Raw genomic sequence first — 65,646 nt, forward strand, 5'->3', positions numbered from 1 at the left:
AATGACATCTGTACAGATCCTGTCCACATGGGTGTTTATGAGGAATGTAGCTGTACCTAGCAGAGACTTGGAAACCGTACAGTATCAGAGACCCTCAACAAGATGACCAGGCTAATAACCTGGTCAAGATGATAACCTGGTCACCTTGTGCATGACATTGATCTCAAAACCTGAAAGACTGATTTGAAGGCTATAGTGATAATGATACATTTGTAATAAATATGTTTTATTATTTTTTTATTGTAATTAGAGACAGATTTCTCTGCTGAAAGGTATTTTTTGTGTAGGTTTCTTTTTTTGCCCGACAGACTGAATCGCCATTTCGTTTCACTTAATTATTTAGTCTGAACATGCAACCGTTTTCCGAGATGGGCTTTGCCAAACGGTGAGTACACAGCGATTACAGATAGTTCATTCCCTAACCAATCACAGCATTTGGCATTGCATTCAAAGGACGCTGATTGGCCTGGTTGGAATTCCAATTGAGAAATTACTGAGGAAATCACAGCCTTTCCAGACATTGCATTCAAAAATGAAAGTGGGTCTGTGATTCAGGGGCTGGAGCCAGGCTAGGGATGTTTCATTCTCAGTCTGAAACTAGTCCAGGCTGCAGACTGCAGACTGCTGAAATCATAAAATGTTTGATCATAACTGAGTTTTCCTTGGCTTGTTGGTCCAAGCTTTTCAATGAAACATTCAATCCACCCTTTCTCTCCGAAAAAATGAGCATTCAATCCACATGAAGTGAGGAGGATATTGATTATAATACCAACAGAGCTGCAAATTCAGTCTGAGGTCAAGAGAACAATCCCACTCGGGGACCTTCAATTCCCATAATCCCCTGTTAACCCCGACATCAGCACACAGTGAGGCTGCTATCAATGTCAGTGGAGATACCTCTGCCTAAATAAATCATGAGCGCGGTCATCATGAAACAAACTCAAATACCCACAAGCCTCACTCAGCTGCAGCACTGCAAACTCTCCTCCATCTCACACAATCATCCATCACAATTTTTTAACTTTCCTGTTTCCTCAGTTTCTCATGGTTTATTTGTTGTTGTTTTTCTGTGTGTGTGTGTGGGGGGTCTGTAACTGTGTGAGTGTGTATTTATGTTTGTTTGTTTGTGTGTGTGTGGGGAGGGGATCTGTAACTGTGTGTGAGTGTGTATTTGTTTGTTTGTGTGTGTGTCTGTGTGTGTGTGTGTGAGTGTGTGTGCATGTTTGTGTGTGCTTGAGTGCATGTGTTTCTGATGTTCCTGCTGGCCAGTGGAAGGGGGTTCTATGGCCCTCCCTGTCCAGGGGCCTCATTTATCATTGAGGTACGCCATATTTTACACGGTCTTTTTCGCGATTTCAGGCGTACGCCATTTCCCCCCCCCCACATTGCGATTTATCAAGCCGAAAGGGCGAAAATTTAGTCGCCTTTCTCCGCGCTTTTGTAGGACACCTCTCAACTTGTCCTACCGATTTACACGGTGTTCTACGCCCTTTTTGAACACAGGGGGAACTGGCGACGCAGGTGGTGCGTCGGTGAATTACTATGTTTGACGGAGAGAATAAGAGCGACAGTTCATGAACGCACAATCATGTAGGCTAATAGCCCAATTCAGCACCAACATATATCGCAATGCAAGATTAGACGTGTCCTCTAACCGGCTCATTAATGGTCCGATATGGATTTGTTCCCCAAACTGAACCTATGCGCTGTCCCAAACCTTTCCGCGCTATATGTCACACACCTAATGCAGGCACTCCATCAAACGGCAATAATTGACCAATTAGATTGTCATTAATATGTGATCATGTGGACCTGTTTGCTCTTTGGTAAGCATATAAATGACAGTCCTCCTGTGCGTAATGCGAGCCTAAATGAATCCGGCGCTACTCGGCCTACTGGCCGAGATAGAACTCCAAAGAGGTGACGGCGATGGCGACTGCACCCACATAAGGGCACCATCAGTGAATGAATACGTCTATGTGAATCGCTAAAATGTGCACACTAGAAATACCCAAATCATATGTGACGCCAACATGCTCATCACAAGTGTAGTGGCACGGTGGCCTGGCTCCACGCATGACTCATTCATCCTGGCGCACAGCAGGGTAGGGGCTAGACTGGAGGCAGGCGCTGCGCGTGACGGCTGGCTTGTTGGTGTGTGCATAGCCAAGATACATAGGCCTATTCTTTGTCTTAATTACTTTAATCTTTATTAGCATTTTCCATCCATACAACGACAATACAATAAAACATAAAAACTTACAATAACAGCTTATGGGTACTTCCATCCATGCAGCTTTTTTTTCTTACTCAAATATGACAATTTTAATATTAGTGGTATCATCACACTTCCTTCTATAATCCATCCATTTTTCCCATCTCCCTTCAAACTTTCCTTCCTGCATCCTCAATGCATAAATAAATCTCATAAATCTCCTCCACAACACCCACCACTGCTCCTTGGTTGAGGGTTCCACCTTATATCAAGCCCTCATTATTGTCTTTTTACTAGCAACCAATAGTACTTTCACTAGGTATCTGTCCCCTCCTTGTACATCATTCTGTTATGTTTGCCAAGATGTATATTCAAAGCTGATAAGAATGAGAACCAGTCAAGACCCCACCACAAAATGAGGACCCAAGCCCTCAGCCCCCTCCCCGTCATGAGGTTTACCAGCGGGGCCAAAGGGCCCACACTGAGGTCATGCGCCAGCTATGAAGACACAAACAAGTAAGGTTCACATTTCTACCATTTTATTGTCTGTTGGTGGGTGACTGTGTGAGGTGTGTGAGTGCGTTTGTGAGTGAATGTGTGAGGTCCGTGAGTGTGGTAGTGAGTGACTGTGTGAGGTCCGTGAGTGTGGTAGTGAGTGACAGTGTGAGGTCCGTGACAGCATGTGTGAGGGAATGAAGTGCAGTGAGAATGTCCTGTTGGCTCTGGTGGTGTAGTGTGGTGACCTCCACCAACTGCTGCACAACTGCCCCACAACTGCCCCAATCCCTTCTGCCATTTCCCTCTGGGCCTCTAGGGTCATGAGCCTCCAGCACAGCGTCTGATAGGAAGCCCAGCCCTCAGGGACCCTTGAGGCAGGGACGCTGGCAGCCGGAGGTGGAGGCGTGGGCGGTGGAGACGGAGACGGAGGCGCTGGAGATGGCACTGGAGGTGGAGGCCGGTGCGCTGGAGGTGGAGGCACTGGAGGTCGTGGCGCTGGATGTAGAGGCTGCAACCGGCGGGGGCACGACCGTCAGGTCAAGGACCACTGCAGACTCCCCCTCCTCTGAGTCCCACCCCACGTCAGAGTCTGGAGAAACAATTTCAGTCATTTTCTTTGAGTTTGTCTGTTAACTTGATTATGCATTAAACATTTAATTGTGTAGCCATATTCAATTGATATGTTTTTCTGTTGGCAGCCAAATAAATGCTTAAGTGTGATTTACCGGGTGATTTAGATGAGAGTCTAAATTTCCCAGAGGGGAAAATGTTTTATGTGGTCTAACATTATGAAGTGGTCATCTGTGTTATCGTTCCCTGTTTTTGGTCCTAAATCAATCATAGCCTACCACAGAATGTGTGGAATGTTTGCTTTCCTCACAGCCACATAATACAGCATGTCCGTGTAGCCTACGCCACATACAGGATGCACGAAACGTACAGTAGGCTACCTAAACTAGGAGCAATCAGACAAATGTAGGCTCGTACAAATAGCTTACCTTCCGAAGATGATTTTCTTTCCTCGCGTGGACCTCACCAGCAAGCACATGCACCTCCGTCTCCGAAAAGTTTCTCTTCTTTCCGCGTTTTTCCATAAACGTATTTGTCTTTCCTATGCTCCACGCTATATTATGTCGGTTCCTTCCGGGGTATCCACGTTGTGCGCTGTCATAGTTTTGACCATATATGGTTGGATTTGGGCGTGGAGAGGGCGGAACACGAGGCGCGTGCGCGTACGCTCTCTTCTCCGCCACCGTCGGATTTTTGGGCGTACGACATTTTTGATAGATCCGAAAAGCGTGTAAATATTCTCGTCGTACGCTACATTTCGCATTTTCCGCGTTTTCGTCGTACGCCCTCTTTTACACCTGAATTTACACGCTCTTTGATAAATGAGGCCCCAGTTGTGTTCTATCTTCGGTTCTATCTTTAGACCTTCACATTCGGGTTCCACCCCTGTGAGGAAACATTCACCTTGCCTGGAGGACAGGGGGGAGGGGGGGGGAGGAGGAGGGGGGCTGGCAAAGTCTGCTGACCGAATTAAACAGAGACCATGAGAGTTCTCTAGACTGTATCTTGTGATTGAGATACTGTACGCTACCTGTCCTAACTGTTGCTTCCATCCTCACTGGATATAACATGTACATAGAATTCTGTACATCCAATCACGTGCAGCCATTTCCTCCAGTGCATCCCTATGCCTCTGGTGGAAATGGTTACTCTCGACAACAAGACTAAAATCAAATACACAAGATCACAGGGGTAACTGTGGAAAGGGCGTAATGTCTTATCGAAGAAATGCATTTCCTCGAACTCTTCTTCCTTTGAAATGCAGTACCTCTTGCATGAGTGGGTAAAGACGGTAAAGAGGCAACACGGATAGACAGTATACCACAAATGAATCAATCAAGTCGCACAAAGGAATATTAAGGCTTCTCAATCGAGAGTTTTCAATGCACCTACTGTATGGAGTTGGCTAATGAAATAATCAATGCCTCTTACAATTCCTGGAAATTTGCTTATTATTGATTTGTCCTCCATCTCGCCTGCTGTGAACCAGATGCATTCATCTATTGATCTGGCTTCTGTCTAGCCCAGTGTACCGGCACAGTATTTTGAAGTCCTGGGCTATTATGTATTGATTTCCCCAAAGTTTTCATCTTGCAGTGTAGTACATGTACATTTCATTGGTAGGGAGTTGTATTCATCCCTAAAGCAATATTGAGCTTATGGGGGCATTCATTTCCAAACTCATAACAAGGAATAAGCTTGTTGCCATTAAATGTTTCAACCCTAGTAATCCTGTGGTCAATGACATACCGTACTGTATACTCAGAACAAAGAGAGTTGTGACCGTTGACTCTTTGATAAGTCTACTGTACAAAGAAAAGGTGCAGATTCTCGCTTGACACCACCACCACCATCATCATCATCATCGCTATTATTCTAGCAATGTTTGATGCGTGCCAGTCAGCAACGTCTTTGGTGAAGAATCAGGCCTGAAATACATGGATTCTAAAAATGGTTTCAACTTAGGTACAAGGTAGGCCAAATATGGATTTGATAAAGAGGTTCTTTGTTATAAAAAATAAAACAAATAGCAGGTATATTTCTTTCGAGTGACAATTCTGCAGTCTTGTGGATATAAGAAGTTGAATTTATAAGACAAAGGCGCGTATACAAACATTCTGAGTTTCACTGGTTCACCGGCTCTCACATCAACCACTGGTTCAGCTACCCCACACCGGCTCTCACAATCAACCACTGGTTCAGCTACCCCACACCGGCTCTCACAATCAACCACTGGTTCAGCTACCCCACACCGGCTCTCACAATCAACCACTGGTTCAGCTACCCCACACCGGCTCTCACAATCAACCACTGGTTCAGCTACCCCACACCGGCTCTCACAATCAACCACTGGTTCAGCTACCCCACACCGGCTCTCACAATCAACCACTGGTTCAGCTACCCCACACCGGCTCTCACAATCAACCACTGGTTCAGCTACCCCACACCGGCTCTCACAATCAACCACTGGTTCAGCTACCCCACACCGGCTCTCACAATCAACCACTAGTTCAGCTACCCCACACCGGCTCTCACAATCAACCACTGGTTCAGCTACCCCACACCGGCTCTCACAATCAACCACTGATTCAGCTACCCCACACCGGCTCTCACAATCAACCACTAGTTCAGCTACCCCACACCGGCTCTCACAATCAACCACTAGTTCAGCTACCCCACACCGGCTCTCACAATCAACCACTGGTTCAGCTACCCCACACCGGCTCTCACAATCAACTACTGGTTCAGCTACCCCACACCGGCTCTCACAATCAACCACTGGTTCAGCTACCCCACACCGGCTCTCACAATCAACTCAACTGGTGTTCATTGAGTTGAACCACTAGTTGGCAAGGAGACGCCTTTTCAAGGATATTTGAGCATTATTTTAGGGGGCTGTTCATGAGAAATTACCAAGAAATAACGTAGAAATTGCGCAGTAGGAACACACTTTATTTTAGGGGGCTGTTCATGAGAAATTACCTAGAAATTACTTGGAAATTACGCATTAGAAACACACTTTATTTTAGGGGGCAGAAATTACTAAGAAACAATCACCTTATTACAAATTAACTTATGATAATTCTCTCCACTTTACAAGGAGTTCTATCACCTCATTACTTTGACATTACTGCTGCTTACTGTCAGCTTATTTATATTAAATTACTTGATATAATACCACCTTATTACTAGTATATTACCACCTTATTTCTAAAAAAATAACTTGATAATTAGCACCTTATTAGGAAATTACTAGGTAATTTCAACCGTGTTTCTAAGAAATTACTTGATAATTACCACCTTATTACTTGGAAATTACTAAGTAATTTCGACCCCCTAAAATAAAGTCTTACCTATATCAATCATATTGTGATAATCATGGTAAAATAGGGCATGTGGGCCAAAGATAACATTATGGACTAAAGTGACCCTAAGCCAGACAGAGGGTGGTGAGGGATATGAGTTTTTAGTACTACTAGTAATAGTAGAAGTAGTAGTAGTAGTAGTAGTAGTAGTAGTAGTAGCAGCAGTAGTAATAGTAGTACTTAGTATATTAGTAATAGTTGTAGTAGTAATAGTAGAAGTAGTAGTAGTAGTAGTAGTAGTAGTAGTAGCAGCAGTAGTAATAGTAGTACTTAGTATATTAGTAATAGTTGTAGTAGTAGTAGTAGTAGTAGTAATAGCAGTAGTAGTAGTAATAGTAGTAGTAGCCTAGTAGTAATAGTAGTAGTAGTAGTAGCAGCAGCAGTAGTAATAGTAGTATTAGTAATAGTAGTAGTAAAGCAAGGCAAGTTTATTTGTATAGCTCATTTCAGCAACAAGGCCATTCAAAGTGCTTTACATGAGACATTAAAAGCATCAAGACAAAGTGCAAGACAATATAAATATAAAATATAAAAAAATTCATATAAAACGAAATGCAAAGTAGTAGCCGTAGTAGAAGTACATTTACATTACATTACAGTCATTTAGCAGACGCTTTTATCCAAAGCGACTAACAATAATTGCATTAAACGTAGGAAAAGCCAATGTACTACTACTTGCCAGAACTGCATCTTCTTTCTAAAACAAGTGACTAAGAGCATAATCTAGTGCTGAAGGCAAAGTGCAAGAATAGCAATCTAAAGTACAGTGCAATACAATACAATAAGTGCTTAGGAGGGAGGATTGTTGTAGTACTTCTTGAAGAGATGAGTTTTGAGCCTGCAACGAAAGATGGGCAGCGACTCTGCTGTCCTGACATCAGTGGGCAGTTCATTCCACCACTACGGGGCCAGAACAGAGAAGAGCCGTGACTGTGTCGATCGACCGCAGGGGCCTCGGAGCGACGGGGCAACCAGTCGCCCCGAGGTAGCAGAGCATAGCGGTTGGGAGGGGTTGTAGGGTTTGACCATGGCCTGGAAGTCGGAGGGGGCTGTTCCTTTCATTGCCCTGTAGGTTAGCGCCAGAGTTTTAAACTGGATGCGAGCCGCTACAGGGAGCCAGTGTAGGGAACGGAGAAGGGAAGTTGGTAGTAGTAGTAGTAGTAGCAGCAGCAGTAGTAATAGTAGTATTAGTATATTAGTAATAGTTGTAGTAGTAGTAGTAGTAATAGCATTAGTAGTAGTAGTAATAGTAGTAGTAGTTTGAGTTGCTCCGTGTTGGAATACTAAATGTTCATTCCCACTTCCTCCAATTAATTCAGTTAACTGTTGCAACTGTAGAGTTTGCATGAAGTAGTTTAACAAGCAAAGTCCCTGAGTATGCATAATTCTCATAATTTTACTGAAATTCTGCAATGTCACATGAATATGTATGCCAAAACTCGGGACTCTTGTCTTGTTTTCAGTGAAAATGTATTTACCAAGAAAAGTTAAGTCATTCATGTTTTTTCTCCATTGTCCCAAGGCTATTGAAGTATTGTCATTATCAACAATCAGAAGCAAACAAATACTTTGGACTTTTTTCGTATAATTTCATACTTCACTGTTTGCATGCACCATTGCAGTGCAGGTCCCCACATGTTATCATTCCATTGCACACTTATTTGGTATTTGTAAGTTTGAATTTCCCCCTTGCTTCATCCATTTGACATTTTAAATGACGGTGCTAGACTGGATTTTCAGTCATTTCATCTCATCTGGAGGAAGTTGTGATATGCAACACAACAATGTACCATCATCATTACATAATGCAGCCCTCATTTAGGAGATGCAGATGTTAAAAAAAGATACCACATCCTTGAAAGCATTTTTACCACATGCAAATGCAATGGACTAATGAAAAGGCCTCATCCAGCTTCTGACTGTAGAACGAAAGTCTCAAGCCTATGAATACATGATGGTAACATTGAAGAGATGCATTGCGTTGTGCTGGTCTCCACAACGCTGCAGCTGTTTACCAGCCTGCCTCTGTAGTGCTCATTCTGTTTGTTTGTGATCAAGTCATTTTCTAACATTCCTCGTTGTTCTCTGACATCCCTCAGCCCAACGGAGGCTTTATCTCAGAGGAAGCCACACATTTCTGTATTATTAATCCCTACTTACACATTAAATCGATTACAAGAAGTTATTCCTGGTGAGATACAGTATTGCATTTCAGTTGTCTTTCAAATTGTATTGAAGCAAAGCATGCATCTGTTTAAATGTCCCTAGTTCAACCCTTTCTCCCTTGTCACAACCTCTCTCAAATTCAAATGTAAAGAGGCACAACAATTATAAAATGTATTGAGTGGAACCAGGAGCAACTCAGAGCAGAAGCAACTCAGAGCAGCCATCAGACACACTGTATAAGCTGAACTTTTCACCACTCAGCAATACACCTGGAGGCTGACTGGGACCTGCTGCTGGCTCTCTCCCTCTCTCTATCCCTCTCTCTCTCACTCCCTCTCTTTCTTTCTTTCTCTCTCTCCTCTCTCTCTCTCTCCATGTGAAGGCATGGCCGCCACACGGTACCCCGGTGATGAATGACCAACGGTGGATAAAGTACACAGCAATAACCTCCAGGCAGCCCACAGCACACCCGGGCACGGGCCGGCAAATTTATCATTCAATTGTCTGAGGATTTTATCAAGTGTGTTTTTTCCTGCGACTTTTGATTTATTTTACAATTTATTACAGTCACTCTGAGTCAGCGTTAGTCAAGTGTCACGGCGAGGGAAGAGGGCAGTGAAAGTACTCGCCGGGCGCACAGAGAGCAAAATGCAAACAGTGCAAAGCTCACTGTCTCCAGGCACTGCTGTATCTGGGACAACGCTCAACGTTGACTGGCTTCCTAGAGTTTTACTGTAACCAGACCTGCGTCCAACAGTATTTATAAGTATTATTCCTAAGCTGCCAGCAAGAAAGTAGGGGTTTCCAGCAGGTGAAGCTGAAATCATTTCAAAATGAACGCAATCTTTACATAATAAAAGTGTTCAGATTCTCGATCAGGAATTGAAGAGTTTTGTTATTTCACTGAAGTACTGCATCTGTGTCTGCCCTGTTGGACGAGTGGAAGGGGGGATGTGGGCGGATGGTGTGGTGTAGAGTGGGAGGCTGAAACCCTTTGGGCTACGAACAATCACTGGCGCATGGCGTTCTCTCCCCTCTCTCCGCTGCCTCACCAGCACTCCCCCTCTCAGAAACGTGTCTCCGAACCGCTTGTTTATTCCTGTCAAGCTGGTTAATTGTTAATCATTTCCTTTTTAATTACGGTGGTTTGGTCTGGCCTCTCAATCTGCGGAGGCAGACCTCCCGTGGCTCGCCGCGGCGTTAATGCGCTGTTCGGTCTCATGTGTTCAGTCTAGCGGCAGCGACCGCCCCCCCGGCGACCGCCGAGCCCAGCGTGGAGTCGGCTCTGGAGGGACGTTACTGGGCTGTGGCCTCTCGGAGGCGTAATAATAGGCTCTCCCTCTCCAGAGGCGGGGGGGGGGGGCCTGCCTGGTTTGTCTTCCCCCAGCTCTGGCGTCTCTCTCTGGGGGCTTGGCAGCGGCACCCATGCGGGGGTGGCTGTGATTGATGGCGCCCACTCAGTTTAACTCACCGTAGACGACGCAGCGGCAGACGGGGGGTCTGGAGATTCGCGCTTCGCTGCGAAGACACACAAACACCGAAGCTCTGCCTCTGAAATAAATATGTATATCATGCACGCTGTATTTATTATTACACGACTGTAGTAAATCGACAACACCGGGTTTGCTAGTAAAATAAGTGTTTTATATATAATTAGTAGTGCAACAGGTTTTCCCTCAAACAAGAACTAAGCCCCCTTGCTAGGGTGTGTAATTCGCACCTCCCTCATTGGCCCCCGGAGTCGTTTCCCACCAACAGGCAGGGCCATGTACTGCCTGTATAAAATGCACTGTAAACACATCACAACATTCTCTCCCCCCATGCTCCTAAACAACATAACATCTCTAATGATGACCCTGACAATAGTCTGGCTCAACTAAACTGTAGGCTACCATTGAATCTGCTCTCAGCACATCCCATCCCTTTCATGTAGGCTATATATTTAGCATATTGTATTAAAAGTCCATATACACCGTCTTGTTTTCTTTTGTTATTTTGTATTGGTTTGTTTCACCTTGCTTAAGCTTAGTGTGCACGTTGTAAGAGCCAGCGGAGAAACATCTCACTGCTCATTTTACTGGTAGGCTATGTTGCATGTGACGAATAAAACGTTGAATTTGCACGTGACCTTGAACTTCAAGCATGTCAATTGGGAACGTCTCAACTTTTTCCGCGCTGTCTGGGGATTCTGTGTGCACACGACCCTGTAGTAAGGAGCTGGCGGGGCGTTTATATATGCAAATTCAGGTGTACGAGAACGCACATTCAACTTAAGAAGGGGAGCACAGCTGAGAACACTTTGGCGGTTTAAAAACACATTTCCACCCATTCATGAATCCGGCGGGGATCTTTCTTAGGGTTGGTCTTACGAAGTTCGTAAGAAGACATTTAAGAAGACACTTAAGAAAATGTTCAGGAATGAGGACCAATCTTCACTATCCTATCCCAATAAAGCAGAAATGCCCTAAAAAATATCTTGGAAAAAAAGAAATAAAAAGGAATCGTGTCACTGTTGTTTCCATGCTACCCTCCCCCATTTTCTTCACCCCCTCTTTGAGGACTTGGACTACCCTTTCTGCAAGCCCATTTGAGGCTGGATGATAGGGAGCCTGTCTGTGCTGACCAGCTATAGACTTGGCCCATTGTCACCGACCAGAAAAGCTGGGATCCCGTGCACCGCAGCGGGCGTGTTTGAGGTCGTGAGATGTGCCTCAATCCACTTGAGGGGGCATAAGTGGCTGTCGGAAACATATTTCCCAACACTGAGCCACCGAAATCTATGTGTCCTCTCATCCGTGGCAGGATGGGCCACTCCCATGGGCGTAGTGTGGCGCAGCCTCTGGTGTGGCCTGGCTTGCCTGACGTGTGGCATTTCCTCACTGCTTGTTCCGAGTCAGCGTCTATGTGTGGCCACACACAGGCAGCTGCAGGCCAGTGCTTTTATGCATGAAGCCCCCAGGTGAGCCTCTGGCAGTTCCTCCATCATTCCCTGCCTCCCTTGGGGTGGTACAGTGTGATTACCCTGCTCCCCCTCAGGACACCCCCTTCCTCCACGCTTAATTCATGCTTCCGCCTGACAACGCCTGGTGTGTAGTCTATAACCCGCCTGTGGAGAGACCGCTAGGGTACCCCACGACAGCACAGGTTCTAACAAATTTATACCCCTCTTGTATCACGTGTTCCAAGGTGAAAAACCGAAGACAAACTCTGATTTCGGCTGCTATTTCACGTTTTCTAGAACGTGTGTATTTAAGCAATTGACCACGAGAGGCAGTGGGTTACACAGGATTTTACCACAGCTATGGGGTGTTGTTAGGCCCGACGCGATAGGGCTACATATTTTCACTGTAGCCCCCACTAGGGTGTCTATCCCCCTCTGAAATGTTGCTTTGTGGCGAGTGAGGAGAGAGTCAAGTTCACATGGTTGATCTGTCTGAAGCTTAAATACTCATACAGTCTAGCTTAATGACCTGGAGCCAGTTCATAGTTAGTACGTTTGGGCCCTGGCCCTGAACTACCAGCAGTGGCAGCTGGTTGTGATGGTCATTGTAATTCAACACTGCCTCTATTTCTCCCACCACATAGACCTTGACTCCTGTGTATGTTCAAGTTAACTGTCGTGTGCTGCATTTATTCTCCCAGCCTCTTATAGGTTTCCTCATTCACTAAGGTTTATTTATTTTTTTACATTGAAGAGAGAATATGTATGTTCATATATAGCCGATGTACTCTTCTTTTTTCAACAAGTCCTTCAAGTCAAAGTCTGCAGGAGCAGTATGGCCAACTACAGGCTAGTGGCCATGACCGATACTGAGGCTAGCTGTCGTCTCCCATATTCAACGCTAGCTCGTCACTGTCTTCTCTATTTTCGACGTTCTCACCACCAAGGTAACTCATTTACTTACACAGGGCTCTGTACATCTTCATCGCCAATGTAGTAAATTGACAACACCGGGTTTTCTAGTAGACTAGCCTAAAACTAGACTGCACTCGGGCAAGGTGCCAACTTGCGCCTTATATGGCGTCTTTGCATAGCATGGTACTGGGTCAACTTGATTCGACATTACTTGCTTTACTTTTTTTACTGGGCTTTCCACCACAAAATAGTATTTCCCTAAATTGCTTTGATAACTTGGTCATCATAGCAACACCCATGACGTCATATAGAGGGGGGTTCCTGATTAGCATACTGGCTAGAGGAGTTCCCCTCCTCGTGCTACTCGAGAACAATCGCAAAAGTGAATAAATATCATACATATAAACAAAAACAAACACAAGACTGCTTTCTTAGATTAATCAGCCTTTTATTAACTAACATATTCGCTGGGAAACTTTTTTTTTCCCATTACAGATTGATCCTAAACATCCACGAATTCATGTTGTCATGCCAAATCACTTCATTGTTGAGTGCAGCTTAAGGCAGCCCTGGGAGTCTCCAAAACGGAATAAATCCCACACATATGAACACAAAACTGCTTTTCCTAGATCAATCTTGAACATCTGCTGGAAAAAATAATTAGAGAGAGAGAGAGAGAGAGAGAGAGAGAGAGCGGCTGCAAGCCGACCCACGAGTGAACCATACCAGCTCTCCCAGACCCCCCAGAGGAAGAGGTCTCACCCTGGGTACTAGGTCCGCCTGTACCCGGGCTAACTGTGAGTAGCGTGTGGGGGGGTAGCATCATAGTTAATAGTCAATGCGGGCCTTCGGCTGTGGGAGAATACTCTTGCTGTGGCTTGGGTCTGCCGATGTGTTTTCTCTCTGCCGTAGCATTACGACAACGAGACCGGAGAGGCACCTGACACCAAGGCACCCCGACACACACCCTGGGCTATAGGTTCACCTACGCCCAGGTCGACTGCAAGTAGCCGATCTAAGTCCTTTGGAGCTCACAGTCGTTGTGTGTCTGGGGCGGGTGTATGTGGTAGGAGAACGTCATCGAGTCCCTGTTTGGAGTAGCCGTGGTTGCCCTGTACTGCCGGCTGTTTTCCTGTTTTGCGGGGCCGGTGCATAGCAACCAACCCCCCTCTCGTGTGTGTGTGTGCTGTGTGCAGTGTCATCGCTCACTGTGTGTGCAATGTGTGGCCAAATTAAGCCCACCCCCATGACTTTTCACAATGATTTGTATGCATGTTTTAATTCCTGTAAGAGAACATGGTGTGAAGAGACCATTACGTTATCACTCTGCAAAACAGTGCTGTACCATGTCCAAGAATTGTGTGTGCGTGCCTCCAATTATCATTTATTCATTATGGGTAGAGTGGCAGGAATTCCAAAACGGCTCTTTTTATTTCCAGTCTATTTGATAACATGAATTACATCTTATCAGGCCGGTACGAATGTAGATGTGAATAACTTAAACGTTCCAAAGTTCTTTTCATGTAGAGGAGAGAGGAAGGGTTGGAGGAAGTTATTTGTCGGTCTGCTGAAGTGGGAGGAAGTTCCATTTAATTGGATTTTGATGTTCCCTGTTGTCATGGCACCCAGATCCCCGTCCTTTCACATGGATTTGTGTGTGTGTGTGTGTGTGTGTGTGCACTCATATGTGTGTGCCTGTGTGTGTTCATGTGTATGCACTCATTTGTGTGTGCCTGTGTGTGTGTGTGCGTGCGTGCATGCGTGTGTGTGTGTGTGTGTGTGTGCGTGCGTTTGTGTGCACGAATGAGAAAGAATTATCTGACGCAGGAAATGAGGTTCTAAAAGGAGCAGTCAACGGTGGGGGGGGGGGGGGGTGGGCGGGGGGGGGGGGGGTAGGGGTACAGCCAGATATATTGATTGAGGGAAATGAATCGCTTGGGTCGTTTGTCACATTGGGCCCAGGCTGCAGCTGGTTAAGTGGCCAGAGATCCCCTCATCAGCATAGAGCGGAATTACATCCAAGAGGCTTCTAGTGCATATGTAATGAAGGGTCGCAAAGTCCATCTGCATCTCAATCAGCTTTGATGTTTTGATGTTACTGTATCTCCGTCTATCCACAGCTGACATCATGGCACACGGCAGTTAGAAATGTGCACCAAACTTTGGATGAGTAACTGGGATCGAGATAGAAAGCCCAGACTACAGAACACTGGGTGTCTTCTGGTAACAAGACAAGCTGTTCTGTACTAGAGAGAGAATGGGGCTCGAGGGATCACAGCCACTGCTGTGTTTTCTGACAGAGTGACGTTTATCTGAGGACTGATTTGACACACTGTCAGGTGTGCTCCTCTTGCGGAAGAAAGGAGTGGAGCTATCGTCTTTTTTCACAACAATGAACATGAGGAGGAGAGACTTCATCATTTCAGTAACAGCATATGCTAAATGCTAGTTGATACCTCGACCAGAAACTTTTGCTGAGGCTCTTATTCCTACCTCAGTTATCTTTCTGGATTGTGTTTCATTATTAGAACAGTAGCACTGCAGTATTTCGAGCCACATCAGGTTGATGCTACATCATGGATGGTTGTAAAATGGATAATTATCATTTCTAACCGAACCCACCATTCCTCCTTCCGTTCATGAGGACTGCACGGAATTGCTGTTCATCATGGACCCCTCCCAGCTAGTGGGGAATGTTTCCACAACGTTGGCGAACATTCCCAACACGTTCTGCTAATGTTTTCACATTCACAGAACATTTTTAGAGCAAATGATTGCTAGCTGGGCTCTCAGGTGCTACCAGAAACTGTATTAAATTTCGGACCTCGCAATCGGATTGGTTAAGAGCCGTTGTATATCCATGACATCTCTTTACAGTTCTATATGCCTCTTCTATATGAATTATCACTGCCGCATGTTAGCTAAATAGCTAGCTTTCTATCCATGTGTAGCTAATGTGGCTGCTTTTTCTGGAGAGCATGCAGCAGCATCCCCACAAACTCATCTGTATGGTTTTGTGTCAGCATTCTCGGATGCCCCTTGCTACAATGTTTCCAAAAACTTTCTGAACATCCCCTCTGTGAACGCATTCTGTGGTGCTGCACTCAGTGTCGGTGGCACTGCTTGTTTGTCATGAGCAAAACAAAGTAAAGTAATTAGCTTATTATGTTGTTGCATGTGTTAACAGTTACAAGTAATAAAAAAAAAAAAACATGTTCACAACAACCAGTCTTGTTTCTTCATCTAAAGCTATGCGACGTAGCCAGTACCCAGCTGGGACCGTCATTTGTGACTCGATACATCCATATACATATGGATATGCATCCATATGGATAATCATATATTGTAACAGGCAATCCAAATGTATCAAAAAAAGTCTAACATCTATTTGGGAACACAGCTGGCTTGCATAATCAGTTTGTTGGCATTTTGTTTTGACAACTGGTCAGTTATGTTTCACAGCAAAAAAGCAGTGAAGTGTAATTTATGGTTATAGGGTTAACCCTAACCCCTAACCCCTAACCCTATGGTTATAACCCTAACCTTAACCCTAACCTTAACCCTAACCCTAACCTTAAACCTAAACTCTATGGTGTTCTTGCTAAACTGGGTTGCGAAAAGTAATCTCGCTCCCCGGGTCCTATGTTCCCTCCCCGGGTCCTATGTTCCCCCCAAAAAAGGGTTCTATGATAAACGTGATTATGCCATCACATGATTTAGTGCCATGGCATGATTTAATGCGAAAAAATCTGGTAAAATATGTTGATTTAAAACAATAGCTAATGGAAGAAAATAAGAAACCACTGGAGGCCGAGTGTGCTGTTTCTTGTTTTCTTACACACACAAAAAATGCAATGATTAGGTAATGGAATATGCAGGGTTGAATGTTTTAGTTCTTCTCCTTTTTATTATTTATTTTTTATTTTCTGAAGTTAGCCTATCACCAAATTAGATAACTGTTGTCTATATTTTTTCATAGGCCTATGTGTGTGATGGCCTATTTATTAAACTTTAATTATTTCAAGCGCATAGTGGTTGAGTGACTATCATTTATACTGCGAGTGGATCCTCTCTCCAGAGATTTTTTCACCAACGTATTTGCGCCTCTCATGAGCCATATCCCAACTCACAGCAGGATGGTTTGGACTGGGACACTGTCAACATTACGAAGGCATCAAGCAGCTTCTCCATTCATTGACATAAAACCAATAGTAGGCTAGCCTTACAATCTAGAATAGCCTACATTATAGTCAGAGCTGCTTTGGGTAGCCTACTGTGGCGTCATGCATTGCGCATCACTAGGCTAGGCTACATCTGATCCATGTCAAGTTAACATGCAACATTTCTGAAACTTGATGTGAAAAAATGAGGGCATGAAATCATGCAAGCCTCGCATTTTGCACGGAATTCTGCGATTATTGTGGTGAAAATGCAACCTTTCTAAAATAGGTGCATAATCTGCCCCTTTTGTCATTAATATGTGATGGCATAATCACGTTTTTCTTTCACGTTTCGGGGTAACATAGGACCCGGGGAACATAGAACCCTTTTTCGGGGGGAACATAGGACCCGGGGAGCATAGAACCTGGTGAACATAGGACCTGGGGAACATAGGCCATAGAACCCTTTTTTGGGGGAACATAGGACCCGGTGAACATAGACATGTTCCCGCTGGTTGCTATCAAAGTCATGTATGGCATTAGTTTTGGTTGCTATGCTTGTTGTTTGTTTGTTGTACTCTGTAGCGAATGGTATTATGACATTAGTACCACAAAGTATCTCTGTTGGGAGCAATCAGGCGTTGTAATACTACTGGCTCACAAGCCTTGTTTTGGATGATTTGTTTTGAATGATTTAGAGTTGTTTTGGATGATTTGTCTACATACTGTACAAATGTTATCTATAGCAACTTTCACAAGACTGCTGTTGACAAGCAGAGAATAGTGCCCACAATAGTGCAATCAACCATGGCAATTCTGCCATAAGTGAATGATTCACCTCCCAGAAAGTGTGTTGGATTAATTTCTGGGCTGCAGCCGTCAACAGTAACAGATTCGCTAGTCTATAAATCCAGTAATTTGCCAGGAATGTTAAGTGGAACACAAGGCAAGATTAAGCGTCTGTCCTTCGCAGTAACAAACTGAGTCATTGGTGTTGTATGACTGTAAATACTAATATCAGCATGTGAAATGTGGTACTGTAGCAAAGCTGTGTAGGCCTACTTGGAGGGAGTCATGTCAGAACATGAGAGAACCAGTGCTGACACAAGAGAACCAGCAGTGACATGAGAGAACCAGCAAAGAACCCAGCACTGACATGAGACAACCAGCAGAGAACCAGAACTTACATACGAGGACCAGACATGGACCAGACATGAGATAACTATCAGCTAAATCCGATACAAGGCATCTCCTCTCCTTAATCCTCTGTGATTAATGTGTTTGTGGTCCCTGACAAATAAATGCAATACACAACTAGAAAGGGTGCTCAGAAAGCACAAACCTCCATGCATTAATGCAACTCAGTTGAAATGGTTAAAATCCCACTTGTATGTGTAGCTTACAGTACCACAGGATACAGGCTAAGAAAATGTAATTTTTCCTAATAGTGAATGATAATCCAATATTAATTTGTTTTACATGCAAAGAAAGATGTTTGCTTAAAAAAAAAAAATTAGCAAATAAATAAAGTTGAAATCTATCTATCTAAAGCTCATTTAACAATAGAAAAAAAGGAAAAGGGCATTTTTGTGGCCTCATCCTCCATTATTAAAGTTTTTAAATGTAAGTAATGTATGATATCATTAATTATTTTCAAAACCTTATACTTATATTTCTATACACTGTATTTATGCGACAGGTAGGGCACTAGGACCCAGGGAGCGCTGGTTAGGAGACACTGCTGAGCCAGGAGACTAAAAAGTTGCTGAGTTGAGTGTTGAGTGTTTGAGTGTTCTTGTAGCCTACGGTAAACTTGGCAGAAACATTAGCTAGACAAATATTAATCTCTCTCCAGACTCAAATATTACGTTAAATCGCTGCACTCTGCATATTACATATAGAGTCTGTGCCACTTCATAATAGAGTCTGTGCCACTTTGCCGCCCAACCTGGTATTCTGAGGGTGTATCATCAAAATTGAAAGAGTGAGAGGTCATAGCAGCAAATGAGAGATGCTAGCCCAGGTTAGATGGGCGGGGCATATCTATGGGTGGGAGCGCCTGATCGCGAAAGTCGTTACTGATTGGCCTCACAGGTATTCCTGAGAAACCAATGATTTGCCAGGATTTGCGCACTAGATACTTACTGTATGTACAGGGCTGTCTGGGAGATATGCGAGGCCCTGTGCGAAATAGGCATTGCGAGGCCTTTATGCTCTATGCATGCATTTTTCCACATGGCACAAAATACGCACCATGCATCTTCCACGGTTGTGACGTAGCCTCCCATACGCTGCACTGCTGAATATAGACAATAGAATATAGGCCCTACTAGTATTTAGATTTGTTTACAATTAGGATTATTATAAATACGCAGTCATAGCCTACCCCCATATAAGCAGTCATATCCCGCATTGAAAACACGCTATTGATATGAATGCAGAAATGTTACTCACCAGCAGCAGAATAAGGTGAACATTGTCCTCCTGGCTTCCTTGCAGCAAACTCAGAAATAATGTTGTTGTAATCCAAGGTGGATGCGTCCTTTTCAACTGCAAGGATTGCTAGTCCACTGGGACATGGTAGTCCGTAGCCCTTCACACGACTGCTAACCTGACGGACTAGCAGTCCCTTATCCCCCCCATTAGCGAAATCAGGTTCAACGGTCACTCCGCCTGGTTATCGGATCAAAACTACTCGATAAAGTATCGCAGAGAAATTTCAAAGGTGCTCACAGAAGCAGGAGGGTTGCGTCCTAAAAACGCATGGTTTTGAAAGAAATGCGCTGCTAATAAACATGTTCAATCTTACGTGATGTCTTGGTTCCCTCGGGCAAGTTATGTTAGCGCACCATCATGCACAAAATGTCCAGGCGCGGCCAAAATTTACGTAGGTCACGTAAGGTCACGTTAGGAAAAAACTCATCTGTCATCACGTAGCAGTAGGCTACGCTAGATTTTAGGTCTATGATTGACTATTAATGAAAATGTTTATCACATGTGTAACATGTAAAAAGTTCTTAAAGCAAAAAATAAATACAAAAATAAAATAAAAATTCTTGCCTGACGCGAGGCCTTCTAAAGTGCGAGGCCCAGTGCAACCGCCCCTTTCGTCCCCCCTAGCGACGGCCCTGCTGACGTAGTGGCAGACGGTCGCCAGCGCAGAATTAATAAACAAACAACCAGCATTGACATGTCTGTAGCACTGACACTTTTACATACAAGGGGAGCCAAAAATACTTCATTCTACTTACAGTAATGTTACACTACTACTTCTAGTGTACTACTACTACTTACCTACAGTACTCTTCAATACAGTGCTGTGTATTTCACTATTGTTATGGAACTCTGTATACTGTAGTCCATCACACGATTAGACTGACGACACTTGTGTCTCAATCAGGAAATCAGGCTGATGGGGAACATCTGTGAACGCTGCCAGCTAGTGGCTCACGCTCTGACATGGACTCTAGATGTTAAAGAAGTAGAGCCGGAAGCGTGGGCGCGCTGGGCTGGGAGGCTACTGGGGTGAACCCCTTATCTGTTTGAGTCCGGCTAGTTTTGTTCTAGGCACTTGTGTCTTTTGGTGGGGGGGGTTCCCACGGCTGGTTAGGGCTCTGGGCACCGGAGGTAGGTAGCCAGGGGCTGGGGAATTTTGGGTTGTTAGGGAGGGATATATTATAGGAGTGCCTTGTTCTCCCTCGACTAGTTCGAGGCGCAGTTTTGGAGTAGCCGACCCAGATCGCTTCTGCTTAACCTGAGCCAACCAGAAAGGGCCTCGCCACGATCGGCAGCCAGCGTCGAGCCGAACGTACCCCAGCGAAAGCGCTCAACTTCGACGCTTGCCCGGAGGGAGGTGTTGTTTTAATCTTGCTATATTTCATTGTTTTTATATTGTATATTTTGTATTACACGTGTATCTTAAATTTGTAGCAATCTGGTCTTCAGTGTCCCGGAGAGGGAGTAGCCTATCGAGGAGCGGGAGGGACACCGACGGTGTCTCTGAGGGTGTTTTGCAGTGGGTGTTTGTAGTTAGTGCTGTGTTTTGTAGTGGGTACTTGAACCATTAATGTAGTGCTGTGTGGGGTTGTCTAGTGTGTGAAACAGACCACTGTGGCTTAGCCCATACGTTGTTGTCGTCAGTGTGCGAAATACCCATCGATATTCAGGGGGGTCCCCATCTCCTGTTTGTTGCGCAATACTGGTAAAAAATTTCTCAATATGCAGTAGGCCTATATTTCATGGATGCAAGCCAAGACAATCAGTCTATAGCCTACATGACAGCACACACACACACACGTCACCAGGGCTCAGTGCTAGGGTGGTCCAATGAACTGCAATGGGGGGCACAATTATTACTAACCATTTTTGATAATCCGATATAGTATTCGTAATGCAACACTGACATGCATAGGAGGTTGCACTGGCTAAAGTTGTTTGAATGCAACTTATTTTATAGCAAGGAGAGAGGCAAAGTTGTGCATTAAAATGCAGACACGACAATAATTGGCACCAATCTGGCGCACAAGAGCAACAACTGAATAAATGCCAGGGATTGCCTACATAACGGTAACTAAAATTAGCAGACTGGCACGCAATTAGTGCACTTGAAAATGGGATGACCGATCATGTGACATTAAACCATCCATCTACAGCAAATACGATCAGACAGATACATCATCATTGAACACGTTATACACAAAGCACATTAGCCTAACCGTGCAAACAGGCCATCTCTCCAATTGAAAAAAGCACCACGGCGGATGCTGACACGGACAAGCAAAACATCATGGGTGCGCGCTCTCTCTCTCTCTCTCTCACGCACGCACAAACACACACACACACACACACACACAAACACACACACACACACACAATCACTCCAACTTGAACGCCAAGGCTAAGCTATTCTATTCTATTCTATTCCAACTAGGCCTACACACCCATGCTTAGGCCGAAGCCCGGAATCTACACAGGACACACGCACAGTCACACTCATCTGCACAGCAGTTCTATCATCACAATTCAGTCACTGCAAAGACCGAAATAATAGCCTGTTACCTGTTGTGTGCCCCATGGTAACAGAGAGAATACTGCTCTTACCTGTTGTGTGCCCCATGGTAACAGAGAGAGTACTGCAGCCTTACCTGTTGTGTGCCCCATGGTAACAGAGAGAATACTGCTCTTACCTGTTGTGTACCCCATGGTAACAGAGAGAATACTGCTCTTACCTGTTGTGTGCCCCATGGTAACAGAGAGAATACTGCTCTTACCTGTTGTGTGCCCCATGGTAACAGAGAGAATACTGCAGCCTACTCTGCTCTCCTGAGCACGCTTGCAACGTGAACCGCGGATGCTTGTGGCAGAGCTTTATCAACACAACCATGCCCACAAATCAGCCACAAATTATCAGAAAAGTAGCTAGATTTGTCGCTGGTCGCTTTTGACTAATTAAGTTACCTGGGGAGTCTGGGAAGTCGCTAAATATAGTGACAAAGTCGCCAAGTTGGCAACACTTACTTCTTTCTGTTTGCCACGCATGGCTAATTTGCATAATTGTGTTCGCGTGCGCAGGACTGGCTGGCTTGGCCAAAGATAGAACATATTTGTGAATAAATGTTTTGAATTCTGAATACTGTGAAAGCTATTCTTGATAAAGTGCTATTATGGTTGTTGAAATGCCAGGCCTGTCTGTATGTAGGCCTAAAGTTAAGCTTCATACTGCTGTGCACTTCTGTAGTTTTCCAGAATGCAGTATGCAGGAAAAGTGTTATTATCTCTGTTCGTAGCAGATAATGTTGACGGCCAAGGCCAACTAACAAAGAAACGTCTGTCCATGTTGCAGCAAGAATGTGATTAACCGAACATCCTTATCTATCTCGGCTAGACAGGAATGAGCACATATGACCAACATGATAGACAGTAGTTTCAACCAATCAGGTATTCAGATATGTAGTCACGAGGTGTGGAACAAGCCTAGCATTCTTAGCCAGTATAAATATCCTCTCCCGACAAAGGGGAGTGCGCTTATTCAGATACCCATTTGTGCGTGTCTGTATAACTGTCCTTTCGCTGCGATTGAAATAAATGTAAGTTCTTTTATTCTATTCTGTTGTATCACTCGTCCTCATTTTAACAAGGTTGTGTGGTTGTGCTGGCTCCTACGTTGAGAACCCTGTGGTAGGCTATCGGTGAATTCAATCTTGATGTGTGACGAGAGTCTGTTTTGAGCCCAAACATCCCAGATCAACCTAGCACCGAGCCACTACATTACTGGTGTCAGAAGTGTGGATTCCAGCTGATCTGCCCGTCTGAGTGCACCTCCGTTGGATTGATCACCCTTCACGCATCAACTCTAATAGCCAAGCCGTCGTCGGACGAGGTTGACGGCGAACGCAGGTCGCTCAGACGGCCAGTGACGCCCGGAAACCATCGCTAGGAGAGCCAACTAACACAGCCGGAGGACTTTTGCTTTTCTGTCATTCAAGTAAGTTCCGAAACGTACATCTATTGTCCACAGAGTTAAAAATTCCTTTTTAATGAGAGTATATGTCTAGGGCTGCGCTTAATGACGTAAGCATAGAATATAGAGAGATTAAAGAGGTCCACGCATACACATTGGTTGCAACGGTGAAGTTATAATGCTCGCTACATTATAACCATATAGCTCACAGAGAAGTGCTGTCCGTCCATAGACCAAGAATTCCCGCACCCAAAACACCGGTTATATGCTCACAGAGAAGTGCTGCGCCTGTGTTTAACATCTTAGTTGTTGAAGAATTATTCTTTTGGTTGGGTTTTCGATTTCATTGACTGTGTGAAGGTTTAATATCGGAGCGGTGTGAAATAGAACCAGGTGTGAAATAGAACCATTACGACTCTGATATTAAACAGTGTTGCTTGTTCCACATAGAGTACGTTTCTGTTCTGACTAAGGTACCATTCTTTTACTATTGTACTACTACTGTTAGACTACTATTACTTAGCACTTGTTAAAGACGTGTGATTGAAGTGATTGTTGTGTTGTGTGCATTAGAGACCGGAGGTGCTTGAAATATGGGTGCACAAGCAGGCAAGACACTCGCTGACCTCTGCTCTCAGAGTAAATGTTACGATTATATGAAAGAGACGCAAGGCGTCCGTAGCGTGGTCGGCCTCCGCAACCTCGATAAAATAGGCTGGCCCGCTAACGGTACGTTTGCAATACGTGTGATACAAAGCGTGAAGGAGAAAGTGGAAGAGATGACAGAGAAGGAAAGGAGAAGGTTTAAGTTAGAGAGTGATGTTTGTACGGTTCTCGGTCTCTGGGAAAAAGAGGCTAAGAACCGTCAGGAGGGATGTGAGATTACATTGTTTTCCAGTCAGGGGGGAGACACGGTTGGATCGTTTCAAGCTGATCAGGCTCGCAGAGATGATGAATATAGTCCGTTCGCCACCCCAGCCCCGCTGCTACCAGCAGCTCCAGCTCCACCTCCACCTCCACCAGCGAGCGCCCAACCGGCACCAGTGCCCTCTCTCTATCCCAATCTCTCTCTCTCTGTCCAGGCACAAGGCCCGCTGCAGCCAGCAGCTCAGCAACAGTCATCTCCACCCGCCTACCAGCAGGGGTCGTACCAGGCCAGGGAACCGCTACAATCAGGGCCACCCTCAATGTCCACCGCGGAGGCGGCCATAAAACTCATCACCAACTACATACAAAAAAGTAAACTATCTGAGGACAATTTTAACAAATTAATGACATCTCATAACTTCTCTCCAGCACCACAGACACCCGCCCCAAGGGTTCCACAGGCCGCGTCCACCCCCCACTCAGGGGGTGCCTGCGGCGGCCCTGAAGACTCCGACACCGGGTTCGGAGCATCCGTGTCAGCTGAGGAGGAGGAGGAGGCAGAGGAGGGGCAGTACCCGATGATTGAGCTCCCTAATGCAAACGGAACAATGAGTTTAGTCCATCGGGCTATGTCTCCCACTGACATTCATGAAATGATACTGCAACTACCCCCACTAAAGACAGATTCTGAAGGGTATGCTAGACAATTAACCAAACTTTCTAGTGATTGCCTCCTCACTGTCCAGGACCTCGTGCGTATCATCTACAAAACCGCTGGACCAGGGGCGCTGTGGGACCGGCTGAACCTCCGGGTGTTCCGGGTCGTACAGCCAGGCACGAATTGGGTCGAAGCACCAGGAGGCAGTCTGGCAAACCACCAGATGCAGCAGTTCCTGAGAGACCTCCGCCGGAACCTGGTTCTCATCTGGCCCGTCAGCCGAGACCCCACAAAAGTAACCAACTGCGTACAGGGAGCAGAGGAGCCGGTGACGACCTACATAGACCGGCTGAAGAAAAGTATCGCTGATCACTTCCGTATGAACGACCAAATGGAGGGGTATGGATCCACGCTCGTGGGCATGGCCCTAAAGGGGATGAAGCCCGCCCTCTCACAGCGGGTGACCCAGACCTGGATTGGCTATGATGACAATCCCACGGCACACAACCTCATCATCCACGCCAGACACGCCGAGAAGCAGCAGAACGTGAAGGATGCCGAGGCTGTCGAGCAGGAGAAAAAGAAGGAGGCCAAAAGCAAGGCAAGTCTGAACACTGCACTAACTATGGTTATGTCTGATGCTCACGCCAGGCTCCACGACCCGCCCAGGGGGCCACGCCAGCAGCCAACGGTGCAGGGGAAGGAGCGGACCAGGAGCGGGCCACCGAGAGGCCCGTACGGACCAATGAGGTGCTTCAACTGTAAGGAGGAGGGCTACATGATTCGGGACTGTCCAAATCCAGAGACGGAGCAGCAGAGAGAGTGGAGGAGGAGGCACCAGAACCGCGAAGGAGACACAGGTAGAGCAGGGAGAGGGCCCTTCCAGGTTCATAACGATGTTTCACAATACAAACAGGACCGTCCAAGGCAGAACCAAGGAACCGGAGGATCCGGAGGCACCTGGAAACCAGCCAACCGCAATGACGTCGCATGACGGGGCGAGGAGGCCAGGGAGGGAGTCTTTGATGATTGGCACGACTCGACCGTCCCTCCCTTTTCCGACAAGGCTGAAGGTACACTTAGCACTGATACGCACACCGAGGGAGTATACACTATGATTGAGGGAGCACACAGACGATTGCCCACTGTTCTTTTGACAATCGAAGATCAGGACATAATGTTTCTTGTTGACTCCGGTGCTACCACGTCTGTGTTATGTGCTAACCACTGTAATTTCAGACCTACACTGTCGGGAGAGACCAGAACCACTAGAAACGCGTCTGGGGCCTCCATGACTGAACCACTCACTCTGCCAATAAAATGCACGTTTCACACTGATCCAGCATCAATTGATTTTGAGCATTCATTTATCTTTAGCAAAGGGTGTCCCATGAATTTGCTGGCCAGGGACATCATGTGCAAACTCAACCTAAATTTAGTAGTTACAGATGCCGGAGTCAAAGCACACATACCACATCCAGACACAGACACTGAGTTCAGGCTAATGTTAGATGAGCAGGACCGGTTTGCCCTTGTCCTGGAGTTAGCAGAGGAGGATGGGGACCTACTGGCACTTATGGTTAATAATTTTAGGGAGGACATGACCGCAGACACACCTATTTGCACAGTGCAAACACCACATGTCACTATGCAGGTTACAGCAAGCAAGGAGGAAGTTGAAGAATGGGTAAGGGATGTAGATGGAGCAGGTCCTAAGCTAGGCACAGGCAGGGTTAACAGCATCTATTTCAGCGACTCTATCACCACAGCAGGAGTCACCCTAGGAGACGCCGAGGCACACGACTTTGTGGCCGCCATCCAGGAGGGGGTGCCCCATGTTTCTCTCACCAAAGGGCGGATGGATGCATGGGTTAGCCTCGGAGGTTTCACTGGGGCCTGTGAATGGCTGTGGAGAACGGGTAAACACAAGAAGGAGGGTTATACTCAGTTCGGTGAGGTAACCTCCCTCTTGATGTATGGTGAACTTGTATATAGATTGAAACTGTTTGACCCCATGATGTTGATAATGAGCAGAGATGTAATGGCAATTTTTGATCCACAGTACCTGAAGACCGAAGAAGAATCAGCCGATGTAGGGGACATGTTAGCTAAGTTACCCCACTGTATCTGGGCATCAGGGAAATATGATGTAGGGAAAGTCAGGTCAGCCACCCCAGTGGTGGTATCCAACAGAGACGGAGGGGCCCAGGCGCCCAACGTGCGGGTAAAGCAATACCCCATCTCAAAGGAGGCAGAAAAGGGGGTAAGGCCGGTGCTGGAAGAGTTGTTAAAAGCGGGGGTGATTAGAGATCTACCACAAGGAAGCCCTGTTAACACACCCATCTTCCCAGTAAAAAAGCACCAGGAAGCAGGTCAGCCACCAGAGTGGAGGTTTGTGCAGGATCTCAGGGCCGTGAATGAGGTATGTTTGAAGCTCGCTCCTTTGGTACCAGACCCTAACACAATATTTGAGCCTTTGACACCTGACTGCACGTGGTACACTGTCATTGATCTGGCAAATGCTTTCTTTTCTGTACCCGTCGACCCCAAATCACAGCACTGGTTCGCATTCACTTTCGACGGTCGATGCTACACCTGGACACGCTGTCCCCAGGGATGGACGAATTCGCCTACAATCTACAACGCTGCTCTATCCAACGACCTTCGTGAGTATGTCCCACCGGCTGGTGGGGTGCTCATTCAGTATGTTGATGACATACTTCTTGCTTGTCCCACCAGAGAAGGCTGTCTGGAAGGGACCGAGAGGCTCCTACGCCTGCTGGCGGCAGGAGGCCACAAGGCATCCAGGAAGAAAGCCCAGCTTGTGACACAACAGGTCACGTTCTTAGGCCACACACTCACGGCAGAAGGTAAACGCATCACACCAAGCCGGGTCACAGCAATCCTGGCCATGAAAAGACCAGGGACCAAGAAGGAAATTCTCTCTTTTCTTGGAATGGTTGGTTATTGTCGTACCTTCATTCCTGAATGCAGCAGGTTAGACAAAACACTGCGCACCCCGTTTCTCTCCCTTAAACCAGGAGAAAAGGTGATTTGGAGCCCGGAGATGGAGTCGGCGTGGGAGGAGCTAAGGTCCGCGCTCACCACCGCACCGTGTCTTGGGTACCAGGACCCCACCAAACAGTACGACCTGTTCGTCGATGGGAGCGGTAAGTATGTGAGGTGTGTGCTGACCCAGAGGTATGGGGGAAGACACAGACCAATCGCTTACTTCTCACAGGCGTTCTCTGCTGTCGAGCTGGGGCTCCCTGGGTGTACGCGGGCCGTCGTGGCGTGTGACATCGCTCTGGTAAAGTGTGCTCCGATTGTAGGATACTGTAAAGTTGTCATTCAGGCCTCACACGCGGTGGCGGCGATCCTTAACTCTTCAGAGCAAGGCTGTCTTAGTACTGCCCGTGTTCAGCGGTACGAAAGTTCTCTCTTGAGTCAGTCCAACGTGTCAGTTGTCCGCTGTACCACACTTAACCCTGCAACCCTTCTCCCAGATGTCGACTTGGCGGAGGTGGAGCACGACTGCGTGGGACGAGTCGACGAGGAGTGCAAACCAAGGGCAGATTTGAAGGACGTGCCCCTGGAGGGCGCACGTGCACTTTACTGTGATGGTTCTGCTTCCATTGATCCCAATACAGGTCACAAACATGTGGGTTTTGCAGTTGTCTCCGACACAGAGGTAGTGACCAGTGGCAGGCTACAGGACACGTGGTCGGCACAACAGGCAGAGTTGTGGGCCCTCACCCAGGCGTGTGAGGCATCACGTGGTAACAAGGTCACCATTTTTACTGATAGCAAGTATGCATGGGGCGTGGGTCACAGTTTCGGCGCCCTATGGGCCAGAAGGGGTTACAAAACATCAGCGGGCACCAACATCAAGAACAGGGAACTGATTGACGGCCTACTCGCAGCTATGCTGCTACCCTCACAGCTGGCGGTAGTCAAGGTCATAGCACACACCAATGCAACAGACACAGCATCAAAAGGCAACCAGCGGGCCGATGAGGAGGCCAAGCGAGCGGCTGGTTACCACCTGACAGCTAATCCTAACTCTCTCTCCAATTGTGACACTTGCTTTCTCTCACAGGAACCAGAGGAGCTGACGGAGGAGGATCCAGTTGAGGGACAGGACTGTTTGGGGGCTGCAGGATCAAGTGTGCTTAGGAGAATGTATAGGACTGATCTGGGCCCTGTGGAAGCCTCCCTATGGGAGGAGGAGGGCTGCACCAAAACAGACGGTATCTGGAGGGCAGCAGACGGTAGACCATGCATGCCGAGAAAACATTACACATATTACTGTCACGTTGCTCACGGACGCGGTCACGTGAGCAAAGGGGGGATCAGTCAGATCCTTACCCGAGCATGGTACTGCCCAAGCATCACACAAACAGCAGAGAAAATTTGTCAATGTTGCATCACATGTGCCCGATACAATGTATCCAGGGGCCTCAAAAACACACCAGGACACCATGGGGGTTTATCCCAGGGTGTAGGAGCTCATCTAATGCTTGATTTTGTGCACCTTACTCCTGCAGCCGGCAAGAACGTGGCGTTGGTGGTCGTGGACATGTATAGTAAGTGGGTGGAGGCTTACCCAATGAAACGGGAGACAGCACGAGGAGTGGCTGAGGCACTGTGCAGAGGTTGGTTCCCCACATTTGGCTTACCCAAGAAAATCTCCTCAGACAACGGCAGCCCGTTCGTCAGTGAGATACTGGCACACGCCACAGAACTGTTGGGAATAGAGCTCAAAACACACTGTAGCTATCACCCACAGTCGGCAGGACAGGTAGAAAGATCCAATGGGACCCTCAAGAGCAGACTCGCCAAACTCATGTCTGAAACCGGTCAGAATTGGGTCAAGTGCCTGCCCCTCGCTCTGCTGTCCATGAGAACCACGCCAAGGTCAGGGACACCTCTGACACCTTTTGAATGCATGTTTGGCCGTCCCCCATACACAGGGGCGGACCCACCAGCAGACCTGGTACCACCACCCAATGCATGTGAATTCGCTGTATGTCTGTCTAAACAATTTTCTGTCATCAGATCCACTCTCACAGCCCAGGCATACGACCCAGCACCAGAACCAAACAACCCCATCAGCCCAGGATCCTTTGTGCTCATCCGAGCGTTCGGCCGCACTAAGTGGACCGACCCACGGTGGAAAGGTCCGTACGAGGTCATCCTCGCCACCCCAACAGCCGTCCGAGTGAAGGAGAGACCAACCTGGGTACACACAGCACATGTGAAGCGTTGGAGAGGGGACGACATCCCAGAGGAAACCACCAGAGACTTCCCATCGTGTGAGCCAGAGTCACCCACACAGGGGGGAACCGACACCCCACAAACTGACATTCCTTCTGTTCCCAGTCTATCCCCTGTCAAGGAAAAACAACCAGTCGCAAAGCCCGCGGACCCTCAGGAGATCCCAGAAGAGGAGGAGGAGCCGACCCCAGCACCTAGGAGACCCCAGAGAGCGCGAAAGCCACCCGCTCACCTAGCCCAATATGAACGAAAGTAAGCTTATCGTTGCCACCGCCATACTATTTACTGCTCTGTCATTCATCGACACCAGTGCTAAGGCCAGTGCCACTGCCATACTATTTACCGCTCTGTCATTCCGCAACACCGGTGCTAAGGCCGGACAAACATTCCATTGTGAGGAGGGGAGGGAGTGTGAAATGAACATTTGCGGATACTGGTACTCGTACTATGGGAGGGCGTACCCCGTGTACCTCTGTATGGAACCATGCAACTTTAAGTGTGATGTGTTCCGGTCAACAGGGACGATCGACGGATTAGGGACCCGACAATGTAGCCAATCCTACCGGAGAGGCATGCATTATGCAAATGCTCCGCAGATAAAATTCCGAGGCGGGTCTACGAGAGGAAAGATCAGCCAGACGGATAATTGCGTTACCTGGACCCTGACTCCAAGACTGGGCGATGGAGGGGCTTATCAGGCGGGGGTGGATGTATGGGGAGAAGATCCCTTGGAGCCATTCCAACTCATAGTAAAACCTCGACCCACCACTGCCATCGGTAAAATCAATCAGGCCGCACAAGCAGGGTTAAACAGTGTAAACATACAGGTGACAAACGGAGAGGAGGAGGCCGAATTTCTCTCCAGTAATCATGACCCCCTAGTAGGTACAGATCATCACGGACCCACACAAGAGGCCCGGAGCGCCCTTCGCCGCTGCGGAGGAAACATGGCCTGCGCCCGAGCTGTCCTCATCAGTCAAGTCCACAACGGACCCTGCTGGGTGTGCCACGAGGGAGTCAGAACGGACTCCTTCGAGGGCATCAGCAGCAAAGATGTGAACTTCAATAACACTGGTAATTGCACTACACCATTTGACATTCTAAGCTTTCTCTCAATTGACCAAATGATCAGGAACAACGCAACCAGCCCGCCTCCAGTAACCTGTCAGCACCAGAACGAGCCAACATCCGACGTCCGGAGACGCCGCCGAGTGATCCGGAAAAACGCACCAGTATGTCTCTGCCAACATGACCCCAAAGCACCACTGTTGGGATGGTCTCAGTGCGTCACAAACGTCCATGTGGACGCCCACAATCCCAACTGCACGGTAACCTATCGAAATGTCACACACAATGTAACCTGTCCTTGGGGACTTATATCCACTCCTAAAAGCATGCTGGCGTATGGGTGGGTTTGTGGAGAAAGACACAGATACACCCTAGGACCAGCAGGAACCTGGAGGGGATGCTGCTACCCAGGACTCCTGACGCCCGAAAGTAATATCCATCCAGCCAATCCAACTGGCCCAGAACTCTCCACCACTGCCGTCGGACACCGAGACAAACGTGAGGTAGGCCCACAATCTCAACACCCCAATCTTAATTTTCGCAATCCCTGGACCTCTCAAGCCGAAGAGGCGGGTCTAGGGGTCGCTGCGTCATTTGGTTTCACTGCAGCCATCCCGGCCGTTTGGAGCCTCGAGAAAATCAACCGCCTCGCCTGGAATGACGAGTGTCTAGCCAATGCCACCCGAGATATCAATACAGCCATGTCCCAACTGACAGCTGAAGTATCCGCCATGAGGGAAGCTCTCCTGGAGAACCGTGAAGCCCTCGATCTAATCACCGCCAAGGAAGGTGGAGTATGCAAAATGTTAGGCATAAGTTGTTGCTTCTTTATCCCAGACGCCAAAGACAATGTCACTAACTACCTCAAACACAGTGCCACCATGATTGAACAAGTTTTGAGCCAGGTTGCCCCCACCGGAGGAGATCTGCATTGGCTGACCGAGTTCTTCTCTGGCTGGGCGGGGAAAGCAGTCTACATGATCGTGAGTTTCCTGCTTCTAATTGGAATACTAGTGTTCTGTGGCATTCCTATCTGCAAGTGTTTCATCACCAAAGCAACCAGAGCCACCCTGGAAGGAGACGCCACCGAAATGGTACTGCTGCAGGACGAAGAAGCCTCGCTGTCTCCAGCACAGCAGAATGCGTGGGACATCCAGAGATATCATGAGGCTAACCCCAGAGTGATTCACCAGCAAACAGGCAAGATCTGAGCATACTACACACATTCTCAGACACTGATAACCAACATACCCAGGAACCTCCTAGCTCGGGTAGACACGAGAGCCGTGGCCCGAGCTAAAGTCGAGCTACAGAGCACCTACACACATTCTCAGACCCCCTCCTTCAAAATTTCCAAATTCCAAATTTCAATTTTAAATTTCAAATTTCAATTCGAAATTTCAAATTTCAAATTTCAAATTTCAAATTTCAAATTTCAATTTCAAATTTCAATTCCAAATTTCAAATTCTAAATTTCAATGCAGTATACACTGATAACAAACACACCCCACACGGGAACCTCCTAACTCGGGTAGACACGAGAGCCGTGGCCCTTGCTTAGTAGAGCTACAACCACCTCCCTACCGTGACAGACCAGCTGGCAGTCACTTAAAGGTTGAGCACCGGAGAGGACTTTTGAAGTCCTGAAGACCAAATCACCAAGAAGCTGAGTAAAACTGACCAACAGGGTCAACCTAAAAAGCAATAATACTGTTGTAAATTTCACTATTAAAGGCTCATGCCATAACTGACATTTTGAACTGTTTTATGATTGTACTAGTTACAGTACAGTAACTAGGTTCTATTATGTTCTATACTCTGTTTTAAAGTCACTGGGCTATTCAGATGTTTTTAAGTACTCTGTTGTTCCCCATTCTGATAGCTTAGCTTAGCATCATTCACCAGTAATGTTAACAGTAGAATGATCCATTGTATGGATCAAAGGGGGGAATGTGAAAGCTATTCTTGATAAAGTGCTATTATGGTTGTTGAAATGCCAGGCCTGTCTGTATGTAGGCCTAAAGTTAAGCTTCATACTGCTGTGCACTTCTGTAGTTTTCCAGAATGCAGTATGCAGGAAAAGTGTTATTATCTCTGTTCGTAGCAGATAATGTTGACGGCCAAGGCCAACTAACAAAGAAACGTCTGTCCATGTTGCAGCAAGAATGTGATTAACCGAACATCCTTATCTATCTCGGCTAGACAGGAATGAGCACATATGACCAACATGATAGACAGTAGTTTCAACCAATCAGGTATTCAGATATGTAGTCACGAGGTGTGGAACAAGCCTAGCATTCTTAGCCAGTATAAATATCCTCTCCCGACAAAGGGGAGTGCGCTTATTCAGATACCCATTTGTGCGTGTCTGTATAACTGTCCTTTCGCTGCGATTGAAATAAATGTAAGTTCTTTTATTCTATTCTGTTGTATCACTCGTCCTCATTTTAACAAGGTTGTGTGGTTGTGCTGGCTCCTACGTTGAGAACCCTGTGGTAGGCTATCGGTGAATTCAATCTTGATGTGTGACGAGAGTCTGTTTTGAGCCCAAACATCCCAGATCAACCTAGCACCGAGCCACCACAATACTGGACATGGTGAGCTTAAAGTCGCACTGAAACGGACGTTTGAGATCATCTAACTTCCGTAGTTTGACGTGTTTCCGATGCAAACAAGCTAGGGTGGGACATTATGTTTAGAGGAATTTGATTGGAACATTGACAAGTGGACAGGTTTTAATAACTTTAGACAGATTCGATAGAAGGATAGCGTTGATTGACGGGTGGATGTCGTGAGATTATTGGCCTAAAATCTACAGTAGGTCACTGCACGTGACCTACTGTTTTCCAGGAAGTAAGAAATTATAGACTTTGATATAAGATTACCATGGATGTATTAATAGAACTGGATACAGCCACTCCATTCACTGACCGCTATCACAAATGAAGCCCTATTGAACCGCGCCATCTTGGCAAATTTGTAGTCATTTGACTATTTCCGGTGACTTTTGTACTTGCGCAGTTGTGCTTTTCTGGCCTACGGGCGTCCACGCACAAGTTCACGAAATGTAGACGCACGTTCCCGGCTCTCCCCGCTTTGATTTAGCAATGAAAACCGGCTTGCATATTAACCTGTTTTTGTCAAATATATCTATTGCAGACATTATTTTTTTATCCAGGCATCTTAGTTTTAACAGGTTAATTATAGCTGAACATGTTTTGTTTGGAGGCAGTGGCTAGTTGCAAAACTAGAATGGAGAAGTAAGACGCCTCCTTCCTTCCACTAGTCTGGGGGTCCACCTTGGGCAAGTGGTAGTACCCCCTAGCCCCCCTACCTGGGGTTACAGGCAAAAAACCCTGATGAAATTAAAACCTAATGGAAGAGAGACCCGGCCCGGAGGAAGCCCGGGGCCCTCGTCTGGAGCCAGGCCCAGACGGAGGGCCCGCATGCGAGCGCCTGGTGGCCGGGCTTACCACGGAGCCCGGCCGGGCCCAGCCCGAATAAGCAACGTGGAAGCACCATCTCCTCCTCCATCGTCCCGTGGACCCACCACCCGCGGGAGGAATTGTCGGGGTCGGGTGCGCTGCCAACTAGGTGGCGGTGAAAGCGGGGGACACCGACGGACCGGACCCGGGCGGCAAAGGCTGGCTCTGGGGACATGGAACGTGACCTCGCTGGGGGGGAAGGAGCCGGAGCTTGTGAGGGAGGTGGAGCGATACCAATTACACCTGGTGGGGCTAACCTCCACGCACAGCACCGGCGCCGGAACCAAACTCCTGGATAGGGGTTGGACCCTGTTCTTCTCCGGAGTTGCTCATGGTATGAGGCGTAAGGCAGGTGTGGCTATACTAGCTAGCCCCCAGCTGAGCGCCTCTGTGCTGGAGTTCACCCCAGTGGACGAGAGGGTCGCCTCCCTGCGCCTTAGGACTGTGGGGGGGGGGACTCTGACTGTGGTTTGTGCTTATGCACCGAACAGCAGTTCAGAGTACTCAGCCTTCCTGCAGACCCTGAGTGGAGTCCTTTTGGGGGCTCCTGCAGGGGACTCCAGTGTCCTACTGGGGGACTTCAATGCACACGTAGGCAATGATGGAGAAACTTGGAGGGGCGTGATTGGGAGGCATGGCCACCACGATCTGAACCCGAGTGGTGTTTTGTTGTTGGACTTCTGTGCTAGTCACGGTTTGTCCATAACAAACACCATGTTCGAACACAAGGATGCCCACAAGTACACCTGGCATCAGAACACCTTAGGCCGAAGGTCGATGATCGATTTCGTTATCGTATCATCTGATCTGAGGCCATGCGTTTTGGACACTCGGGTAAAGAGAGGGGCAGAGCTGTCCACTGATCACCATCTGGTGGTGAGCTGGTTTCGATGGCGGGGGAAACTTCTGGACAGACCTGGAAAACCCAAGCGTGTAGTGAGGGTGAACTGGGAACGTCTGGAGGAAGAGCCTGTCCGGAGAGATTTCAATTGCCACCTCCGGCGGAGCTTCTCACGGGTCCCTGTGGAGGTTGGGGACATCGAGCATGAGTGGTCGGTGTTCAAAGCCTCCATTGCTGAAGCTGCGGCTGGGAGCTGTGGCCTGAGGGCCATAGGTACCTCAAGGGGCGGTAACCCTCGGACACCGTGGTGGACAGCGGTGGTGAGGGAAGCCGTCCGACTGAAGAAGGAGGCCTTCCGGGTTATGTTAGCCCGGGAGACCCCAGAAACAGTTGCAGGGTATCGACTGGCCCGGAGGGCTGCGGCTTCGGCCGTGACCAAGGCAAAGCAGCGGGTGTGGGAGGAGTTCGGAGAAACCATGGAGAAGGACTTTCGGTCGGCACCAAAGTGTTTCTGGAAGACCATCAGACACCTCAGGAAGGGAAAGCGGGGGACCATCCAAGCTGTATACAGCAAGGAGAGGACACTGCTGACCTCAACTGAGGAGGTTGTTGAGCGTTGGAAGGAGCACTTTGAGGAACTCCTGAACCCGACTAATCCACCCTCTACGATCGAGGCAGAGCCGGAAGATGATGGGGGGTCGTCAATGTCCTTGGAGGAGGTCACTGAGGTAGTCAAACAACTCCACAGTGGCAGAGCCCCAGGGACTGATGAGATCCGTCCAGAAATGCTGAAGGCGCTGGGTGTAGAGGGGCTGTCTTGGTTGACACGCCTCTGTAACACTGCGTGGAAGTCTGGGTCAGTGCCGAAGGAGTGGCAGACTGGGGTGGTGGTCCCAATATTCAAAAAAGGGGACCAGAGGGTGTGTGCGAATTATAGAGGCATCACATTACTCAGCCTCCCAGGGAAAGTTTACTCCAAGGTGCTGGAAAGGAGGGTCCGGCCGATAGTCGAACCTCAGATCGAAGAGGAACAATGCGGATTTCGTCCTGGTCGTGGAACTACCGACCAGCTCTTCACTCTCGCAAGGATCTTGGAGGGGGCTTGGGAGTTTGCCCAACCTGTCTACATGTGTTTTGTGGACTTGGAGAAGGCTTACGACCGGGTCCCCCGAGAGGTCTTGTGGAGGGTTATGCGGGAGTATGGGGTGAGGGGGTCCCTACTTAGGGCCATCCAATCCCTGTACACCCAGAGCGAGAGCTGTGTCCGGGTCCTCGGCAGTAAGTCGTCTGCCTTTCCGGTGGGTGTTGGCCTCCGCCAGGGCTGCGCTTTGTCACCAATCCTGTTTGTGATTTTCATGGACAGGATATCGAGGCGTAGCCGGGGGGAGGTGGGTTTGCAGTTCTGTGAGCTGGGGATCACGTCACTGCTTTTTGCAGATGATGTGGTCCTGATGGCATCAGCTGCCTGCGACCTCCAGCACTCTCTGGATAGGTTCGCAACTGAGTGTGAAGCGGCTGGCATGAGAATAAGCACTTCTAAATCTGAGGCCATGGTTCTCAGCAGGAAACCGGTGGCCTGTCCGCTCCGAGTAGGAAATGAGTCCTTACCCCAAGTGAAGGAGTTCAAGTATCTGGGGGTCTTGTTCACGAGTGAGGGAACCATGGAGAGGGAGTTTGGCCGGAGAATCGGAGCAGCTGGTGCGGTTCTGCAGTCGCTATACCGCACTGTTGTGACGAAAAGAGAGCTGAGCCAAAAGGCAAAGCTCTCGATCTACCGGTCTATCTTCGTCCCCACCCTCACCTATGGTCATGAAGGATGGGTCATGACCGAAAGAACGAGATCACGGATACAAGCGGCCGAAATGAGTTTTCTCCGGAGGGTGGCTGGGGTCTCCCTGAGAGATCGGGTGAGAAGTTCAGTCATCCGGGAGAGACTCGGAGTAGAGCCGCTGCTCCTTTGCGTCGAAAGGAGCCAGTTGAGGTGGTTCGGGCATCTAGTGAGGATGCCTCCTGGGCGCCTCCCTAGGGAGGTGTTCCAGGCGTGTCCGGCTGGGAGGAGGCCGCGGGGTAGACCCAGGACCAGGTGGCGGGACTACATCTCCGCACTGGCCTGTGAGCGGCTAAAGATTCCCCAGGCAGAGCTGGTTGATGCTGCTAGGGAAAGGGATGTCTGGGGCCCCCTGCTGGAGCTGCTGCCTCCGCGACCCGACCCCGGATAAGCGGATGAAGATGATGATGATGATGATGATGATGTTTTGTTTGCTAGTAGATGGTATTCATTCCGTTCGCGATAACGTTATTGCAGCCAGGCTAAATTCCTCCAGGGAGCTAGTGACAGGTGAGTTGAAAAGCTTCACTCCCTGCCAGCAGGAGCTTTGGCCGCTGCTGTCGCATCTCGGATAACCCGCTGAGTTCGTGGCTGCTATTTCACACTCGCCCTTGATCAATCCCAATACCGATCCATGGTAATAATGAATCAATCTTTCAGATCGGCAGTGCTGCACGCATTTTACAACATCATTGTTAGCTTTATTAACATAACCTACATTTATCTCTCTAACGTTAGGCTATCCATCTTACACCAGTCGGCCATTCGATATAGAAGCTAGAAGCGGTCAACGCCAACATTGACTGAAAACACCCAAACTTAATCATGTAGGCTAATTATTGTGGATTGTTGAATGGCAGTGTATCGTTTCATCTGTATGCCTACATATCAACTCCTTTCCATTGTATGTGAATACATTCCTGTTATTCTAAAAAATATCCAGTTTCTGTACATTTCTGGAAAAGGCTAATAATTGATGTCAAATGATCACTCCAGTTTATCACCCACTACCATTTCAACTATGCACCGGAACCCAACCTATATCTGAACCATGGATTACCATGGATTGGGATTGATCATGGGCGAATGTGAAATAGCAGCCACGAACTCAGCGGGTTATCCGAGATGCGGTAGCAGCGGCCAAAGCTCCTGCTGGCGGGGAGTGAAGCTTTTCAACTCGCCTGTCACTGGCTCCCTGGAGGAATTTAGCCTGGCTGCAATAACGTTATCGCGAACGGAATGAATACTATCTACTAGCAAACAAAACATGTTCAGCTATAATTAACCTGTTAAAACTAAGATGCCTGGATAAAAAATAATGTCTCCAATGGATATATTTGACAAAAACAGGTTAATATGCAAGCCGGCTTTCATTTCATTGCATTTCACATAAACGTGAACTTGTTCGTGGACGCGCGTAGGACAGAAAAGCACAACTGCGCAAGTACAAAAGTCACCGGAAATAGCCAAATGACTACAAATTTAGCCAAGATGGCGCGGTCCAATAGGGCTTCACTTTAGATTTTGAATCCTGGGGGCTTGAAGATTACAACAAAAATAGAATTTTGTAATTTTTTTGGCATACATCGTTGAATAGGTGAACACTATGACTAATTATGTGAACCAAAATGGGACAGAATGCTCCACTGCCCCCGACTCAATATGACGCGAGGGGGCGGAGTCTCGCCACCACACCACAGACCCCACAACTCAGCCCTCAAGTGGGCTAGAGACACAGGGTCTTCACTGGTGGTGGCAGGTGGGTGGCCCGGAGAGAGGTACACTGTCCATGACGTGCTCTGACCCGAGGGGGTGGAGTCTCGCCACCACGCCACGGACCCCACGGCCAATGGGCCTAGGATATAGACAATTAACTACTGGTGGAATGGTGGTGGAGCATCCATCGGGGACCCGCTGTACGTCCGCTAGCCTTGTGTTATATTCTGCCGGAGGTCCGCCAACTTGGACCATCGGGGACCCGCTGTAGGTCCGCTAGCCTTGTGTTATCTGGGTTTATCCCTTACCTTTGTCCAGAAACAGAAGTTGAACCAATTGCAGCAAAATAGCTAACGTTACAGGAATCATCAGTGTAACTGCTTTAGCCACTGACCTCTACCATTAATGTTATGGAAGCTGCTGCTAGTTGTTGTGAGCTCATGAGCTAACTGGCTATCCCGCTCTTATTGTGCTGGATTAGCACTGGAAGCATTGGAACTGATGTGTCCAGGCGACAAGACATACAGTATCTTAATTTATCAGACATTATTTCATGTCATTTCAATTCACAGCTATTTCAGTGGCATGACTAGCTTCCATCCTACCAGTCCTGAACAGAAACACGCCAGCCACGCACATAAGCCAGGCTGGGCCTGGCCTGGTTGAGGGTGACCCACGGTTTATTACACCATCAATCACGTGATTCAATTAAATCAAGTTCCATCTCAATCTAGGTAAAATCTACTTGAAATTGCTTTTTCAGTGTGGTGAACTAGTATGGGGAAGGGAAAAAAGGACTGTATGACCAAATATTTTCTGTGTCATTTCTCATTGATAAACACAACATACAGTAGGCGTAGAACACAACCATTGTGGAACCTAAGATGTTGTATTATATAGAAAGACGAGGAACCTCAGTGTTTTTGCTCGCTCTTAAATCACATGACCAAGCTCAACAGAATCTGGAGCATCCAAATATAGCGATGCGATGTTCAGGGTTAATCACCCACGATGCAACACACAGTCCAACGTCTGTTAGAATGGAGAGAAGAGTGACTTCCATGGAAAATTGATTTTGCTCTTCAAATAAAGAGGGGGAACATTGAAATTACTTTGCAATCTGTCTGGAGAAGAAACAATAATTCATTTTCTGTCCGAGCTAAAAATAATTTGAGATAAAACTACAGGCAATGAGCTTGTTGTCATCTCAATAAAAAGCAGGCCCTTGAGCCATTCTTTGCATCACGAGGAACAAAGCCTACAGATACAGTATATTCGCTTCTGAACATGATTGCATTCTGTTTTGCAGACAAATATTTGTTACTGTTTAGTTTTGACAGTCACATTGCCAAACCAAAGGCAACGTTGGACTTTGTCATATTCCACTGCTATAGCCTACTGCCTGTCATTCTGAAAGCAACTGTGGAGCTTTCAGTGTCCTTGAAACACCCTTCTGCCGTCCTCCCCACATACGGAATAGTCAATACTGAGGAAACAGGCGAGAGAAAGATGGAGACTTCACCTTTAAACACAACGTTGATCCTGGGGGATGATCCCCAGCCTATTCATCTTTAATGTGTCTCAACCTGTGATATGTGGCTCTCAGGACTCACATCTCAGCTATGGGCAGAGAGAGAGGAGAATAGAGGGGGGAGGGGAGGGGAGGAGAGGGGGAGGACAGGAGGGCAGCTAACCAGGGAATAGGGACCTTGTGAATGATTGATGAGAAGAGGGGGCTGTTGGCGAGTTTGCCCGTCTGGAGAAAGGACTAATCCATCCTCTCTCTCCCATAGGATCGCATCACTAGCGTCACTAGACCTGGTGGCAGGTTTGGCCCTCTCTCGTCTGTTCATCCACCGGGTTACAAGGAGCAATGGTGGTTTAAGATGGACCGGTCAACACATGTTTCCACAACACTGAACTGTCTCACTCACTTAGCCTACCTACTCACTCACCTTCTCTCTCTCAGTTTCTGTCAACCTCTCACACTCTCAAACATGTGTTTTTGCTCATCTTGGGTGCCATCTCTCCCTCCACTCTGTCCGAAATTATTTTGCTCTCACACTTCCCCTCCTGGACTCCACTCCTGTGTTCTGTTTCTCATTCTGTTTCTGCCCATGTTCTGCGGTGCGGTAGTCCGGTTTGGCTGATGAAAGAGTGACCCCTGCTGGTGATAAATATGTTAGCAGAGAGCGCCGGCACATCGCCCTCCGATGTGGGAGAAACCAACCATGAAGCCAGGCTGGCACCAGCGCTACCATGACAGACCCTGTGTCCCAGGGCCAAACTGTGGCCCTTCGTGGGAAGCAGAGCTGACCAGCAGGTCGAGGGGGTCTGCTTGCCGCCTGTCCTTCCTCACAGCTTCTGCCTCATTAGTGGTCCAGCTGAGGGGGTCATCGTGGAAAGGTTTCTCTCAGATGATAGGCTTTTTTTTTTTCCTTTGCATGCAAATTAGCCTCGAAAAGTGCGGTTCCTTAGTCTGAGCACCCAGTGCGAGCTCCCATTCTACCCAGGGGCAGCAACTCCTGACCAGAGACCTGAACTGAATGCGAATTGAGGTCAGTGTCGTAAAAGTCTCTCTTTTCAACATTTCTGTTACGAGGTAAAATTTTAACTAAAGTTATTAGAAAATTGTGTGGAATGTGTTTTTTTTCAGTTTTCATCAACACAGCAGGGGAGACAGCTCCTCCAAAACCCAGTCTGAAGGTGATGTTAATATTGATATTTCCTTTGTCAGCTGCTGCTTGTAGAAGTCACAGCGCAGAACACCCAAAGCATCAGTGTGCTCTAAACGCTGTACTACTGACACAGCCCGGAAAGATTTCCTTTGAAACGGAGTGTCAACTGAGTCTAGCTGTCTAACTGAGATTAATGGCGTTTCAATACAGCTACAGGCACACTCTGAATTCAAGTCTGATTTAGCCTAATATGCAAAAAAGAAGTAAATCCCATGCATGATGGTTGTGTCCTCGTGACACACTCTCTATTCTTTTATTTGCCAGTTTTAAAGAATGATTTAGTCCATGACTTTAGCAATATACCACCAGAAGTGTAGTGTTTAGTGTGATTCAACAATTCACTGCATGAAGAACACAATATAGCCTACTGGTTATCTTCCTGCTATTCAACATTCCACACATTTCCAATCCCCTGAACTAGCTCCTCCCCCTTCATCCCCCACCCCCGTCGCATGCACACACACACGCACACGTGTGCACACACACACACACACGTTTTACTTTATTCAGTCAGTTGTTTATTGTGTTATAATTTACTATGTAATAGCCATGTGTTTTAGTTGAAAATACCTTGCTGTTTAGATCAGGGCTCGTCATGATGATGAGTGGTAGCCTGGTAATCACTACTGAGGGCTTGAGGTAGTTGCACTAATGGATAAAGCTTCTGATGTGTGTGTGTGTGGGGGGTGGGGGGGGGGGTGGGGGAGGGGGAGTCAATTGCCTCATCTGATTTATATAAAATCTGATTTGATGAGACTGACACTCTGGCCTAGCCCCAGTTATAAAAATCAACCATAAGATTTTGATTTAGAGAAGATCCAAGTGATTAAAAAGTTAATTGTCCAACTGTGTCAAGGTGGCTTGTTTAATTATGGCAAATAAAGCATTTGCGTTTCTCTTTAAATAGCGTGGAGGGTAGCTAGCACTGCAGGGCTTGTCTGTGTGCAAGTGGAACTGCTTTGTTTACTTTGTCGAGGTCACACTGATGACCCTTGGGAGAGATAATTACAGTGGAACCACCATTCTATGTTCTATCTATGTGATAAGCATGTCAGGACAATTATCCAATTGAGGGGGAAATGAATGAGCTCAGATAAGGAGAAAATGCTAGGAAAATGCTGTTCTTGTGGCTTAAATAGAGAGGTATAGCAGCAGATAGTGGGTGGATATTCAAATGCAACCCATCTCTCGGTTGCCGTTCCACACAGGGTAATTAGGGTGCAAAGTTGGAGCTCTAGCAGTGGGCGTGCATGGATCCAATCAGTCAGAGTTCTCACCTTATTGTTAAGCGTTGAGATATTCTCCATTGCTGTCACTGGGGAATGAACAGAATGTTTTTTAGATTAGTTGAGCACATATTCATTGCCATCGATTTGTGTGTCAGGTCACAGAGTCTCCCCCAAAGGTATTCATATATTCTATAATTCCCTGTTTATTTCAGAGGAAGCCGTAGTGAGTGCTCGCTCCCAGCAAGGTTTTAACTGGGTCAATGGTGGAGACCCTACAGTCCATCTCTTTATTACATAACTGTTTCTTTCCTCCGATTCACAACTGGAGCTCTGATACATGAGTTCAATTTCATGGAAAGATACCAGTATATCCCTCAACGCTAGCCTGTTTTATTTAAGGACCATGTACTGATCGAGTAAGAACTATTGGTATCTTGTATCTACTATACTATACGTGCGCAGAGAGTGTGTGATTTATCACCTTACAATGTTGGTAATGGTAAATGGACTGCACTTATATATCGCTTTTTTATCCAAAGCACTTTACAATGGCCTCTCATTCACCCATTCACACATGCATTCACACACCAATGGCGGAGGCGGCGGCGGAAGCCAGGATTCGAACCGCTGATCCTATGATGATTGGACGAGCCGCGTTACCTCCTGAGCCACAGCCAGTTCCTGTTAGCGCGCTCTGTTTGGTCTCACACAGTCACTGATACACCTACTGTAAAGACAGACAAACCCAATTTTAGGTAATCATTGCTTGAATATGGCAAATACCTTGTTATTTGATAGGTACTAGGTACTTAGAAAAAACAAGAATTAGTTACTAGGCAAATAGCTATTGTTCATAAAAAACTAACTCTTAAATTACTGGGAACTTTCTGGTGAATTAACTCTTAAATTACTGGGGAACTTTCTGGTGAATTAACTCTTAAATTACTGGGGGACTTTCTGGTGAATTAACTCTTAAATCACTGGGGGACTTTCTGGTGAACCCGATTAATCCCCAATAGGACTATAAACAACTACCTCACTAAGTGTATATCTCCTCACCTTTTGAGAAATAAAAAGACACAATGTAATTGCAAAACAAAAAAGTTGTGGGCCATGGGGAAATATGAATTATGATATGTGTGCTGTAGTCATTTCACGGCTGACGGCGCCCTTTCACCGCGAGGTGCGCGTCTCCCACGCTGGTTTCAGGCCTCAGTATTCTAATAAAGGAATAATGGAAGCATTCTCCCTTTTTAATTGGACATTGTTAGACTGACATATCAATTCCAGCGCTGTGATACTCTAGCCATGTATATTGTAATTGAAACACCTTTTATTTCCCCTATGGTCTCCCGTACAGGAGATTGAGACTGCTTACGTCTGGCAAATCTACTGTTTTCACATGACTGGTTCAAGTGTTGCAGTTGTTGACGTTGCTTCTCTTTCGTCTGTATCAGTTTGTACATTCCGTTTCTTGAGAAATATGAGAGCTGTTGATCACCTTTCACATTGGTCAGGATCGAACAGGTAATGAATTGCTTAATGGCAATGTTGATACACAGATTTGTAATACCTTTCATAACATTTCTTTCTGGTCAAGTTTGCTGTCCACACCACCATTGGTCTCACTTAATGGGGATGATCGCCTACAGGTGGGAAATTGACCATCTGTTGTCCTGGAGCTCAAATCTACCTGGAGCTCAACACCCCCCCTCCCCTTCTACACTGCCATCATTGACGCTCACCCAGGCTCTTGTCATCTCCCGCTTGGACTACTGCAACTCCCTCCTTGCTGGGGCCCCGGCGTCGACCATTAGACCTCCGGAGCTTGTCCAGAAAGCTGTAGCTCGCCCCAGGTTCTCCCACTTCTCCGTTCCCTACCCTGGCTCCCTGTAGCAGCCTTATCCAGTTTAAGACTCTAACCTCTAACAGGGCAATGAAATGAACAGCACCTTCGTACCAAGCCCTACGCCCCCACCCGACCACTTCACTCTGCTGCCTTGAGGCGATCGGTTGCCCTGTCGCTCCAAGGCCCCTGCGGCTGATTTACCCGCTCATGGCTGTTTTCTGTCCTGGCCCCGCAGTGGTGGAACGAACTGCCAACTGGCGTCGGGACAACGGAGTCAATTCTTTAGCCGCAGACTCAAAACTCCCCTCTTCAAGAAGTACGACCCTGACCCTTCCTCTTAGCACCTATTGTATTTGTATAACTGTATCATCAAATAACCTATGGTAAAACCGGTCTGGGATGATAGCCTACAGGTCTCTACACTGTGAACCATTCAAATACTCAATCCTTCAAACGGTTTCCATCTGAATCGTTCTTGGCTATACAGCTGACAAGTGAACTGATGCCGCGCAAATAAAACCTGACGTCGGACGGATGGTCGCATGTTTGGGTCGTAACGATAAGAAAGAAATACCATTTTTCACATCACAGAGCAGAGGAGGGAAAACAAAGACAGAGAAAAAAGGGGTTTTGGAAGATTTTTTTTTATTTTGGATAAGGCTCTATAAATTTGGAGAAAATGATCAAAGCTTTGACAAAGAAGCATCATTCTCTTGGTAGCCTTGGTCTCTCTCTCTCTCTCTCTCTCTCTCTCTCTCAATGGAAGATCTTCACTGTCAATAAGTGATTTACAGCACCTCAAAAAAGTGCTGCACATTAAAACTATGATATAGCATGATATGGGGGTGGGGGGGCAAGGGGGTGGGGTATAAGAGGAGTGAGTTGTCATATCCCAAGACCCTCATTAATCCTTCCATAGGGCCAACATCTCCCCCGTCCTGACTTCTCCCAGTGATCTCCACCATCAGCCTGCCGCATTAAATAATAGCACTTTTATGGCCACTCTCCTGGGTTTGTGAGCTATCATTGTGTAGTCATATCCTATGCTATAAGGTATTTTATGGAGTCTCGTCACTCATGTCCTCTAGTCGTGGATTCAGCCTCTCACTCTCCTGTGACCTGTGCAATGTCACTCTGTCCTCTGCAGACCAACGCAAGAAGCATGTCATAGAGTTTGCAAAACTTGTCTATTGTGGATTTAAAATCAACTACTGTAGCTCGGCCTTATTTGCAACTGAATTATAGTAAAAACACACAGCGAAGAGCAATGGGGGCCTTTATCAAAATTAAGTTGTCTCAATAGTTACTGTAAATGTGGCCATATCAGGCCTTCCTCACCAGCTTGTTCAGTTTGTTCGTCTCCCCAGACCTGCTGTTGCCTCCCCAGCAGACGGCAAGATGGCAAGGAACAGTGTGCTGGCGCCCACAGACTAGTAGAACATCCACAGCAGCCTGCTACACACATTCAAGGAATTTCCCAAGGAAGAACCCCTATTACCTAATGAAGAACAGTCTGCTCTGTCCTTTCCTAGAGGGCCTCAGTGTTGTCCGTCCACTCCCAGGAACTTGTCCACCATCTCAATGTCCTCCCCCTGGATGGTAATAGGTAATAGGGGTTGGGGTCCTCTTGTTCCTCCTTGGTCTTGCTGATTCCTGTGCTCCTCCTCTTCGTCTCCTCCTCTTCACTGATGCAGCCCACGATAGAGGAGTCGTCCGAGAACTTCTGGAACTCCAGAGTTGTGGCTGAAGCTGGAGGTGTGGAGGGTGAACAGGAAAGGTGATTGAACTGTTCCTTTGGGGGCACCAGTGTTGCTTATCATCACATCGGACAGGCAGTCCTGCAGTCGGACATACTGTGGCCTGCTGGTGAGGTAGTCCGTGATCCAGGCCACCATGTCGTGGTCTACCCGCATGGCTGGGAGCTTTTCTGTGAGCCAGAGGGGCAGGATGGTGTTAGCTGGGGTCAGGCTAGAGTTGGCAGCTTGGCTCCTGAGAAATGATGACGATGATGACGATGATGATGCCGACACATACAGCACAGACCTCACGACGTGTCAATGACCCACCATGAGCCCGTAGGTTTGTTGGTATAAACCAACAAAATAAGCTTGGTTAAAGGATGCTCTTTTGCTGTGTTTTTACAGGTCTTGCAACTGTATCCTTCCCATTGAAAAGTGTTTTTCTCGTCTATATTTTAACATGTTCTGAATCACTATATTGTAATTCCCATCTGTCAATGTGAGAGGAACCATTATGAAACGACAGTGGAGTTGGAGTTGTTCTAGTGTGCGAATACTCCTCAGAATAAGCTTACTCGAGTGTTAGCCAGGCAGCTTGAGACTGCGCAAGCACAGAAGTGCTCACACATGACTGATGCATGTTCTTCTTTGCTTTAGCCGGTATGTCTGATTGAGTGAAAAAGACAGGAGACCCCAGATTAAAGAAAGTCCCGGTTCGTTCCCTGGGATTTCAACAGAGAGTGAATTAATCATCACATTCTCCCCCAATGGGAAGACAGAGCAACAGCTGGACGAAAGCTCAGCTTTAAACAGTACAGACTGGAGGAGGCTCAGCCATCACTTCTAGTTCTGGATTCTGACATCAGTAGTAATGAGTACCTTGGAGCACTGCCTGAGCATGAACCCAGCTACTGTAATTCACAAGGAGACTCAAATGAGCGTGTGTGTGTGTGTGTGTGTGTGTGTGTCCCCGCGCATGCACGCTTGCTCCCGCATACGTGCGTGTGTCTGTGTTTATTAGGACACAGAGTGTGAACGTTATGTAGAAAAGCAGGTAGGCTTAAATGACCTGTGTACTGGGCTGACAGGGGCCATTAATCAGGCAGCCGAGGCCGGGGCCCCGGGGTGAGGCCCCATACCGAGGCGGCACCTGCTGAGGCTGGAACAGCATCAGATCCGCCGCTTTCTGAAAACCCCTCGCTGTTTTCCCATTTAACAGTAATCACAATCTTGACGGATTGTTGTAATTTAGCTTTAATATAACAGGATTTTTATTTGATAGCGAGGAAATGATTAAGGCTCGCTGTGGTATCGCCTGCCTCACTCCCGCCAGGCCTATCTCAGTATCACCCTCCCCGGCAGAATGCCCCCTCATCTGAACTCACACAAAGCAGGAGAAGACTTTATTTGGTGATCTATGTGGGTCTGGAACAGGGGCATCTGAAGTACGTAGTGAACAAGATGAATTCGGGGGATATTCATTTGAAAGCGCTTGTCAGCGAGTGTTGGAGTCGTCCGGCGACACAAAGGGTGGAGCTGTCCTGCCCGATTTACTTTAGATTCTAACCATGGCTAAATTGGAAATCGTGAATCACTCTCTGACACCGGTGACACAAGATGGATTACTCCAGTTAAAGGGCTCTCTTTTCTTTACTTAGGTCTTTTTAAGAAGTCATATGAAAATGAATTTTTGCGACAGACGACTGACTCGGGTGGTTGTTGAAATGAGATGAGGGAACTCTGGCACTAGCCTACAAAGGCTGTTTTATCAGCAGTGCTATCGCAACCAGCACAATGAGGCAGGAGGAATATTTGATCAATTGACAATTAACCAGCCTTGCCAAAGCCCACCTGCTGTATAGAAAAGATATGCCTTGAGCAGGACAAATGTCTCTCCTGTAAGCTGTTAAGGAAGAAGGTATTTGATGTTAAAAACTGGCCCACTAGCAGTGCTGGAATTATCCACACACATACTAGAAGCAATATTTTTCGAGCTGTTCAATAGTACAGTAGTTACCATTAAATTGTTCATTCCATTCATTAACCTTTATTTAAACAGGTTTAGACCATTGAGATTAAAATCTCTTTTTCAAGAGCAACCTAGCCAAGAATGGCAGCAGTACAATCACTCTCTCTCTCACACACACACGCACTTAGGCGCGCACGCACACACACACACGCACACACACACACACACACACACACACACGCACACACACACACACACACAAAATAGATCAGCTCAAAAGTGCCATACAGGAAAAGTGCAGGTAAGCCATGAAATCCTATGTCAATTAAAACAATTACAATTATTAAAAGATTCTGTTTCTATAGATTTCACCATGCCTTTAAATTAATTTAGAGTGACTAAATCCTGGAGTTTATTTTATTGTTTCATTTTGCACAGATGGTGCAGAAAACATAAAGGCCTTCTTTCCCAACCCAGTCCAAACTCTAGGAACAGCCATGAGCATTGTCCTGAGACCATAATCCATAATTGCCATATTTTCTGGTTAGAAAGACAGATAAATACAAGGGGAGTCTACCCAGAATGGCCTTACAGATAAATAAATTAAAAAACGACCAATGACTAAGCCGACATGTTGACAGAGCAGCGCAATCGACTTTGGAATACAATATACAGTGATGAGTGAAGGCTCTACAGTCAAACCTTAAAGGGACATGATATACAATATCCAAATATGGAGACAGTGGACTGATGCGTTCATGTATAGCAGATCACCATAATCAACACAAATTAGTTGAAATGTAATTACTGGTCTCAGTGCTGCTTCCTTTAGTACAAATGTATGTCACTTGATCACAAGAACACAAATCCTCGATTCCATTTTATTGGAAGATTTGCGAGGGCCCCCTCTCACCTAGAGCCTCATATGAGCTCAGTCTGGCACTGGTACAAATGGTGTACAACCGACCATGCCAAAGGACTAATATGGTTTTGTTATGCATGTTCCATAGCCCTACACTTACAATTAAATATTATTTGCCGGGTAAAGTGCCAGGACTACACAGTCTAATGTATTCAATAGCATTAGGTTGATCTCGTAATTCACGACTAGCATGTTAAAGCAGAGGGTATTTCATCTGCACAGTATCCTTCCTCACATTCATACAAATGGTATGAGTTGCCTGCACTGTTAGTGATCACTGAAACGAAAAGATCCCCAATGTGAAAGAATCCCTACTACTAAGTCATCCTCGAGCCATCCAGTGCCTAACTTGGATAGTTATAGGCTTACCATTAGATTTACCCAAACAGATTCTCATTTATATCACTGGATTGTTATTTTATTCTTTCACTGAGCCATCATATGTTCATTCAGAGCATGTGTGTGTTCCTGTGAAGGTCAGGTAGGCGGTCTAGCCGGAGTGCGGAGGGCTGGGTGGAGGGAGAGGTCACAGGGGTTGAACTCATCCTGACGGGCTGTAGCTCATTGCCCCGCAGTAATGTCAGGCCTGCAGACACCTGGGACCAGGACAGGACCTCCGAGGATGCAGCCGCCTGGCGACTGGGACTGATTACTTTCTCCACCTGGCGGAACTCCACTCAGAACACGCCATTAACCAGCTCCACGCAGACGGGCCCCGACCGGATGTGGCTGTTAACCCTGCATCTCTCTCTCTCTCTCTCTCTCTCTCTCTCTCTCCCTCTCCCTGTCTCTCTCTCTCTCTCTCTCTCTCTCTCTCTCTCCCTCTCCCTGTCTCTCTCTCTCTCTCTCTCTCTCTCTCTCTCTCTCCCTCTCCCTGTCTCTCTCTCTCTCTCTCTCCCTCTCCCTGTCTCTCTCTCTCTCTCTCTCTCTCTCTCTCTCTCACACACACACACACACACACACATAAACACACACACACAAACACAACAAACTAACAAACATAAATGCCTAAATAAGCAAACTGATGAATGACCACCACAACAACTGCTGCCTACCAGTTATAGGCATACCCTATATGATTACCCACAAGACTGACATCTGGGCAAGAACACAATGAGTAGGGTGACCTCTAGTGGTAATATCTCATATTATGGCTGAGCCCCACCTACTGTGTACATTTAAAATACAGGCCAATACACTGCTTTATAGTTATAGTCTGGCTTATTGTAGGGTAAAAAATATATTTTTATGGCAGAGCAGAGCACAGAACTGGAATAAGGGGACTCTGAAGAAGAACAGTTGTTGAGAACAAATGAAACTGAAATAATGCGTTCATGATCTTAAGCTATCAACCCTCACTGAAAGCTACTACACTGAGACCGATAGATAGGCCTAAAACCTATGTGTAGGCCATGATGTGTTGTTTTGAAAACGAATGGCTTGTTTGATGGCAACAATAGGCTTCTGCCAAAGCCGAGTCTTTTTCCGAAGAGGAAGAGAATTACGTAAAAATGGGAGGTGCTGCCAAGTCATGTAAGTCACACAGTAGGCTACAGTACAGTAGGCTATGTCGAAAAGGCAAGCATTTGAAAATGAGAATTGAACAGAAAGTAAAGGAAGTATGCTTGAAAGTAGACGATGGGTAAGTTGCGAACATTGACACAATTGTCAATGTTGTTTATTTGTACAGAATACATATATCAAAGATTTTCACTGAAACATCACTGTAGCGAGACGTGTCAGCTGTTCTTTAGAGTAGATACCGGTGTTTTTCCCGGTGAATCTCTTATGACGAAAAAGTTCCGCTGTCAACTGCTCCAACTCTTTAATCTTGCCCTTATAGACCAATGCTTGTAGCTTTATGGTTCTATATTCGCTTAATGCCACTTCGTGTTGTGGAACCAATAACGTTTCAGTCGTGATTTTAGTTACCCAGGCGTTATAAAGGGATATCGATAATGTCACTATTCAACGACATCAAAAGGCATCTTGTTGGCTGTTTTGTACACTATCAAATGACGTGGGATTTAGGAACCAGGTAGGCTACAGTTAATTAACATGTAACGAGATTGAAGCTAAGCCATATAAATATTTAGTTTAAAGTTAGCCTAATCAATTGGAACTATCCATGCAATGTCTTTGTCATCCATTAGGTTTTATGAGTAAAACAATCATGTGCAAAATGCCTCATCAGCATCCATGTCTTAGTCCAGACTAGCGCCTCAGTGAGAAAGACGTCATGAGCCCATGCTGAACCAGTGCAGAGGGCAAGCCCAGTCTACACACCAGGATGTACCAGGCCGTCCCCAGCCAGGGCTCAGCCCCATGCCCACAGCAACCAGACCCAGGGGAGCTCCAGCTCAGGGTTGACTTCTATAGAAAGCTGGGCTACTCCACGACAGAGGTGAGGACAGCCTTGCAGAAGCTGGGCCTGTGTACCGACACCAACTCAGTGCTGGGGGAGCTGGTCCGGAGCAGGGCTAGCCTTGCGCCTGCCGTGTCCAGCCCTGAGAGCGAGGAGAGTGCTGCAGGACACACAGGGCCGGCGGTGACCCCAGGGAGACCCCAGGCGCCACACAGAGACACTCCACCTCCCTCACTGGACGACAAGAGGGACGGGGAGGGAGAGCTGAAACCCATCGTCATCGACGGCAGCAATGTGGCTATGAGGTGAGGGTAGAATGTGGCTATGAGGTGAGGGTAGAATGTGGCTATGAGGTGAGGGTAGAATGTGGCTATGAGGTGAGGGTAGAATGTGGATATGAGGTGAGGGTAGAATGTGGCTATGAGGTGAGGGTAGAATGTGGCTGTGAGGTGAGGGTAGAATGTGGCTGTGAGGTGAGGGTAGAATGTGGCTGTGAGGTGAGGGTAGAATGTGTGTTTACTGTGGAACGGTACTCTGCAGTGAAAAGGTGATGGCTCAGGATTTCCCTTTTCTCCTAATAACACATGCCTAACGACCTGGCAAACGACAACCTAAGATAAGATAAGACATACATGTAAAACAACAGGTGTAAAGCAATCATTACTGGACACACATACTCAAACTCTGACCCTTAGTCCGTGAGTTATTTTAAATGTCCTTGTCGTTCTAAACAGTTTTCAAAGAAGACGACAGTCAAGCCTGTGCATGCCTGTTGGGAGGTCACAGCTCTAGTATGCAAATTTCAAACACACACACTTCTCTGCCTTTAGATGACAAAGTGGATGCTAAGGTGGAATTCCTAGAATGAAAACCCTGCGGGGATTGTCTGTCAGGATCCCTGTTTATAGCTGAGTAAGTTTAGGTACCTAGATCGAGTATTTGCATATTGAACGTTTTTATGACTTCTATGACGAGTGTATGCAAATTTTGTGTGCAGTTGTGAAGTGTCAAGTGTCAAACTGACACTGTTGCACTTTCTAAATAAGTTGAACACCCGGGAGGAAGAACACTACAGCATGTCATTGCTGTGATTGTAAAGTTTTATTGGAAATCATGTTATGTGTTTTTTATTCATGTTTTACAGTTATTGTCCAATTAGATTTGAGGGTGTGTTTTGGAAATGTCACTGGGAGGAATTGCTGATAAGTATGCAAAACATGGAGGATGTCGTACAGCAGAAGTGTTGTGCAAATCTGAACAACATCACTGTGACTTTCTGAATAGATTCCAAATCACGTTATCTTATGATTTAGAATGATTTTTTTGTAATAAGTAATAACCCTAAATCTAGAACTAATCACATAGCCAGCGTTGCATTCTAAGCCTCTTTTTCACGTGCTCAGCTTCCATTTGACAGTGAGTTACTCAGAGACTAAAAAGATCATTTTGCCCAGTTTCCAGGAATGCAGATAAACATCTTGTTTTGGTTTGATGAACCATGGACAGTAATGGTGTCACCCCCCTCCACAGTCATGGCAACAAGGAAGTCTTCTCCTGCAAAGGCATCGAGCTGGCAGTCAAATACTTCCTGGACAGAGGTCACATGACCATCACTGTGTTTGTTCCTTCTTGGCGTAAGGAACAGCCAAGACCAGATGCCCCCATCACAGGTTAGGACACACAAAACACACACACACACACACACACACACACACACACACACACACACACACACAGATATTGTAAAGGAGGAAAGTCTGTCATGTGATTGATAGATAATAACTGACCTCAGAAAACAGACACAGTTGTTGTCCTCAAGGACTGTACACCGTGGCTGTTGTTAAAGTACTTGGAAGAAGAAAGAATGCATTTCCTGTATTTCCAAGCACCAATTTGTTTCCTTTTGTACAAAGATTGAGATTGTGAAACGCATTGGTCAACTTGTCAGATTTGTGATTGTGAAAGAGAAGCTTGTTTATATATATACAGTATGTATGTGTATATATATATATATATATATGTGTGTGTGTGTGTGTATATATATATGTGTGTGTGTATATATATATATATAGGTTTTATATTAGGAATGGTGTGACCACCATCACAGTGGCATATACTGTATTTGAAGATGGGTACAATGCCAAGTGAAATAATTACCTGTATTTGAATAGAGAATTTGCCATGCCTATGAATAATTATCAGAGAAATTATTCATCTTGTACTATCTATTAAAGGGCACAAAGTGTTCGTAACATAATTCCTGCAAAGCCACCTGCATTGTTGGGTGGGCCACTGTTTGAGTGTTGAGCTGACACCTACAGTACTTTGTGCCTGTGGCTTTCATGGCTGGCAGGCTCTGGTGTCTGGGTGGAGCAATCCAAAGGTTCTGTTTTTACATCTGAGAACCAGGAAGTAAAAAGTATGCCCCTCCCCCCTCCGTTGATTCTCCCCGGGGAAGCCCCATCAGGAAGTACAGGTTGTTTTTTCACACCAAGGTTACCGAAACGGTATCTTTAACTGGTTTCCCTCAGAAGCTAGAGGCTAGGGTCACTGAATGCCAGCAGACAATGAAGGCAGTTTTATGGTCTGGTTCAGGTTTACAAAAGCACTTCATGACAGAATTGTAAATGACGTGTGGAGAAATCTGTAGAGCCTGAAGTCTGAAGGTTGCCGTTCGGCCTTCGGTTTTCTTTTTACTGTCCATTATAACGCGTTTACACACACTTTTCCACCACTTAACATTTGCTTTACTAGTATGTTGACATAGATGTGTAGGGGAAATGATAAGCAGTAGTGGACTTTGAACAGAGGAACAACAGAGCTATGCAATCTCTAGTTGAAAATAATCACAGAGTGCAATCTTGCTGGTATTCAGTGCCATTCAAAACACACACATGGCCTTGGATTGCACCACTTTTATTCTGGACTGGACTATAATAAACCTGTGGGAAAACTGCCTTCATCTTTTCAGAGCAACACATCCTGACAGACCTGGAGAGGAGGAAGATCGTGGTCTTCACCCCCTCTCGACGTGTCGGGGGCAAGCGGGTGGTCTGCTACGACGACCGCTTCATCGTCAAGCTCGCCCACGAGTCCGACGGCGTGATCGTCTCCAACGACACGTACCGCGACCTGCAGGCCGAGCGTCCGGAGTGGAAGCGGTGCATCGAGGAGCGGCTGCTCATGTACTCCTTCGTCAACGACATGTAAGTGGCTCCGGACGCGTTGCTGAGATGTTTACAAATAACTCATTCATTAATTAACCCTAGAGCCTAACCCTAACCCAATGACCTTGGATTGTTCAACGTTTCGTTGGCCCGGCGGCGACCACTGCAAGGGATGATGTGCGAATGATGAGATATGAACAGCAATGTGTCCCCTTAAGGTGCACCATGTTTTTACCACAGTCAAAACCTGTAACTATCACAGTTCTACTTATAAGGTTTAACAGTCTTGGCCATATCCTGTCCAGGTTCATGCCCCCAGATGACCCACTTGGCCGACACGGTCCAAGTCTGGACAACTTCCTCAGGAAGAAGCCTCTACCCCCTGAGCACAAGAGACAGCTCTGTCCCTATGGTAAGGAAACCCGGTTGGTCCATTCAAAGACGTATTACCAAACAGAGAATTCTTAGATCCTTCAGAACTGTAATTGGACGTAGTTTATGAGGATTGTGCTTTGATGGTCAAATCAATATCGCATTTTGCGGTAGCTGTAATCTGTTTTCTGTCTGGCTTAGATAAAAAGTGCACTTACGGGATAAAATGTAAGTTCTACCACCCTGAGCGGACTCAACAGTCCTACCGCTCGCTGGCGGATGAGCTTAGGGAAAACGCTCGGCTATCCACCGTGAAGGAGGAGAAGAATCCCACATTGACACCGAGGGGGCCTAAATCTGACCCCGGACCTTCTCTTAACTTCTACCCCCACTCACTGGAACATGAACTGGCGCACAAGCTGACCTTAGATCAGCATAGCCCCTTCCACAAGGGGCAGTTGAGTGAGAATCTGCTGCAGTACTGGGACAGGCCCGGTAGGAACCAGGCCAGGGGTTCAGGGGGCCAGGCTCAGCAGGAGTGGCCCGGTATGCCTGGTCCGCCCTCCAACATTGACCTATCCTACAGCAGCGTCCCCCTAGAGCAGCTGGACTCTGGGCTGGGCTCCGCGGAGAGCCTGTATTCAGATGCCCCCCATGGCCACAGCAAGGTCTACAGAGGCAGACCCCAGCAGGCCTTCCAGCCCAGACCTCCAGCCATGCACCCTGACAGACAGGACTTCCCGCAGCCCTGCAGGTGCTGCTCCCATGTAGCGCCTCCTCCTGGTCGCCAGCAGCACTGCAGTAACCCAAACCGGGAGTCCTACTCCCAGCCCAGATACGACACCTACTCCCAGTTCCCTCCCAGCGTCCACCACTACAGCTTACCCTGCCACTTCCAGCACAGTGGACCCCAGCAACCCCTTCAGCAGAAGTACTGGTCTGACCCCTTCCAGGAGTTCCCGCTGGCCAGGACGTCCCGTAGCCTCCCCAGCCCTCTCCCCTCCTCTCCAGCCCCCCACAGCCACTCGTGTGCTTACGGGGAGCGGACGTCATGGGGCTGTCCCCAGCCCGCTGCCGACTTTGACACAGAGAGGGAGGAGATCCGTAAGAAGCTGCAGGCCATCTTCAACCCCCATCACGTGGACACGGTCATGGGGATGTTCCCTCACCTGAGGAACGCCCAGAAGCTGGCTGCAGAGATCCTTAACCTAAAGTCTCAGGGAGTTCTCTTCTGATGGGGTTTGGTCGCTCGGGATCAAGGGACTAAGGCGGCGTCGTACCTAGTACCGTCACCTCACAGCAAGAAGGTCTCCTGGGCCTTTCAGGGGAGAGTTAGCATGTTCTCCCCGTGTTCACAAGGGTTTCCTCCCAAAAGAACCCAATACGAAACACATGCAGAAGAACAGATGTTCTTCAGTCCGGTCCCTGACCACTTGGACTTGGTCCCCGGGCTCCATGAAGGATGGCTGCCCACTGCTCCTGGCGGCCCCTGGAGGAGGACGGCTGGGATGGGATGAATGCAGGGAACGATTTCCACCGGCGCCCCCCGAAAGTTGTGTGTGTGTGTGTGTGTGTGTGCTGTGTGGCATGTCGCTGCTCACTATGTAATGTGTGTGTGTCACTGTGTGGCGAAATAAAGCCCCCCTCCCCCTCGGGTCCTGTCATTTTTTACAATTTTTAACGGCTGGATTAACTGTGGTCTTTGACCAAGTTCTTAATTTTGAAAGCAAACGAGCTAGCCAAATGATCTAGCCAAATGTTGCTTGTTGTTTTTCTTTTCTAGAACTCCGTTGGTTGTATATGGCTTATGTGCCTTTATAATAAAGTCATTTATTGTTTAATCTCATGTTTTGTGAACATGAGTGAGATTTTGACTTCAGAGTTGTGGCCGTTTATATGACATTTTAGTCAAATGTGATCTTGACATCCATGTCTAGGATGAAAATTCCCTCTAGACAGATGAACAGTAAATATCAGAATCTAGAGTTTTGACTGTTGATACATATTGTATCATTTGGAATATTCTGCACATGTGCCCAAATTTTAGTTCTCAGGCAATAATGAGTAATATCTACTGTACTGACATGTCTAAATGTCTTGTCTTTTCCTATATGTTTTGTTATACTGTGGGCGTACTGATGCTGTAGTATCCAGAATGTTTTCATGTTCACTTCAGTATGCTGTGTAGGGGGAGTTATTCCATGTTATAGTATGAGTATGCTATAGGGAACCAATAACCCGGGAGAAGGGTGTGTTATATGGCCAGTATACCACAGGTTGTGCTGCGGTCATGCTGTATAGGCACATCTATAAGCTATACTGTATGTCAATCCTCCCAACGAATGCTGTCTGTAAGGCTTATATCTTTAACAGGATTCATAATACTGTAATAATACAACTTCTGGCAGGCCACCTTCAAAGACTTAAAAAAATGCAATGGATCTTTAACAATTGATATACTGTATAATGCTAAATATATGTCTCTGTGTGTATATCATGTTGATTGATTCTCAAGTGCCTGATTTTTGTATGTGGAATTCAGTTCTCCTGGACACTTGGAATAAAGAGTTCTCCCGTTTATTCACATTTAAGCGAATATATCATAAGAGACCGTGATGGGAATTGTGATTTAATGTTGGAAAATCATGTAAAATAAATAATAAAAGGATATTGAGAAAGATAATTACACTGCATGCCTGCTATTATGACCAGGTTACTATGACATTACTCTTATAAATTATTTAATTGTGGTTATAGAGATCACAGTATCGCCGATACTGGATGCAATAGACATATTCTCTTTAATTATAAACAACAGAAAACTAACATTTATAAATTTTATAATCTTTATAATTCAGGTCATATGGAGTGCATGGATTGGCCGTGCAGTACTATTGACCATTATTTCTGCACAGGATCAGGCATAGGATCTGTAGTTCACCTCCAAACATGCTTATCTACCCACTCTCCAATCCATGCATCCTCTCTCTCAATCGACAAGAGCCTGAGTGGTATTGAGATCACTGGCCTTTGTGCTGGCAGCTATAACTCACGCTGCAAGCTTGAGCAAACCAGAGCCTGAATTCCATTCCATGTTTCAGGTGTTCAAGAAAGACGTTTGTCTGGGTGAGTGTAAATGTTGTCTCCAAACCTCAAGGGAACTTCTTGAGCACCTTATTTTGAAGGAGGTCTTGGCAGACAGTCGAAAACCTCACGATCCATAGGAACAGGCACAGTATGAGCCTTCAGCACAGTTCTGTCAACACCTGCAATGGATTGAACGAGAAACACCAAGCTGGGTATAAGCAGACTAAAGTATTTGCAAGTGAAATTATGTAGCAATCCTCAGATGAACACTTAATGATATATAAATATTTGTATAGAAATATTAGAAGAGAGTGTGAAGGTACACAATCTTCACAGCTGAACAATAGTACTGTAAACTCTTATCACTTCTTGACAGTTCCAGGAGACTGTATTGTGTCATACACCAATGAGGAAACAAAACAACTCAAATGGTCCACTCCACCCTTTGCTTCTATGGAGAGGTCAACATTAAGAGGTTCACACACACAAGGCCTCAATGGCTCACTTAACTTGAATAGTTATCCTGTAAAGATGTTTTGTTTGGGGGAGTTCGTAGTCTAAGAAGTACCCAAGATAGCCATCTTTGGTAGCTTTCCTCAAGGCCATCACTAGTATGTTGTGTGTCTATTCAAAGAATCTAAAATATGTAAACATTTTGTCCAGTTTCTTAATGAATACTGTAATAGCCTGTGCAGCAGCCTATAATCCAGTAATAATAATACAGTAGGTTTTTGCTGATGATCTTGTCAATCAACACTTTGACAATGACAGTAAGGGGCTCAATGAGTCAATGACATGTCATCCATACCATTTAGTCATGTGTCATCATAATCCATACGATAACATGATTCCTAAAATACATTTACTTTATGTAGATTGAGTATTAAACATCCATAGATAAACAGGATATCAGTGAACAGTAAGTACCCCAGTCATGCTGTTTAATTCTTAGGCTCCCTATACAGAAAACAAACAAACGTCATCTTACTAGTTATGACAATGATATTGATATTGTCAAACTAAAAAGGGATAGTGCGCATTTCACACACAGTGATTAACGTGTCAGTCAGACTTTGTCAGCGTCAAGAGAAGCAGATCCTATTTTGACAAGAGCTTTTCAGAGAGAAAAATAATTTGGCAGTTGTGAGGTGTGATGATGTGCCGTCACAGATGAATGGTATTGTATTACCCACATTTGATGGTGTGAGATAGCAGCGTTCAGCTTTCGGAGTAGATAGCCTCAAACCTGGGATTCGGGTGTCACTCTTCTTGGAAAGCCTCCATCTGTGCAACAGGCCTCTGGGAACTTAAAGCCAGGACACACCAAGCCGATGGTCTGTCAAAAACAGCAGGGGCTGAGGGGTTGATCGCAGTCTGTTTGGTGTTGCTTGAACATCTGTGGAGAACTGGCCATGCCGCACCATGCCTGGACTAGTTTTAGGCAGATCCAGCATCTTCTAAAGACAGCCCTTTGCAGTTAGTGGGATATCAACAATGTTGAATGAATAATAGATCTTGATTTATTTTTTTCTAAGCTAACAATGCAGAAAGGTCATTTTTGCGCACCAATTGGTCTCTGTGTAAGCTGACTGTCCCCTCACTGTCCCCTGACTGTCCCCACACCCCAGAGAGAGCTACAGTATGTACATATTGGCAACATTAGGCAACTACATAATACAGATGTAGCCAAATTAATGTGTTACCTTAATTGAAAACATTCTGCAGATTATCAGTCAATGGTTTGTAATGTAGCCTACTGTATGCACTTAAATTTTGCACCCAAATTCTATTGACTAAATTGATAAATTGTTAAGTGAGCAAATTTAGACAAGCATCTGTGCGGTCTGTCTATCCCTGTCTTTCTGAAAGTATGGGTAGGCAGGCAGCCATCTTGGTTGCATGGCTTTTTTTGGTGTGTCCTGGGCTTTAAAGTGTCAGTTCACCCAAACCCAAACAAAGATGGAAGCGGTTGTGTTTAGGATACATTATCATGGGTCCATCCTCCTAGTTGTTTTAGTCAGTCAATGCTAATAGAAAGCCCTGGTGAGATACGGTAGGTACATTTGTGTGAAATCTCACTTTGATTACACTACAGGACAGTATGTGCTTCAAGTCAACAACTGATTCGCTATTTTTCAACACCATGAATCTACTGAAACAATTTTACTTTACAGTGAAAGCAGTTTAATTAACTTCTCTTGAGATCACATGGACAGAACAATATCTAGAGGATCAATGTAGCGTACGTTACACTTTTTACAGTAAATGAGTCCTGGTGAATTCACATTGTATTTTGTTGTTGGACTGTTCGTTAAGAGGGAACATCCCAAGGAAAACCAACTGGGTAATCAGTTTTCCTGTGGGCTCCAGTTTCAGGGAACATTTTTGTTTGGCAGCTCAAAGTCCAAATCCATATGAGCGGTTCCAACAGAGGGTCTGTTCATCCCTCCCAGGCCACCGGCAGCCTGTTGGAGGGTATGAAGGCACCATGACCAGGCTTGACCAGGCTTGACCAGGCTTGACCAGGCTTGACCAGGCCCGTAGGGAACAATTACCACAGGAGTGTGTGAGCAAGTGATGGCACATCCTGCATCACATTTTGTGAAGGTCATCATATCCTTGTACTGTGTAGTAGTTTAAGGGCAGCTCCATGTTTGCACATGTCTACGCGCTAATGTTTTGTTTTGTCCTTGTTATGGCACCTTTGCACTGTGTGTAGCAGCCTGTATGTCCAAGACAAATTTCCCTCGGGACGAATAAATGAATCTTGAATCTTGAGCTATCTACTCCGATCTTAGCCTTTCAAAAAAATCCCTTTACCTGTAGGTACAGTACTAAGAGGTGCTTCTAGGTCATGGATCTCTTCTGCAGAGTTGAACCACTAAAACAAGCCCGATGTACCACTTAAACCACAATTATCACTTTTGCAACAAAATTTCTAAATGAAGACCAGGGAGCGTTTTACTGTTTCACTGGAAAAAAAACAGCTTTGTAACCTTTTAAGAGAATAAAATCATACAAGACACACTGTCCATGCATATTCATCCTCTTTAATGTTCTTTTGTCTCCTACCTTACAGGTAAATTCAAACGTAGACTAGAAGGGTACGAAAACCATTTTCCATTCTAATTTAAGTCTAATTTTTGCTTTTACCTGAGGCGAGCCAGTGGCTGTGCTTCACGGCTCAAAGGCAACATTGAAACCATACTTACTAAACAGCTTTACAATATGATCCAGGCTTAAACAACGGTCTTACATATAAGCAGAATCCTCTACGCTGTCTACTTTCCAGGAATTATCAACACATTTTGACAAGTACCTTTCAGCACAAATCCACACCTAAGAGCCTTGGATACGAGACACTATTGCTCTTCCATAGATAATGCAGCAAACCTACAATGTAACAGTGGATTCCTTACCATGTGAACAGTGTGTTCATAGAAAAAATGAATCAGAGAGGCAGTTACCGTTCAAAGTAGCTGTGTCCTGCATGGGTAGCCTACTGTCCTGCTACCCCTGCCCTGCTGTCTCCAGCTGCACTCCCAGGTAGAGGTCTGGCGCCCCCTGCAGGACGCCCAGGTAACAGACAGTCTCTGTGCTGATCCGGCCAGAGGAGGCAGGATGCGGGCCAGGTGACCCAGCTGCTAGTCTGTCTCTTTCGCATTTGTTTCGCCAGTCTAGAGGGGAAGCGCCTAGGATGACGCATTGCATAATCTTCCGGTCTGGACCCATTTCCCATGATGCCCTCTCAGTGGCGATGTGAGTCTTGAGAGCCTGGATGTCCTTCTCAGCTTTGGACAGCCTCTTGTGTACCGTATGCTCTCAACAACCCTCAACAGCCACTGCAGTTCAACACAAACATTGTGTGCAGGAGAAACTTCCCAGTAGACTTAATTGTTCCAACAGAGGCGTTACAAAATAAATTGATTCATATTGATCAGCTTACTATAATTTTCCCTAATGAAACAACATAACAACATATATTGCGATATATTGGAAAATATAATGTAATATATTAAATAATACCTTTCCATATACTGTATAGGAAACTAGTGTTTATATTTTCCAATAAACTTCAATATATGAAAAGTGGCAATTCTTTATGTATTATTCAATATATTATGTATCATATATTATTCTGTATATTTCCCCCATATATTTTCCATACTATAATATATTGACAGTATATAGGGGAATATATTATATATTATATAGGGGAATATATATATTTTCTCTGAGTAAGGGTAGTAATTCTACAGGTCTACAATGTTGTCTGTGAAAATCCTCATTACCTGTGGTTTGCTTTGCAAGGTTCCTTTGGTAGACATTTGATTGTGTTGTACGGGCAAACCTGCAGCACAGATCCACTTCACTTCATCAGTCATGCTTCTTGCCTGTGTGTATTCATCATCATTATTGTGTATTCATCATCAGTATCGCGTACGTCTTCCAGGTCAGTCATGTTTAGGGTCATGATGGGTCACACTCACCCACAAGAATCTCCAGGTGCATAAGAGAGCATTGAATGTCCACGCAAAGGCAGACCGTAGAATGCCCGTCGTCATGTAGAAGCGAGCTGCGCCTCACATTGTTGAACGTATGCTATAAGAGTTGCAGATCTGTGGAGTGGCAGCATAGCAGTGTAATATCGATAAGTAATTTACGGTAACAGAAGAATTAAATAAAATGTTTGTGTGTACCAAACTCCGAGCTGTAAGGCCTAGCCCAATGATACGGCACCATAGCCCATTCCACCCACATTCAGATGACATCATTCAATTGATCTTCATCTACTGCCAGTGTGTTCACATACAAATACATACGCAAAGAAACAGCACAATAAAAGCCCAAACACAAACCTTTACCAGTTGCTTGTTAGTTGCTGTGAGGCTAAAATAACAAAAGGACAGTCATAAAAAAAATATATATATATATATTCACTATATTGCCAAAAGTATTCACTCACCCATCCAACAGATGACAGAGCGGGGTCAGCGGATGCTGAGGTGCATAGTGCGCAGAGGTCGCTAACTTTCTGCAGAGTCAATTGCTACAGACCTCCAAACTTCATATGGCCTTCAGATTAGCTCAAGAACAGTGCGTAGAGAGCTTCATGGAATGGGTTTCCATGGCCGAGCAGCTGCATCCCAGCCATAGTCACCAAGTGCAATGGAAAGCGTCGGATGCAGTGGTGTAAAGCACGCCGCCACTGGACTCTAGAGCAGTGGAGACGTGTTCTCTGGAGTGACAAATCACGCTTCTCCATCTGGCAATCTGATGGACGAGTCTGGGTTTGGCGGTTGCCAGGAGAATGGTACTTGTCTGACTGCATTGTGCCAAGTGTGAAGTTTGGTGGAGGGGAGATTATGGTGTGGGATTGTTTTTCACGAGCTGGGCTTGGCCCCTTAGTTCCAGTGAAAGGAACTCTGAATGCTTCAGCATACCAAGTGATTCTGAACAATTCCATGCTCCCAACTTTGTGGGAACAGTTTGGGGATGGCCCCTTCCTGTTCTAACATGACTGCGCACCAGTGCACAAAGCAAGTTCCATAAAGACATGGATGAGCGAGTTTTATGTGGAAGAACTTGACTGGCCTGCACAGAGTCCTGACCTCAACCCGATAGGAACACCTTTGCGATGAATTAGTGCGGGGACTGCGAGCCAGGCCTTGTCGTCCAACATCAGTGTCTGACCTCACAAATGCGCTTCTGGAAGAATGGTCAAAAATTCCCATAAACATACTCCTAAACCTTGTGGAAAGCCTTCACAGAAGAGTTGAAGCAGTTATAGCTGCAAAGGGTGGGCCGACATCATATTAAACCCTATGGATTAAGAATGGGATGTCACTTAAGTTCATATGCGTGTAAAGGCAGATGAGTGAATACTTTTGGCAATATAGTGTATATATATATATATAGGCTACAGTATGTTCTTTCCAGGTGATGGTGAATGCTAGCACAGCCCATGGACTTCAGTGACCTGTTAGGTACAGTCAATCTTATCTAATCTTCTTAGTCATACAGCTATTGAACCTATTGCATCCATCCAGACAGACTAATTTGCCCAGCTGAGCCTCTCATCTGAGCACAGCGAGAGCAGCTATCACAGTGCTGACTATTATCATGAATGTTAGGTAACCTTGGGCAAAGGGAGAAGTGTAATAAGTGGCCCCATCTGGCCTTTCTACAGCCCAATTCGATCTGAGTGTCAGTTTAATCATCACACTCTTGTCTGCATTGTGTTCAACAGATTGACCCATGTTGAGGGCTTGCCCAGGGCGGGATTGGAACCCATGTTCATCAGGCTCTCCCACTTGTGAGGCGGACACGCTGACAGTTACGCCAATAGGGACGTTTCTCTTGGAGGGACTGTCAGCGCCCCTTTGAGGAGTGAGTTTCACCAGCTACTCCACATTTCACTGTTACGTCAGGTTACTTCCCATCACACCTGGGCCAAAAATAGTTCTATTTCATAGATTGTTTCAAAAATCCATGTTCTCAAATCTGGTCAATTTAGTCAAATAATTCTTGACTGACGTGAAGTCAGTAAATTCAACTTTGTTGGTCACTCAAAAACTAATAATTTAAATACTTTTTACCAAACAAGTAAACCAATGCAAGTTCAGTCACTCACAAATTCAAAAACTCACACATTTTGAACCATTTGAAACAAGTGCACATGCCCGTGGTTCTATATACTGCTTTGCTCTGCAAAACAAGTTGTCACCGATGCAGGGGCTGTTTAGCAGGTTGCTGGGTCAAAATAGAAAAATAAAATAGCTAGCTTTTGAAACCTAACTAGCTAGCACTAGAGCGCTTCAATACCAGAGTAACGACACTTCCATTGACTCCCGTGGTACAGGTAAGCGTCACGCGCCCCCTAGAGGGACATTATGGGCATTACCTTTGTGACAAGAAACCCATTCACTGCCGTTATGTCTAGCACGAACAAGCTTGAAAGTTGATGAAAACGGCCGTGTTTTTACCTTTAGATGTCTTGGTCCTATTAAGTCATGCTTATAATTTGTTTATTTCAAAATATAGAGTAACATTATGGTAGTGTAGTGGATTTAAATCGAAAGTAAAAGATTTGCCAAGGTTCACTCAAAGAGGTTAAGTCTGATTTATTGAGAAAACATACGAGCACAAGGACTTCAGAATAATGCATGTGAGTGGTAT

The 65,646-nt window shown here is 46.3% G+C and overlaps 1 protein-coding gene across 2 annotated transcripts; it reads left to right on the forward strand.

The window, feature by feature from the left end:
* Positions 1–51,030: 51,030 nt before the first annotated feature.
* zc3h12aa (zinc finger CCCH-type containing 12Aa) lies at positions 51,031–57,994 on the forward strand. Of its 2 annotated transcripts, XM_084444932.1 has the most exons (6): positions 51,031–51,118; positions 51,685–52,146; positions 53,372–53,511; positions 54,813–55,047; positions 55,314–55,420; positions 55,582–57,994. In XM_084444932.1, the coding sequence occupies exons 2-6, from the start codon at positions 51,767–51,769 to the stop codon at positions 56,613–56,615; spliced, it is 1,896 nt and encodes a 631-aa protein (XP_084301058.1). In that variant the 5' UTR covers positions 51,031–51,118; positions 51,685–51,766; the 3' UTR covers positions 56,616–57,994. The 2 variants fall into 2 exon arrangements, with proteins under 2 accessions (XP_084301058.1, XP_084301059.1); XM_084444933.1 differs by lacking the exon at positions 51,031–51,118 and having other exon boundaries at positions 51,674–52,146.
* The last annotated feature ends 7,652 nt before the right edge of the window (positions 57,995–65,646 follow it).

The sequence above is a fragment of the Borostomias antarcticus genome (assembly GCF_949987555.1).
Source record: "Borostomias antarcticus genome assembly, chromosome: 10".
Classification (NCBI taxonomy): Eukaryota; Metazoa; Chordata; class Actinopteri; order Stomiiformes; family Stomiidae; genus Borostomias; species Borostomias antarcticus.

Excerpts from the sequence above, each read along its gene's own strand:
- zc3h12aa (XM_084444932.1), top strand. The coding sequence starts at position 51,767 with ATGTACCAGGCCGTCCCCAGCCAGGGCTCAGCCCCATGCCCACAGCAA. Across the intron at positions 52,147-53,371 it reads GGCAGCAATGTGGCTATGAG|TCATGGCAACAAGGAAGTCT; the intron begins GTGAGGGTAGAA and ends CCCCCTCCACAG. Across the intron at positions 55,421-55,581 it reads GAGACAGCTCTGTCCCTATG|ATAAAAAGTGCACTTACGGG; the intron begins GTAAGGAAACCC and ends TGTCTGGCTTAG.